Below are 72,089 nucleotides of genomic sequence, written 5' to 3' on the forward strand. Positions count from 1 at the left end.
GAGTGGAGCTCGATATCTCAACACTCCCCCTCGAGCTCAATCCCAATTCCTGCACACCAAGCAGGTCTCTGAACTTGCGCAGCTTCTCTGTGCCCAATGCCTTCGTGAATATGTCAGCTACCTGATCCTCTGTGCTGACATAAACTAGATCAATAAGACCTAGTAAAACCCTCTCTCGCACATAGTGATAATGCACCTCAATGTGCTTTGTTCTAGCATGATAGACTGGGTTATTTGCCAAGTGTATACTACTCATGTTGTCACAATAAATGACAACTGGCCCATCTGTAGACTGATGCATATCATAAAGTAGCTTATGCAACCAAGCTACCTCACATGCAGCCATTGCTGCACCCCTGTACTCAGCCTCTGTGCTCGACAAGGCAACTGTAGGCTGTTTCTTGCTGCTCCAAGTGACTGTAGCACTCCCAAAAGAGAACACATATCCACTGGTAGATCGTCTATCATAGATACTACCAGCCCAATCAGCATCAGTGTATCCATGCAACTGTATCTGAACCCCAGTCTCATAAAATAGTCCATACTGCAATGTGGACTTCACATACCTGAGTATGCGTCTAGCCGCATCCAAATGTGGTTTCCTTGGAGCCTGCATAAACTGACTTACCAATCCAACAGCATAGCTCAAATCTGGCCTGGTAATAGTCATATAAATCAAACTTCCTACTATGCGTCTGTACATAGTAGGGTCTTCTAGAAGCTCACCTGCATCTGTGCTCAGCTTCACATTTTGCTCCGAAGGAACTGAAATAGGCTTACAGCATGTCATCCCATATTTGGACAGCATGTCCAATCCATATTGCCTCTGCAAGAGCTGTATCCCACTTGGTGATCTAATCACCTCAATGCCCAAGAAATAACGCAGCTCTTCCAAATCCTTCATCTCAAACTTCTGCTTCAATAGCATTTTCACATGAAGGATATCTTCATCACTGTCACCTGTCATAATCAAATCATCAACATAAATGACAAGTAGCATAATACATTTCTCTGTTTTTCTCACATAAAGTGAGAAATCTACCTTGGAAATATGAAAGCCAATAGTGACAAGATACTGTCCTATCTTGTCAGACCATACTCTAGGTGCTTGCTTCAAGCCATACAAGGCTTTCTTCAACCTGCAAACAAACTCAGGATGAACAGCATGCACATAACCTGGTGGCTGCTCCATATAGACCTCTTCTTGCAAATCACCATGCAAGAAGGCATTCTTTACATCCATCTGATGTAAAGACCATCCCTTTGATGCAGCCATAGCAATGACTACTCTTACGGTTGCCATCCTTGCAACCGGACTGAATGTTTCTTCATAGTCAATGCCATATGTTTGTGCATACCCCTTGACTACTAATCTTGCCTTGTATCTGTTCACAGAACCATCTGCATTGTGCTTCACCTTATAAACCCACTTACAGCCAATTGCATTCTTACCTTTAGGCAAAGGTACTAACTCCCATGTAGCATTTGCTTCCAAGGCATCCATTTCTTCATCCATGGCTTTCTCCCATTTTTCTTTTCCCATGGCTTGCTCAAAAGATGTGGGTTCTGGTTCCTGTATCACTTTGACCATATATGCATAGTGAATGGCTGTAAATCCATCATATTTCAGCCTATCCATAGGATACCTAGCTCTCGTAGACCTGCGCAAAGTAGGTTCACTCCCAGGTGCTCTCAAAACATCCCTGGTCTTCCTTACTCCAGGTGTAACAATAGAAGGAATACCCAACTCATCATCAATGCTCTGTTCTGAGCCACTGGATTCACCATCCACATAAGAGTGACCTGCATTCACATCAAACATGGACTGATCAACCTTCTCTTTTCCTTTTCGTGATACTTGCATACCACTATCTGCATTACTTTGAGAAGATTCTCCTGATCTCAATCTGCCTGTCCATGGTGAAGAATGTGAACCACTACTAGAGGACGCTCCAGGTCCACTAATATTTTGTGACTGCTGCTGTGAATTTTGTGCAGCATTACCATTTTGTGCATCTACATCATCAATCACATTTACTGGTTTATACCAGCTACTCATCTCATCAAAAACAACATCTCTGCTCACTGTAAACTTACGAGTAGAAGGGTTATAGCATCTATACCCTTTTTGCTGCAGAGAGTAACCAATAAAGATGCACTTCTCAGCTTTTGGATCCAACTTGGATCTCAACTCATCTGGCACATGTACATAGGCAATGCAACCAAAAATTTTCAAATGAGAAATATCTGGTTTCCTACCAGTATACCTCTCCTCTGGAGTCATTCCATGTATTGCTGCAGTGGGAGTCCTGTTCATTATGTAGACTGCTGTAGCAATTGCTTCAGCCCAATAAAAATCTGGCAAGTCTTTTTCATTGAGCATGGCACGAGATACCTCTCCAATATGCCTGTTTTTCCTTTCTGCAATTCCATTTTGTCGTGGGGTATGACTGCATGAATATTGCTGCTTTATGCCATGCTCCTGCAGGAACCTTGTAAACTCATTTGAGAGGTACTCTCCCCCTCCATCTGACCTTAGGCATTTTATCTGCAGGCCTGTTTCTTTTTCAACCATAGCTTTAAGAGTTTTGAAATGCCCAAAAACTTCACTTTTCTTTTTCATAAAATACACCCAAACTTTTCTGCTATAGTCATCAATAAAACTGACAAAATAATGGCAACCTCCAAGAGATGCAGCTTTAGTAGTCCACACATCAGAGTGGATTAATTCCAATGGCTTCTTACTCTCTTGAACATGTCTAGGAAATGGTTTCCTTGCCTGTTTTCCAAACTGACAGGCTTCACATACCTTATGCATTTCTGCAACCTTGAATTTAGGCAAACCTGCAACAATATTTTGGGCCTGCATTGATTTAAGTCGCTGTACATTAACATGACCAATGCGTTTATGCCAGATATCAATATCTGCAACTACACCGATCCCATGTGCAAACATTGCTGCACTCAATTCAGACATGTCTGCATCCAACGTAAACATTCTGCCCTTCTTCTTTCCTTTTGCTATCAAGCGACCTTTATTTTTCATATCCTCAACAAAGCATCCATGAGGATTAAATCTGACCTGCAAGCCCTGCTCAACCATTTGACCGACAAAAACCAGATTCTTGGTGATATTTGGGACATGAAATACATCGGACAGGTATTTCTTTTTTCCATCCTGCATAGACAAAGGAATTTTTCCAATCTGCACAATAGGATGTGCAGTATCATCACCAGTCTCCACAAATCCTGGTTTTTCCATTTTCCTTGCATCCTCCATCCATTCTGCATGACCTGTCATGTGGTTTGATGCACCTGAGTCAACATACCATACATCATTGCTTTCTTCTGCACTTGTCACAGAATTGTTCATGTGCTGCACCATAAACAGATGCTCATTTCTGTCATCACCCTGTCTACTAGAAGATGCATAATTTCCTTGTTGCAGTTTTCCATTCATGATGTCATTCTGCTTTTTATAGCAGTCTTTAGCCATATGACCCATTTGACCACAATAGTAGCATTCAACATTACTGTTTGCATTTTGGCCTCTTTGCCATCCACCACGACCTCTTTGGCTCCCCCTGCCTCTAGAGTTACCACGCCCTCCTCCATAGGACTGGTTTTCTTGAGTTTGCTGCATATTCTGATTTCTACCACGGCCTCCATATCGGCCTCCTCTACCTCTGCCTCTACCTCTTCCAGCATTTGAGTAGAAGACAACTTCTTTTGAAGTTCCTCCTGAAGAAGATGCACCACCATTTCTTTGCTCCTCAGAAATTAAAAGAGCAATCAGCTCCTCAAAATCAGGAAATCTTTCACGAACTGAAATGGATGTCCGAAACTGTGCATAATCCTTTCCTAGACCATTCAAGGTCACAGAAACTAAATCATCATCTTCCACTGGTGACCCAATGGAAGCAAGTGCATCTGCAATCTTCTTCACCTTCATGTGGTAGTCGTTGATGCTCATATTTTCTCTTTGCACATTGTGCAACTCTTGCTTGAGCTGCATTTTCCTGGCTTGCGTATTTGTGCTATACATTTTTGACAAAGTATCCCATGCCTCCTTTGGCATACTTGCATCCTAAATATGCACAATCATAGAGTCTGAAATGCTGATAGACAGCCAATACATAACTTTCCTGGCTCTCTCATGCCATGCTTTAAATGCCTGCATTTGCTGTTGATTGGGAACATCAGGCAGAACTGGTTCTTCTTCATTTCCTGCAACAAATTCCCAATATCCTTTTTCCATAAGGAAATTCGTCATTCTAAACTTCCATGCTTGGAAGTTGTTCTTGTCAAGCTTTTCAGTGACAATCTGTGAAAGAGAATCAGATGCCATTACAGAACACTGCAAAAAATTCTGTCACTGCAAAAAACACACTTCACCCTCACAAGGGCAAATCTGCAAAACTGGCGAAAGTGGTATTTGACCACACAGTCACTTCCTAGTGACGATTTTGCATCAACAGGCAACAGGGATGATTCTGTAACTCCCAATGTCTCTGCACACAAGCATACGATGCAATCTCTGTGGTAACTTTTCACCGACCTGTAGAACAGTGGTCGCACAGCATAAAACAGGGCCTTTTCCTGAGTGCGTGCAGAAAACTTCCGCCTTCAAAACATGCCCCGAAATGGCCTCAAATCAAAAAAACAGGGTCGTCGAGGGCTAAAGCCCTCGCCCGCAGCATATACTGCCCTCTTGCTTCACCGCGAAGGGCGTCTCAACCTGAGACAATGCACTCCTGCACTTTCTGACTGTGCTACCTGCAGAGATCTGCTCCCAAAACAGAAAATGAAAGCAACACTGCTCCTCTTACCAGAACACCGCGAGCTTGGCTTGCTTTCTTGAGCTCCTTACCACGAACAAGGCTCTGATACCATGTCAAGATTGTGGGAGAGAAGGAAGGAGTCTCGCTTGAAGCTTTCTTGCTTGCACAATGGGGGAAGACACACAAGGGTGGAGGCTGAAAATAGTTTTCCTCTTCTTAGTTGTGTAAGCCAAAAGAACTCAAGTACAAAGAAATAGAAGAACCCTATATATGGGTCTCAAACCAAACTCAACTAACAAGGTGGCATACTAACTGAGCCACGAACTAGAGTAGATAAGGATAGCTATCATGTAGCTATTATTCATGGGCGGTGTACCAACCGCGTCTGCAACTGACAAGTCGGTGACATAAATACACAACGGTCACCCTGGCGTATCACGAGTGGAGCTCGATATCTCAACACCGTCGGCCCCCGTCCCCGCAGAAGACACATGTCGAAGATACAAGGGATACTACGCCACCATCGGAGGGCCCTGCCCCGCCGCTTTAGTCTCTCCATGTTAGACCGACCCATGCGGGACATCCTAGGATGAACACTCCAGGAGCAGTTCCACACCACACTAGGAGTACCTCTAGATTGTATCTAGTCTAGATATCATTTTGTACCTACTCAATTTAGTTCAACATAGCATAAATGTTAGCTTCATTAGGACTTTTGAAATCTCCCAGACATTTTGTATGCAACATTTTGGTCTCATAGGCCAACTTAGCCTGTTGTAGACGTTAATATAACTTTCTTTCTTTCTTCTTTCTTTCTATAGTCATCTTTATGAGAATGCTAGAATGCAAAGTATTAAATAAGCCATAATTGCGGTTGAACAATGCAAAAGTATTAAAGAAGCCATGATTGCTGTCGAAGGATGTCAGGCCAAAACATCTATACTCTAAAGAGACTATGTGAGAGTATGCCAACAAACTTGTCCAGGTTATGGCTTGTATGCATGTGATGTATTGTTTCTAGTGGCTTTTGATTAATTTCTTTTTCCTATTTTTGCCTTGTCAGACAATTGGTATCAAAAGAAAAAGGCACATGAAGATTATGCTAAGGTGGATGAGAGAAAGGAAGCAAGTCAAACTTATTGGAACACCTGCTAACAAAGAAGAGTCATTTCGCTATGCAACAATGTATTATGAGCCTGACAAGAAAAGTAATAAAATCGAATCTGGCTCATCATCTATGTCTTGTCAAAAGAGCTAGATGTGTTCAAGATCCTCTAATTTATAATCACTACTTTGTTCTGTACTGCCACTTTGCCACTGTCAAGATATCGTTAATGTTATTTGGAGTTCAATGTGTTTCTGTCCGTTTTGAATATAGTGATTCCAATTATCAAGGCTCACTTGTGCATCCAGCAAGGTGAGGGAAATGAAACGTTTTGAAACTAATGACAGGTGGCTCACTATCATGTCTAATGCCATGTCAATCGATGGTCTCATCCCCCTTTTTATCCTTTGAATTGTCCATAATATGTTGTCTTTCCTCTTCAGTGGTGTAACTAAAGCTAAATGAAATATAAAGGAGAACCATAATTTTACTTTGCCTGAGTATAGTGACTCACTAGTATTGTAGGCTTGTAATTTCATTTTCCTTCAAGCTGTCTTGAAATCATAAATATGATTTTGCATACATACTATTCTTGTATGATAGTCACAAATTCAATACACATGGAGACACACACACACACACAATATACCTAATAGATTTGGCATATGCAAGGTTAATCTTCAAGCTTCTAACCCACGCTAGGTTTGGTAAGTTGATATCCTGATGGCAGATGCAATCACAGCCACATTACAAGATAACTAGTAGAGTAAGTAGTGTATCACGCACACAAGCAACATAAAAGTGTCAAACTCCCAGATATGGTAGTATCCATGTCGGGATCTTGGTATTGTGCTGGAAATTTAAAAAGAATGTTTATCTTGTGTGTCAACTGGTTCAAAGGCTTCTAAGTGCGCTATGCATACTGTTAACACATTACTTCTAACAGAGGAAAACTATTTGTTTTTCACTGGCTGCCAGTACGATGAGGGAGCCTGAGGATGGTGGGTGATTGCATTTTAGGAAACCACGCAGAGGCTGAAAACACCATTGAAGCAAGAGCTTGATTCTTGTGAAGTAAGGAGTGTCAATCAAGTGACATACTTACGGAACAACACAAAGGATGGCTAAATGGGTGCAAAATAGAGCATAGATACTTGCTAAACGTCACCGTTTGTAAAATAGAGCATAGGTATCGCTTGCAAAAATGGGCATAAGATACATTCATTTTGGTTATCACGTCTCTCTAGCTAAGACAAAAGAGAGCTACCTTGCCGTGCTGTCTCATTGGTTTGAGCTTGAATGATAGTGAGGAGTGGGAAAAAAGAAAGATGTGTTAATGCTCTCAAAGGTGCATAGGATAAAGCAATAGATCCTAAGATTTTAGTTACAATCCACTTTGGGTCATTGTAAGCGCACATTAAAGAAAGCACAATTGCGAAAGTTGTATGAGTTATTGACTATATCACAATCTTATAACAAGTCGGTAGGCATTTTGATCTCCATTTTGACGGCTTTACAATTCGAATAATCTATTTGTCCTCTTTTCTAGTTGACTTCATATTGGTGATTTCACTTGGTCATGTTTTGAGTTGAGCCAGTATAAATTTATATATGATCCATGTTTAGTTTCTTTAAAACAATTTGATTGCTTTAATGATTGAAATTTATATTGTATGTCTTCAACCTCCAAAGTGGCTTAATTATTTTTACAATATTGGCCTTAGTTTGGTCTCTAGCTTATATGACTTTGAAAATGCTTGCTAGTGTTCATCATTAGTGAAAGCAATAGGAAGGGATGTGCACATAAAGATTCTAGCAACCATAAGAAGATAGGTGCTTATAGAGCCCAACTAGGTTATAGATCTAAGATAATATATAAATGTATTGGCTTGATAGCCTTTCTTTTAATTGGGGAATTGGAGCATATCTTTGAATCCTTTAATGATGTGGATATCAAAAGTAAGGCATAATTTTTCAACAATTTCCTTGAAAGCAAGTTTAAGATATAAGGGAAAACTCAGAAGTGTTGAAGGATTCTTTAAGCCTAAGATTTTACTCGCCATGGACTTAGATCATGCACCATCAATAAGCTTTATGGTGCAAAATAAGAAGCAAAGAAGATTGTGTGTGACTAAATTTCCAATAGTGTGGTTAAATCATAAGCAAGTACAAGGTCAAATTTGTTTTAGGATAACAAGAATTAAGGTTCCTAAACATTTAATCTCCCAAAACTTTAGATCTTTAAGCAAGTGCTCCAAGGCTATACTTTTGAAGATTACATATAGAGGTTTGATGATGAATCTCTAAAGTATACAAATAACATTTCAAATCTTTTACATCTTTCGAAAACAATAAATACATTATTAGAGTGATCGATGGTTCAAGGCCAACAAATAACATGCTGACGTTGAATGATCAATCCATTCAAATATCCAAATCAATTTTGACTCTTCTATATCATTTCTGAATGAAAATGAGTTCTTTGACATATGTACTTGATGAAGAGATAAGAAGAGTAGTAGCAAAGTTAAGGGAGTAGATGAAGCCAAGTTAAAAGGTTGCCATGCCTCAAGTGTGAACAGTTGCTCTAGATTTAAAACTCTCATAACTTCAATGGACAAACCCAATACAATAACCTATGAAAGCAACAAAAGCAACAACAAACAAAAGGAAGTCACATATTAAGACTAAAGGTTGCACGAAAGGTCTCTTTGAGCTTATTTGTCAAAATGAGGAAGTGAATAAGCACACAGTGAGTGAGAGGTATCTACCCTTATCTTATTATTATTATTATTATTATTATTATTATCTGTATATATGGAGCTTGGAGCATTATGCATGAAGAGCTTGCTCAGTGATATTTGATCAAGAAACAATGTGAGGGAGTAGGAACCCATGTAACAAATAGTTGGAGTTGGAAAAGGCTTCATGGCACATGCACTTTAACTAGTGTGTATATAATAGTTGAGATGTTAGCTTTCTAGTAATAGCACACATGATTGGTTGGTTCATTTCCCATTCCACACACTAGGGAGGTCGAAATTTATGGGTTGACAAGATCCACAAGGTCTCATGTGCTATTAGATTGGCATAATGTGCTTATGACCACACAAGGAATTCATTTAATAGATGAAGGTGATACAAGAAGACTCTTCATTTTTGATCCATAACTGATGTATCAAAGGCCTTGAAGAAAGTTTTTGAAGGCCAATTGATTTGGATTTGGAAGAGAACAATAAGCAAGTTGAGGTTTAAGTAGAGCTGCTAGTTGAAACCTTAATGTGATCAAGCTCTCAAAGTTCAGTGAGCTATGAATATCATGTACATTTTCAATGTTTTAAGCATCCACTTGTAAAAACTGGGCCATTCCAAATAATTGAGAGAGTGACTAGGAAGTAATTCAAGAGCATGATATGAAGTAACCGGTGCAAACATTATATAATTAACTTATGGAAGAAAAAATTGCAATTTAGAATATATTGCAATGACTTTTTGATCATCATTGTCTTACCCAAATCCACATGTAGACCTTTGTATACCCCAAACAAGCCTCTCAAAGGTTGCCCTCAACAAGAAGGTAAAATGTCTGATAGGAAAGAAGAAGTGAATGCCTCAATAACATATACAAAGTTAAAAACATAAAATAGTAACTTACAATTTGAGGGGAAGAATTGTCAAGTAGTCTTGAGAGGTAGTTTTAGGTCCTTGATAGCATATACATGTTGAATTGATGCAATAAGAGCACTATCTTGAGCCTCCTAAAACCCAAACACTGAGCCCTTCCAATGATTTCGGAGTATACCATGATGATGAACTTGATGAAGTCTTATTACTAATGACTACATGTAAACCATGAATCCTTCTCAAATAAGGTTCCTCTCCATTTCCCATGCTCATCCTTTTATTATGTATAGCAAATATGGAATCATGAGGTCACTTTTGTTGACATCTAGATGCAGTTGGAAGACATCTAAGAAGAATGCTACTTAGAAGGAGAGGAATGTAAGTAAAGATACTTCAGAATGGTGGTAGATATGGTGATGGAAGAAAGAGAGAAGCTGGTGGGTGCTATGTGGCTATGGAGAAGTTTGGGGGGGGGGGGGGGGGGGTGGGGGGCGGTGCTGTATGCCTATGGCTATGTGAGCATTATATGGTATTGAGTGCCTTGTAACAAGTTGAAATTTGTGGCAAGACATAGGATGTATTAGAAATTAATGATCAATACATTGATGGATATTAAGAAATTGTTTATATGTACATTTTATTGTTAACATTGTATACTTTGGGTTGTTTAATAAGTTAATTTTTTTTCTTTTTTGAAAATCTATTAATTTTTTTAATTTGTTAACATTGTATACTTTGGGTTGTTTAATAAGTTAAATTTTTTTCTTTTTTGAAAATCTACTAATTTTTTAATTTGTTAACATTGTATACTTTGGGTTGTTTAATAAGTTATTTTTTTCTTTTTTGAAATCTATTAAAAAAAATTAATGGATGTTTTTAAAACTAAAATTTTAAGCCCATGGTTTATATAGGCCAATAACTTGGCCTCATTTCGATTTTCTAACTCTCCAACCACTTCTCCTCTCCCGAGCACCCTTGCATTTGTCTCCTACATCCATCCTCCCTTCATGGATTGCACTTTTGCTAGCTTCATGCAATATTTTCAAGGCACAGCGTTCACCCCGTGAGATCAAACCTCCACCATGTCTTTTGTTCTAATATGAAATTTCACGATATGGTATTTTGACATGGTCCGAGCATGTAGTACCCTATTGAGTACATGAATACATACATTTAAGATTTCACTATTGACTTCAAGGATTTGATTGAGGAATGGGTGCTCTACAATATTCTAAAGTACATCAATGGGACATAGTCATTTTGTAAAGGACTAAGTTGTTTTTTTTGCAAAACTCACACTTGCCTCATTCAAGTAGCTCACTCCTTAGTAGGCTAGAAAATATGGAATTGATCAACATGGCATCGACTACCTCCCCAGGACACCCATCTTTGTTTTGTTACCCAATGAAGGTGAGGATCCCCTTGTAGTCACAATGAGGGTTGGAGAGCAAGTGGGACGCTTGCTAAAAGATGTCTTTGACCCAAAGTCTTCACCACTAGATAATGTCAAAGAGGTTGTTGAGGCTACACAAGAGAGATAAATGTTGTAGATTGTTGCATAGATATCATGAGCAAAGTCTTCATCGACGACAAATAATTCATCGTGGAGAAATTTTCTAGAGTAAGAGAGGATGAGGCATGATCAAATGTTGGTAATTGTGGTTGATTTTCCCCTCGTGTCTAAGGAGTTTCTTGTGGAGTACAACAACCCACAAATTGAAGATGTACATGGTACAATCATGGTGCTTTGAGATGCCATCAACTTGACAAAGCACACTATAATTGGCACCCAAGAGTTTGAAGCAATGCAAGCTAGCTTTGTGGTAGAACTGGTTCCCTTGGAAGAGTAGCAAACCCCCCCAATCGATGCAAACCCTCAGAGGTTACTATTGATGATGAGCAAGAAGTAAGTGTAACAATAATCCATCTAGACATTTTGTTTTACTTTGCATAGTATTTTGAGTTAACTTCTTGTCAATGTAGCATGTGCTTGACATTGATGGCTTTGCAAGCTGTTAGAAGGGCCAGCATTCGAAAAGGATATCTCAAAAGGGCACTACATTTGCGGAATCCAGATTGGTGACATTGCCATTGTACATGCTACTTTTACCCCATATGGGGGGTTAACTCTCTACCTTGAAGGGCCCTATCAAAGGTGCTTTGTACTTCTAGCATCGCCACGAATAAACATAAATTTTGTGAAAAAAGAGCTATTGAAGCATGCATTTGGTATACACCTACACGAAAGGGTGCTATAAGCCATCGATATTGGAAGAGCCATAGGGGTGAGCCAAGCAGCCATGCAAGAGGGTATCAAGACTAGTTTTTTGTCCGAGTCCAAGAAGAGACGTAAGCAAGACTACAAGAAAATCAAGCATATGAAAACAACCTAGAGCTATATTGAGTCCAAAAACCACTAAGCCTTGTAAAGAAATACCCCTTATACTCTCCTCAATAATATAAATACATATTTTTTGCAATCTCTGTCTTTAAAGTATTGTGTATTTTTTAAATGTTCAAGTGTTGTAATATTAAAGTCTTTTACAAATAGATGTTGGGTGGCAGATGTGCTAGTATTTTTAGATAGCGAAATATGATAAAAATGTAATACAAATTTGAAGTGAGAGTTTGATAGGCATGAATTGCGCACATATATGCATCCTAAAAAAAGGAACAAGGTAGAAAAACACATCTATAGTGAATATACATGTGGTATGGTGCATGAGAAGGTGAAGGGAAGGGTAAAAATGGATACATATGTAAAACCACATGTGAATCCCCCACCAACCCCAAAAAAAATCCTAATACCAGATTTGATATAAATAGAGCTCTTTTAGTTCATTTCTTGTTTCATACTATATTGTTATTTTTTCTTCTTCTCTTCTAATCCACCTCATGGCCCACACCAAAAGCAAACTATGCAAATGACTTCCACTAGCAAGCCAAGGCCAATTCCAATAGGTATTCATTTGTCCACCATGGTAAGGCGAAGATATCCCCAAATTTAGCTAGTGGAATGACTCCAAAAATCGCACAAGTTTATCATCTAGTAGTTCTTTTCCCCCTCATTCATCGAAAGGCTCGAAGACCCTCCCTAGATCGACCTTGGAGATCTTAAAAGAGATCGTGAGCAAGAAGACCAGTCTAAAGATGAATAAGCAAGCCAAGATAAGGAGGGTGATAATACCTTCTTATCCATTCAAGGGCTCAATCTACAAACTACGATGGACATCTCTTACCTAGTCTCTCACACACTTCACCGATGCCAATATTTGCTTGTAGTGAGCTTACATGGCCTCCCTTCAAGCTTGAAGGATGCTTTTGCAAAGCTCCATGACCCATGAATGTGCTCCTTTTTTTCTCAACCCTCTACAACCTTTGCATGCAAGAACGAAGCATGGGCTTAGGCATGAGAGAGTACTCAAGAGAAGGAATAAGAAAGCTTCACTTGCGTGGTCTCTTACATGCACGCACACACTCTCTCACAACTCTCTTATTCTCACTCTCTCCCTCTCTTACAAAAATGAAATCAAGAAAGTAAGAGCTCAAAATTTGAATATATATAAATATTTTGTTCTATTCTTTCTCATTATTAAAATATTAAAATATTAGGGTTAGGTTTCCCCATTCTCCTTGGACATCCTATCCCTTTTGTGGTACCTTTTAAGCTAATCACAACCTTGTTTACATGAAAATAAGCTTTAATCTCGATGAAAGAATAAACTAGATATAGAATGCTAGCTATTAAGTATAATTTGCATGAGAGGAGCCTGACTATCATAAAATAGCGACACCACATGTTATGAAAATAAGTGTTTTCTTGGAGATTTGTACCAATATTTATAGTCCTGGTTTTCTTTGTCTTTCTTCTTGTTGTCATATTGTTAACATTTATCCCCCCTCCTAGATGAGTGCAAGTTCCATGGCACTTTTGCCAACTAGATGGTGCTACTAGTGGTGAAAGGTTTTCAAATGTGTATGCTTAGGGAAATGGCATGGGTGGATGGAGTGACATGGAAGAAGAGATACATGTGCCATGATAAAAGGAAGTGAGAGACTTGGAGTTAGCTTGAAGAGGAGGAAGAGGCGATGGCCAATGTTGGGGTCATGATAGATGTGAGCCACTAATGTTGATGATTTTTTAGGATCTCCATGGTTAGATGTTTGTCACTTGTGCTCTTCTTAAGGGATGTGTCTAATTACTCATATAGTGACTATCTACCTACTTGTGTAGTGACCCTATGCTTGTACATGTGCAACTGGAAGCTAGGTTGAATTCCAAGTAAACTTGGAATGTTGTCCCACACTTGAGGACCTACTTGGTGGAAGAGTGTGATGTGATGCTATCCTCAATATGATAGGTCATTCAAACAAGCCCGGGATGTCTCACCCTTGATGTGCCGTGAGGTTGTGACGTGTGGGGAAGGGACTAGGGAATTGTCCTAGGTTCAATGAATGTGCATGTGCTTTTTATTTTCTTTTTCTTTGCTCTTTTTAAACTTATTCTTTCACAACAAATGACTAGGTACAAGAGAGGGATATATCACTTAAGTAATGGCCTAAGTGTGCATTGGAGATAACCCTTGGTAAGAACATACTCAGCGTACTCTTGTAGCTGTAGTGATGTTTGTGGGCAAAATGGATGTATACACATGGCAAACTTGTTGTTTGCCATGTCTTCCAATAACTAGGTACAATAGGTTGGCAATAATAGGTGTGGAGGTGAGGGTGGACTAGTGCCGCTCTATAAATTTCAACATTGATATCGAAAAAGAGTGGGGGTAGCCCGTCTTCATAAAATGTTATTGGTTGTTGGAAGATCTTGTTGAGAAGGCGGAGATAGTTTTAGGTGGGGATGGAGCTGTCTAAGAAATTACAAACTTATCTTACAAAATGGACAAATAAAGGAATTAGGTCAATAGGCTAAAAGACGTAAGTTCTGTTGACATGGGTTTTTTTAATATGAGGGATCCTTAGAAAATTGTACATACCATGGTCATTTTCTTGATAGCCTCGACTATGCCTTCTTAGGTAGGGACAACAAAGTGGATCTTCCTACTCTTCCTTTGAAGAATAGATGAAGGCTTCCAAGGCCATCTTATTGCCTTCCAGAAGGGGGTAACACCATTCTCGTAGTCCTAGCCATACTTCTCTAAGCTTTAGTTTCAGGTATGTCCCCTTGTGTTCTTGAAGCCTGCATGACTTTTGATAAGCTTCCACATTTAATGGGTCTAGCCACTTTGCAATAATATTTTTAGTTGTTCATGTAAGTAGTTGTACTGTGCATAATTGAAGTGACTTTCTAAATATGGTCTCCTCATTTACCTTGAAGTCAAACTTCCAATAGGGTTGGTCTCCTACTTCTCTTAGTATTTTTGCACAGCCTCCTTGGGGTTTTCTTTCTCTTTGTATGCTACAAGCTCGGGGGGGGGGGGGGGGGGGGAGATGGGGTGCTCCATTACTCTTTATGGCCGATCTCACAAGGTATGGATCATGGGTGTGTAGACCTCCTTCTACTTTGGGTGTTCCCCTTCATCTATTGGTGGGTCCTTGAATTCCTGTGTGTCAAAATCTCATAAGTTTGCTATGTGCATAGGGGGTGTCATGACCATGAGAGGGTTTAAGGCAATGGGAGAGGTTGGTTGGGGCTATTCAAGTTGCACTAGACCTAGTGCCTTGAGTTTATACTCTTCATAACCCCTTTTGCCTTAATTGTTAGATTGGAAGAATCCCCTCCATGCTTTCCAAGGTGTTGGCCAAGTTAGGCTTTCAGTTCTTCTAGATTTTTAAATTTAAGCATTTGAGTTGTCATTACAGCTTCCCTTAATAGCTCTTGTTGCTTCACCATAAACAATTTGCAAGCCTCCAAGTGGACTCAATGTTGGCATTCATTATAGAGGGCTGTTTCCAGGACATTGGAGAGCTTCATCAAGGTGGTCTCATGAAGCCTTTGCATGTTGTTTTCTACCATGCTCATGGTCCCTGATAAGTTGTTGGAGATAGTCTCCTACAAGCTTGCATATGAGGAACTTGTTGGGGTAAAGGCGCCTCCGCCTAGCCACCCGTGTATTACTACACTGATAGTCACCGCCACTGCACACTACAAGTGGCGGGCACCCGTCATCGTCACTTTATTCTTTATTCTTTTAGTGACAGTTTGAATAAAGGAACACCCGGTCACACATTGTGATTGTTGGAGTTCCCATTTCTTGTCTCTCTCTTTCTTGCTCTTGCTCTCCCGCCATAGCTCTCAAGTGCAAGCTTCGATCCTTCTCACCTTTCAACTGGTATTAGAGCACGGCTTCCCAACTCTTGAGCTTGGCTCGTGGCATTCTCAGCTTCACATCGACTCCCCACTCGCATTGGGTCTCCTTCCCATCAGCCATAGCTCATTCTCTTGAGCTCCCGTCACTCCCCGGCTTCCCGAGCTTCTTTCCAGCCTATTGAGGCACCATCAGGACATTGACATTGAGGTATTGCTTCATTATTTCAGAGATTTATCTCAGTCGACAGGTCTAGGTAAACATGGTTTTCACAGGTTGTGGGCAGCCATAGCTCACACCTCTTGGAGCTTCCTTCAGCTGGATCTTACTTCCAGCTTATCAAGGCTTATGATGTAGGCATTCTTTGGTCCACATTTCTGCCCCTTTGGGCCCCATTGTTGACACATGGGACAACATAACCCCCAAGCCAGCTCACATTTTTTTTTTGTGCCTGTTTCAAAATCTGGCCCAAAAGTCACTCTTTTTGTCATATCTCGGGCATTCGGAACCCGATTCAAGCAAGGTAAGAGTCTAAATTGGGGTTTTTGGCACACTGAGACGCGATGGTGATGTTAGATTTGCCAAATTTTGATGACAAAATATTCTGCAATAGATTTAAGGTCTGAGACAGCATGTATTTGTATGCCTATGGGTTATGTGATGCTTCTACTGATGTCTATTGATACCGGATCACTTGTGGATGTTATGCCTCTTATGTGAGATGCATTTGGAGCTGATTTAGCTCAGCCATTGACTATTTTGAACAATCCCAGATCTGTCCAAAACAAGGCAGCCACCTATTACTTCAATTTTATGCTTACAGGTCTTGGCATTTGTGATGCCCGATTATGCCCGGTTGGTGCCTATACATACGGGAATGTATGCCTATGGTTTGCCTATGGATTTGAGCTTGGATTGAGCATTGATATGCTCAGTTTACAGAGGTTATATGCTGCTGGAAACTTCAAGGCTGAAGCTATTTATGCTACAGTTGGGTTATGCCTATTGGTCACACGGGGTGCTCCCAGCTACTCGGTATGATGTCATGATGTATTTGGACTATGCCACATGTCTTGTTTATGCTTCGAAATGATTTTGAGCTGAGATTAGAGCTCGATTTGGGTTTGACTATCACTTCTTTGTAGCTGGTATTTCATTTATGACATGGTTTATGCCTAGGCTACCCAGTACGGGTTATGATGTCTTGGTAAATGCTTTATGCTTTGGTTGTGGATGGCAGTTGTTTAAGCTCGTCTTGACATTCATTTGAGTATTCCCTTGAGCAGTTGGACATTGACTTGGATTTTTCCGTTATGACTTGGCTTTTTCCATTACGACCTTGGCTACTTGAGGCATTGTCTTGGTTACCTGTCTTTGGTACTTTGACTTGGTTTGCTTGAGCTATTGAGCTTGTTTATCCGCCTTTTGAGCCAGTGGGAGCATCTTGTATGCTTGACCATCATTAAGCAGGAGGTTTATGCTATTTGAGCATTTTGCAGATACTTGAGACTTTGGGATCTCTTACACTTACATGTTGCATGGTTCATGCACTGATATCTTGGAATTGCTTTTGACCTAAGCTTGGGCTTTGCACTCTTGTGAGCATACACCTACTGGTGTCAGGTCTTGCCAGTGTTATGTATACTTTGCCCTATTATCCAGGGGGTATGCCTACTCACTAACGGATGCTTTGGTGACATGTTTGGGTGTTTACTCAGGGTCTTGATGACTGTTTGGTGCTGATTTATGCATGTTTATGGTTGATCATGCCTTGGCTGTCATTTCTTGACTTGGTGAAGTGAATTGGTCAGCAATTGCTTCTCACAGTACCTTGCTGTCATTTATTATAGCAAGTATATAACTCCGGATTGACATAGATTTTTCATGCTGAAATATTCTGAAATGATGTACTTTCACTAGTATTTGGTGGGCAGCAGCTTTGGTTACACTTTTCTCGCCATTTTCTCTAGATTTTGGTGATTTTTTTGTCATTTTTTATAGTGAACAGCAAGCAGTTTTGAACTATCTACAGTCTTCTAGCCTGCATTATGGTAAGTTCATCCACTGATCATGCTATTTTCAACATCACTAAGCTTGATGGTATAAATTACTCTTATAGGAAGAGACAAATTTGGCAGATGTTGGTGCAGAAATCGCAGATCAAACCATTGAGGTTGAGCGGGCATCCACCTGCAACTATGCCAGATGAGGAATGGCTTGAGCTTGATGAGTTATGCAAGTCCACTATTGTATTATCTCTCACAAAACAAGTTCATTACAATGTATTTGAGGAAGAACAGAGTGCATGGCAGTTGTGGAATAAAATCAAGAATCTCTATGACAAGAAAAGTCCAGCGAGTCAGATGTATTGGCTGAAGCAGCTTATGGATCTGCGCATGAAGGAGAATGTGACTATGTCTGCTCACTTGAGCCAGTTCCATGCTATACTCGAGAACTTGACTTTGCAGGACATCACTTTTGTAGAGGATGTCACTCCTCTTTTCTTGCTTGGTACTCTTAATGAGTCATGGGATGTATTCCACACTGCATTATGTGCCTCTACTGCTACCTTGAAATTATCTGATGTTGAGAGTGCTCTTCTGCAGGAAGAGGTTAATCGTAAGAATTTGGATGCCTCTCGTGTGTTGCATGCTATGACAATTGGAGGTAGGAATGATGGGTATGGAAAGCATGGCAGTGGCAGTGGCCGTGGACGGGATTCTCAGAAATCTCAGTCCAAGTCTCGTGGGAAGTCATGTAGCAAATCCCATGGCAGGAATGTAGATGTTACTTGTCACCATTGTGGGAAAAAGGGCCATATTAGGCCATAATGCCATGAACTCCGCAATGAAAGGCTTTGATAAGGGGAAAGACAAAGTGCAGGATAAGTCTTCTGATCGCAGCATAGTGCCTGTAAAGTCTAGTGTTAAAATTGAAGAGATCAATGTTATGCAGCCTGAGGATGTTGGTGATGATGATTATATCATTGGAGCTTCTTCTAGTGCTTCGCATGACAGAGATACACTCTATGTATGCACAGTGTTGGCTCTTGGACTTAGGTGCGTCCTTTCATGTGACACCTTGCCGAGAGTGGTTTCATTCATATCGTACTGTTTAGGATTCTGTGTGCTTGGGTGATGACAGCTCTCTTGATATTGTGGGCATTGGTGATGTTAGGCTGCAGTTTCCTTCTAGCAGCAGTTTTGTTATGGAGGATGTACGTCATGTACCTGCTTTGACACGCAGTCTCATGTCAGCTGGACAGCTTGATGACGTAGGTTATCATGTATCTTTTGGAGACTCTGCATGGAAGATCACTTGTGGCAGACTTGTGATTGCGAGAGGTGCCAAGGATGGCAACCTCTATCCCTTGATTATATTCGCTTCTTCCCTTGATTATGTTTTGTATGTAGGTTCTATCCCACATGTATCTCTTTGGCATGCCCGTTTGGGCCATGTGCCTTTGAAGGGAATAAAAATGCTTTCTAGTTTGCAGTACTTACGGCCCCTTGATTATGCATGTTTTGATTCACGTGAGCATTGTCTTTATGGCAGGCAGACTAGGTCTACGCATAAGAAGTCTGGTAGGCCACGCATGAGTGAGCCCTTAGCATTGGTACATTCGGATGTCTGTGGGCCCATGACTTGTCAGTCTATGGGTGGTGCAAAGTATTTTGTTACGTTCATAGATGATTTTTCACAAAAAGTTTGGGCTTATCCCATTAAGCTAAAATCCGATGTCTTGGCTGTGTTTCAGAGATGGCTTGCATTGGTTGAGAACTAGTCTGGGTATAGGCTAAAATGCCTAAGAACAGATAATGGGGGTGAGTATATCTCACGTGCTTTTGAGCAGTTATGTGATGAGAGGGGTATTAAGCGTTAGTTGACAGCCCCCTACACCCCCCCCAGAATGGTTTGGTTGAGTTGATGAATAGAACCATCCAGGAGCATGTACGGAGTATGCTTAGCCATGCAGGCCTACCACAGAGCTTTTGGGCTGAGGCAATTAGTACAACTGTGCATGTTATAAACAGATCACCTTCTAGTGGTTTGGATTTCCAAGTTGCAGAGGAGGTATGGACTAGAAAACCTCCCTCTTATGTGCATCTCCGTGTCTTTGGATGTGAGGCATTTTACCATGTGCCTAGGGACGAGAGAAGTAAGCTGGATCCTAAGAGTGTCAAATGCATTTTCCTTGGTTATGGGGATGCAGGCGAGATGGGTTACCATCTTTGGGATCCGCAGGCGTGCAAAGTCATCCGCAATCATGATGTAGTCTTCCATGAAGACAAGATGCATCGGCAGCCTGAGAGAGTTGTTGAGATCCGCAAGGTTATATTTCAGGAGGAGCCGAGAGCTCCCACACAGCTAGTTGGACAGCCTACAGCTCAACAGATGCTCATGGTCAGGGTGTTGGACAGGCAACTGGGCAGGCAACAAAACCTGCCATGAGACGATCTACTAGAGACAGATGTCCACTTGATAGATTTCAGCCCTCGATGCATTATGTCTTGGTTACAGATGCAGTAGAGCCTTTCGCTTATGATGAGGCTATGCGCAGGGGTGTCTGTCACTCCTGGGAGAGGGCTATGCAGTCTGAGATAGACTCCTTGCATAAGAATGACACTTGGGATTTGGTTTCCTTGCCTACCGGCAAGAAGGCTTTGCCATGCAAGTGGGTATACAAGATGAAAAGTACCCTTGGACACCCCAAGCTGGCATACAAGGCTAGATTGGTAGCAAAGGGTTTTAAGCAAAAGCATGGTGTGGACTTTGATGAGGTCTTTTCTCCTATGGTTAAGATGACCACCCTATACTTAGTCTTGGCTTTGGTTGCTCAGCTTGACTTGGATTGATACTAGATGGATGTCAAGATGGCTTTCTTACATGGAAACTTGCATGATGAGATTTATATGGAGAAGCCTAAGGGCTTTGCAGAACCTGACAGGGAGCACCTAGTGTGCAAATTGAAGAAAAGTCTTTATGACTTGAAGTAGGAACCTAGGGAGTGGTATCATAAGTTTGATGCCTTTATGTAGTCACAGGGCTACAGTAGGAGTGCTATGGATCCGTGTCTTTACAAAGAAAGCCCGTGATGGTTCTTTATTGATTTTGGTACTCTATGTGGATGATATGGTGATAGCAGGGAAAGCTCATGATGAGCTAGATGCTCTTAAGGCTCAGCTCAAGAAGAGCTCTGAGATGAAAGATCTGGGACATGCCGCTCACATACTTGGTATGCGCATTAGACGTGACAGGCATCAGGGACTCCTCTACGTGTCACAGAGGGAGTACATTCATAAAGTCCTTGAGCGCTTCCGCATGCAGGACATAAAGCCTATTGGCTGTCCATTTCCTTCTTATGTGAAGGATTGCCCGCCGCAGATAGATCAGCAGAGGGCCGAGATGGCCAAGATTCCCTATGCATCCGCAATGAGCAGTCTTATCTATTCCATGATCGCCACTCGTCCACATATTGCCTTTGCAGTTGGTGTTGTGGCACGCTATATGGCTACACATGGCAAGAAGCATTGGGATTCCATGAAGGGTATCATGAGGTACTTGAAGGGCACTGCAGATATGTGCATATGCTATGGCAGCCAGGATACAGGAGTCGTGGGGTATACTGACTCTGATTATGTAGAACATGCAGATAGTAGGAAGTCCACTTCCGGCTATGTATTCACCTATGCTGGAGATGCTGTTTTTTGGATGTCCAGGGTGCAGAAAAGCACGGCCCTTTCTACTACAGAGGCCGACTATATTGCAGCCACTGAGGCTTGCAAGGAGGCCATTTGGTTGGGTCGTTTGGTTTGCTGACCTTGGTATTGATGCTACCCCTACAATGTATTCGGATTCTATGAGTGCTATTTAGTTAGCCAAGAATCCGTAGCCAAGAATTCGGTCTTCCATGCGAAGACGAAACACATTGAGGTGAGGTATCACTTCATACGTGGAGTCGTTGAGGACAAGTCTGTTGATCTTGTCAAGATCTCGATTGACCAAAATCCTGCAGATCTGCTCACGAAAAGCCTCTCTACAGAGCGCTTTGCCTTCCTCAGGAGGTTGATGGACATGGGATGAGATGACGTCTTTCCTCATCCTGTTGTACATGTGTACATGTTGTACTGTCTTTTTTTTCTTTTTCTTTTCACTCCTCACTAGGGCAGATTCGCCTTTAAGTGGGAGGTTGTTGGGGGTAAAAGCGCCTCCGCCTAGCCGCCCTATATTACTACATTGACAGTCACCGCCACTGCACACTGCATTAGGGGAGGTTTGAGGTCTCGAAAATGCCTTTTAGGATGTGGAGAGAGAGTGCTCTAGACCAATAAGAGCAAAGCCTCCGCAACGCAACTTCTATTTTTAAAAAATTAAAAAATTATTTTATAAAAATATATAAATATGATAATATTACGAATTTGAATTGTTATTATGTATTTTTAGTCTCTTATATTCGTGATTATGACATCTTTTGCATTAATGGCATAGAGTCTCGGCTACTTTTATTTAATGATGTTTCTAGATTAATGATAATGACTGATGTAATCGAAATTCAAATTGGTGAAAAGCATGGCACTCAGTTTTTTCCCTCCTTTCTTTTATTCCTCTATTGTTTTTCCCTCCGTTATGATAGCCTAGTCATCTCTCTCTCTCTCTCTCTCTCTCTCTCTCTTTGTGCATGTATCTCTCTCTTCTACCATGGATACAGAAATTCGACCTTCAACAAGGCGTCCAAGCTCCCAAAATCACATCCATATCAGTGTTTAACTCATTCCAAACTGATGGAAGATGGATTCCTACTATCATGAGCAAAGGTAGTTGGATCACCATGCAACAAGCAAAACGTGGAAAAAGGCAAAGACATGAGAGCTCCTTTATCTCTGCTTGGAAGGGCAGAATCTGAGATTTTAAGCTTGGAGCAAATAAGAATAGTATCAAAGAGGTACTAGTGCAACATGTGTTCATGCATAGAGAGCTGTGTTTGAAACCTGGATCTTCAAAGCTTCCAATGCATATACCAAATTGTAAGAATTTGATTCTTAAAGTTTTTCCTTTCTTAAACATGGTTTAGGTTTTTCCATTATAATATTTGTTTGTCTTGTAGATGTCTATCCCTCTAATATCGAGGAATTGCAACTAGTGGAATCTATTATTGATGTTATTGATGTTATACATGGTTCAATTGGAGAAGAAATGTATAGAGGTAGAAAGAAGACAGAGCTTGCAGAGAATGGAATATTCTTTTATGACCATTCTTATGTTATTCCTATGCGGCGTTGCCAATGGGGATCAATAAAACTCCTTCCTTTGCCAGATTTTTCAAGCTTTGAGTGGCCTTTGCCAAGTCCAGCTACTAGTGAGGGCTATAGATGTAAGATATTTTCTGAGATCCAAAAAGCACTAAAATCTAATATCTCAAATAGGCTAAGCAAAGTTACTTTATTTATGTCTATTAATATATTTATTGATTTCTTCTCTAATATGGAGATAAGAATAACAAAAACCATGCTTTTAGTGAAGAGACTAACATATGATCATATCATACAATTTGTTAATGAAGGATGGGATACAAGGACAGAAGGAAAAATTATATGTAAGATAGATCAAGACTCTATATGATTGCTACTCAAAATTTTATCCTTAGCTTTTACTATAGTCGATGGCATTTTGTTGGTAGTAGTCTAGTTGCTTTAGACCAGAATCTTAATGATTTCAACAAGGATCCTATAGTGGATCTTGATATTTGGTTCAACGAGGATATTATTGCAATCTTAAAGATCAGAAAATCATGTACGCTACATCAAGTGAGGATGGATTTACAAAATGAAGACATTGAACTACCATGCTCCTTTGTATTCCAACTTGACAAGAAACGAGTAAGTTTTCACATCATATTATATCTACTTAGATGTATATCAAGATCTCACTTCCTAACTAACAAACATTTGTAATTTATTTTTTGCAGATATCAAAAAGGAGAGAAAATAAAATACACTGCAATGACATTCAAGAAAATATATCTTTACTATCAATATAAAATACATGTACAAATTTTGTAGCAGATGTCTATCTGCCATCTCTATGAGATATACAAGGGCTGAAGGGCAAATTTCTATATATGAAGGCTTACAAGGCGATATGGCAAAGCTATTTCTTTTTTGGAGAACTATCCTTTCTAGGAGTCATTTTGCCTTTCTTTGATATCTTGGGTATAGAAGGTGTTGAAGCTGTGGATTTGCCTTCCGTGGTTATAGGCACCGCATCTCCTTCATGGTGCAAATCCCCACCAATCTCTGTTGTTGGTTGTATACAATTGACCATTATATACTTCAAGAGCTTTGCTCTGATGTACCAAACATGCTCAGATGTATAGCAATCCTTCGAAAACTGTCACACATTTATAGAAAAAAGAGTTTTAGTTCATTATTGTTCTTACAATAGACTATATTTTTATCATCAATGGACTATTTGCAATTAATATCTATCTTAAAGTTTAGCATATTTCATATTACCTTTACATGTTTATCATCATTAAGATAAACAAAGTTAACAATTCTTCTAGCATTTGCAATCACCCTCCAGCCACAAGAATGGCTATCATCCTGATGGGGACACTGCAACCACCAACACAAAGTAAAACTATAAAGAGGACGAATGGTAGTTCATAGAATAAACTCATGTTTCAATTATTTTAATGAATAACTTACCGCAACTTGTCTATATTGCATTGTTGCAAGTAAATCAGATGGCATAGGGGGTCTTTTCTCTAGCTCTTCAATTAATCTTTTGGCACCTTTGTATATAAAATATGTTGAAATTTAGAGTACTTACAAAAAAAAGAATTAAAATATCAAGGAACCCTTGGATAATATAACTTACAATTTAGCATTTCCATGGCTTCCTTTCATAGAGTTGATTAAAAAGCATTGCTTATCCACAAGGTCTATTACAATCAAGCTCCAATGAGAACTAAAAGTAATCATATCTCAACAAATTAGTAGGATAAAATCTCAAAAACTCTAATAGAATATTGAATCATTTACTTTTCATTATATGGAATTATAAGCAGCTCCAAAGTATCGAAGTCAATCAAATTGAGCCAGTGCTCAATAAAACTTGTATCAAGCTCATTCCTCATAAAGAATGAGATAGATGGATCAAAAACCTCAATTTTTTGTTGTATATCCAAAGGAAACTCATGCATTATACACCTAGAAAAGACATAGAAATAGTGAGTATAAACAAGAAAAATCTTATTGCTAAAAAAATATCAAAAAGTATAAGTAATTATGGATGGACATACCTTAGGCCAGCAAGAATAAGACTGTCATTTACTTCTCTTCTTTTATCCTTAAGAATCTGAACGCATGCAGCATCAAAGGAGATAACCTCAGTTCTTTTGCCTAAGTCACCAGGTAAGAAACAAAACACACTGAATCCTTTTGGATTAGCTGCTTCAAGAAGGGTGGCTAGCTCATTTTCAAAGGACTCTAGTTGCTCTATTTCCCTTTCTTCAACCCTTTGCCTCCTATACTCTCTCCATTTATCTACTTGTTCCTCTTTAGCCTTCTCCTCTTTTTCATGTTGCCTTGTATCCTTCTCATGGGTGACATCCTCAACCCTGAGACCAGAATCATCTTTCTTTCTTCTAGCTGGGGGCACATTAAGGATATTAAATGTCTTCATATATCAGTGAGGGGAATTGGCTCAAGGATCTTTGAAAATCTATATCTTAGCCTCCTAAGAATCACCATGTCCTTGTCCATGAGTGTGAGCCTATGAGCATGAGCAGCACAAATGTAGACATCTTGAAAAAACTCAACTAGAAAATCCTCTCTGGCTTCTTGTATACAATTAAGAGCTATTCTTGTCCATCTGAAACTATCCAAACTATATCTGTCACAAATTTCCCTGACAAGCCTCTGAAAAGACAACTTTGGAATTGCATTGTCAGGAGCATTTACTGCCTTCCTAATCTCCCTTAGACACCTGACATTTTGAGAAAACTTTCTCCTTGGCTTTGACTTTCTAGAGAGCTTCTGAGGCTTTGAAGACTGATGAATCTTTGATGCTTAATCCCTAGGATCAATCTTCTCTTTTCTTGCTGTTGCCTTAGTCCTAGCCATCTGCCAAAAAAAGATATGTTACTTCTTCTCCAGCATGTCCAGCGAAATGCGAGTCCCAGACAAGATTTATCTATGCTGCATGGCATTTTTGCGTATCAGCTGAATTTTTCTCGAGCTGTCTAGTGAAATGCGAGTGTCAAGCAAGGCGCCTCCTTGCAGCTGCTTCTTTTCGCGTTTCACTGGACTTGTTGTCCATTGTGTCCAGTGAAACACGAATTTAAGCCAGGAGACCTACTTGAAGTACCTTATTTTCGCGTTTCACCGGACAGCTCATGAATAGCATAAAATTTGACAAAACCAAGAAAAAAGAGCTTTGATCCAAGGGAAGCTTTTAAGATTACATAAAATATCCACAAAATTAGGGAAGAAATTTGAAGATTTCCTTAAATATCCACAATATTAAGGAATGCTTTCACTGTGGAAAAAATTCTTTTGTAGTGGTCATAAGCTAATAATAACATAAAGGATTAAGGAAAAGTATCAAAACAATGCATTGAATGGAGCCTATTATTGAAAAGCAAGATGCAGAAACCATACCTTCTTTTTAGCTTGTTCTTCACAATCTCAACCTAAAGACGACAATATGCTCGAAGGTTTGCTTTGTTGGGGAAGCAGTGAAATGCTTGGAGATTGGAAGGAAATGCTTGGAGACTGGAAGAAACACCAAAAACAAAGATGGAGTAGCGATGAAATGCGATGAAAGGTGAAGGCGGTGAATTTGCATGGACTCAACGTTCTTCGCAAAGTGTTAATAACACACGTGTGACGTACTCTCGCTTACCGAAAAAAAAATTTAACTTGGAAAAGGGTTATGTAACACATGTGTGACGTATTTTTGGAAAAAGAGAGTGCGCACGTCTTCTGAGGAGTTTAATACGTTGTGCTAAGTGAGACGCGTGTACACGTATTTTTCCATTATTACACAAACTTTTTCGTTGGAACTATCACCACATGCTTAACGGTCAATATAAAAGCATTTCAAAGCCAATTCTCCAACATTGTCTTCTTTTCTGCCAAAATTTCGTCTCGACTTCCCTTCAAGGTCCTTGCTTCCTGTGTGGAGAGCAGTTCAACAATCTTTGATAGGTAACACATTTTTTTTATTACAAGCATTTTAACAAAATAAATTTGATTAATATAGAAAGAATGTTTTATAACACTTGAACAATTAGAGATGTTATGTGCTTTCTATCTTTTAAAAGCAACATAGCTTTTCCAAAAATGATTTTATCATCAATTTGTGTGTTTCCATAGAATTTATTTATAGTTCATGTTTCTTTTCTTCATTTGCAATTTTTGACCAGTGAAATGCGAAACAATATATCTGTTAGTGATATTTTGCTAAGTATCGCGTTTCACCGGCCACATATTAGAATAATTTTTGTCTTCAAGGAAGTGTCCGATGAAACGCGATTCCTTCACAGGCATTTGCCTTACACACTTGAATTTTCACGTTTCACCGGTCAACTAAAAAAATTCTCATTTTTTGATTTTTTTGTCTTGGAAAATCAATTTTGGGGCCTCTTTCCATGGTTCCATCTTGTTTTATTGGATATTGGTTCTATTCTGCTTTTTTTTTTCAAGGATAAATATTTTTCTGGTCAAGATGACAAAGAGGAAGCTATCTCTGGAAGGAATGGATGAGGAGGAGATAATTGAGACATCTGATGATAGGATCTTTGATTTTTTACACACCACTGGAAATTCTTCCAAGTTTTGCTATATCAGGAAAATTTTCAATGTTCCTTTTGATTTGAAGGAGTTATTGGAGCATCTTGATGATAAACTTAAGGAGTACAGATGTTTTTATGATAGACGTGTGCAAGGTTTGGAAGTCAATGGATTTGTTCATTAAAGTGATGTCATGGGAGCCACCAATACATCCAAGTCAACTTTGCTAGGCATGTTCAACCTCATTGATGAGGAATTCAGAAAGAAAGAAACATGTTTCCCTTTCCACAGGTACCAACACCAATGCCTTCTGATCCACAAGGACGTTGTATTTATTGTGTATCTTCAGTACATGGAAAATTCTTCTCCAGATATAGACCAACACAGAAAGCTAGAGGATATTGCAAGTATGGATAAGGAGGTCGAAGAGAAGGAGGAGATGTTCCAAGAATATGTTGAGAATCAACTTGTCCAAGGTTTTGATGTAGGTTTATTCAAGAGTGACAATATCACAATGGTGGAAGAAAAGGAGATTGAGCCAAGTGCACAGGTTGATGAAGAAGGTCCTCTTGCCTGTGTTCCAACATTTTCCACTTATCTTATCAACAAGAAGAGATATGTGTTGCTAAATGATATTCAACATCTTTTTGATCTTAGAGATGATTATTGCTTAGCAATCCTTGCAGGTTGGGGCAAAAATGACATGAATTTTATAGGTTATGAACAAGAACCACTAGCAAGTCTTGATGTTGAGGGAGAGAATTTCCAAGATAGCTCTATAGCCTTACATACATGTATTAATCAGATCATAGAATAGGAAAAGGGGGGGCTACCTACTACAGAAGAAGAGTTCTTGCAGGTCCATAAGAAACTTCATATTGATGATGTAGGGTATGAAGAGAGATTGAAGTCTCCATCAGATGAGAAGCCCAAGAGTTCAATAAATCTTTATGATGATAGTCTTCTTGAAGAAGACGAACACCCTAAGGTATGAAATATAATTCGAAGTTACCCATTGAGTTTATGTTAGACTTTATTATGCATTATAGATAAATATCTTATATATTGTACTGTTGTGGTTTGTTCTATAGATTGAGATTGAAGATCTGGACAACTTTCTTGGTTAAGGGCCAAGGGCTCTAGGCCAATGAAGCTTGGAAAAAATCAAAGCCTTGGCCATTATATTGGAAACTTAAACAATCAAACAATTGTAATATATCATAGTAGATTGTCAAGCTCTCCAAGTCTACCAATGATGGCTTTGAGAGCTATCTCAAAGGTAATTGGATCTCAAGTTTTCAGCAGAGGTTTGGACAAGATCATTTTGGTGGAGAAGGAAGAAGCCATAAGAGTTTTTGGCTTCATGCCTGGATACAGTGGATCTAGAGCTGGATATTTTGGAGTTCTTGGCTCCTATTTGCTCTCTTATGTAGGAGATAGTAAGAATTTGAAGCTTCTTCCAGGCTATCAGAAACAAGAGTTTTTGAAATACAGAGGTCTTATTGAGTGGGATGAAACAAAAAATTCCTCTAGAGGCCCTATCGAGCTACCTGAAACCAAGGACTCCTCTGAAGGCCCTGTTGAGGCACCTGAAACTAAGGACTTTTCTGCAACACAATCAGACTAGAAGATGCCAAAGATTAAGGGTTTCTTGAAACCCATCTTTTCCCAACTCTTTGTTTGGTTTGTAACCATTCTGTAAATCTTTGCTTTGCGCAAGAATTTAAATATCTATCTTTTCTTCTTTGGGTAACAATTTGTATAGTCCTTGCTAAAGATGATGCATTGCTTGATGTGGTTGTATCTTTAAGCTTGAATTTATGTCAAATTTGTCGATGGAACCATTGAAAGACCTCCATGTCGATAAACTATTGGCTTTGTGTCTTCCACCTCCATGTCTTGTATGTCTGAAATATTTTGTTCTTGCTTGATAATGTGATTTTTCCATACCTTGGATTGACCAGATAGATAGAGATCCATATTGTTTAATAAAGTATGGAGCATGGTTGTATAGAATATGCTGCATAGTCAACAAATAAAGAAAGTTATTAAAAAACATTATATGAGTTCGACAATGAAGAAACAAACATATACAAACTTCTTACCATGTAGTGAGTAAAGTGTTGATCACCCCAAGCTTCTGTCATCACCTTTTTGAAAAGGTTCAATTGGTTTTTAAAGTCTTTGAGATCATCATCATTCCATTCAATCTTATCACAATAAAAAAACACTTTGTCTAGTGTTTCCCAAACTTTAGCTTTTCTATTTCGAGCTTGTCCATTATCAGTGTGATCCTTAACTGCATTATGTAGGGATTTCCACTGATTAAATTTAATAGTTGAGCCACCATTTCTTGAGTTTATCTTGCCAAGTCTCCCATGAAAGCCTAGAAACCTTCTAGCCTTCACTCCACCAATAGATGGTTTTTTTGGGACACAATTACCATCCTTAGACTTTTGAAGATCTGGTTCAATAACAACATTGCCACCATGCAAACCAATTGCAGAGAGAACTTTTTCAACCTTTGTTATAACATCTGCTCTAGTTGATAATGGCTTCAACTTCCATGCAAATCCTATATAGAGATGAACAAGCTTTTCGATTATCCTGCAAAGTGCATGAAGTGTACAAATATGGGCATTCGCTAAAGGAATGTCCAAGACTGGTTTAAACTGTGGATCCTTATTGTGCCTAGAGGGAGCTCTATTCCAATTGCTTGAGTTTAACTCTACAGCTGGTGACATGCAGTATAAGCAAGGAGATCTCGAGTTAGCTCCCTTTGATACATTATACATACATTTGAGCGTCTTTAGGTCAGCAGCTATGTGCCACTCAATCCTGTAGTTCCCTAATCCTTCAACAAATAGCTCTTCTCCTGCTTGTTGCCTTTGAATAACATTAGGTATTGATATTTGATGAAAAACCCAATATAATATATCAAAATTCTCAGTATCTACCTCAAATGCTCCTAGCCACCAGATGTTATATTCAGATTGAACACTACATGATGTTGAGTGATTGCAATGACCTGACGAAAGTGCTCTATTCATCAAGGTGATAGAGATTCTCTCCAATTCTTTACATTTCAGAATCTCACTTTCATCAAGTTTCAAATCTAGCCACTCCCTGTGCCTCTGCTACTGACAAGTCATAAAATTTGATCATTAAGCATTGTAGGGTGGGCAAGTCAAGGAAAATATTGTTAAATTCATTGAATGTAACCTCCTTTTTCTTGCCCTTGAAGCTAGCCTTGATATGAAAAGGCTCACCTAGAATCTCCATCACTTTGTTATTAATTCTCTGTCTGATAGTCCTAACCACAAATGGTTTCGAAAGTATGCAATTGTGTACCTGTCCTTGCTTCATATTTGATTGTAAAAGCTGTAAAAGTTGCATATAAGCATCTCGACTGATACCAATACTATCCAGTGTCTTCTGTACTAACTCAGAATCCAAAGAATGATCCTTCACAAATGACTCTATTCATTGTTTCTTTGCCTTTTTAAATTTCTTCTTCTCTAAAATATCCTTTGAAACTACTGAAGGAAGAAGATGATAATAAAACTGAGCTGCTTTTAAAGAATCTCTTTCACTTGCATTTGGTTGTAGAAGAGATCTAAGCAAAATTAACATCACAAATCAATGCAAGTAGTTTAAATAAAGCCATATTTAAGATTTTTCAAGTGAAAAAAAATATACCTTGCTGCTTGGATTCTTTTACCACAGCCTCCTCCTCCTCGTTTGAGATTCTCAATATTTTTAAGAGCTCTTTGTCGATTTCGAAGGCCTAATAAAGTTTGCTTTTGTTGATAAGCTTTGATACGCTTTTCCAATGAATGAATTTTTTGCTGACAATCCTCTAGCTTCTGCAACAACTCTATATTGTGTTTCATCAAAAGATGATTCTCTAGTCCAAGGATATCCTTTTCTGCAACAAGATTAAGTGTATAACCTAAAAATCCATTGTAGCCATGACCAATAAACCTCATTAATGACGAGCTATTATAGAAAGGAGTGCTATTTCTGCTAGGATCTTTGGGATATAGCTTTCCATCTAACCAAAGATCAATATTCTTCTTTCCTTCAAACCTTAGTATATGTTTCATAGACTCTGTACCGTGATAGATTTTGTTCTCTTTCTTATCGGTTCATACTCACTGTCCAACTCAATATGAAGATGATAGAGAGGTCTTTTATGAGAGCTACAGAGATCATTAGATGATTGATCCATAGCTGAGTTACAGAGATCATTGGGTGATTGATCCATAGCTAAGGATATGATTAGAAGCAAGAATGAAAACAAAGAAGAGCCTAATAAGGAGGAGAAAAAAAGAAGAGAGAAACGATGGAGAAACGATGGAGGGAGGCAATCGAGTATCCACCAAAATTCAAATTGAATATTACTTTTCACTTTAATGAGGAGAGGTAAGATCTTCATTATGACAACCTTGCCAACTTTATGGCGACCTAGATTTCTAGGTTTGATGTGACCACGAGAATATCACGACAATGACTTATTAACGAATTTTGATATTTTAACTTACCAAAATATAAACCTTTTAAAAATTCTATAAAATGATTTTATTTCATAAATTGTTTTCTCTCTCTAGGATCTCTTACAGGGCATTTTCGAGACCTCAAAACTCCCCTAATGTAGGTGGCGGGCGCCCATCACCGTCACTTTATTCTTTATTCTTTTAGTGACAGTTTAAATAAAGGAAGGCCCGGTCACACATTGTGACTGTTGGAGTTTCCATTTCTTGTCTCTCTCTTTCTTGCTCTTGCTCTCTTGCCATAGCTCTCAAGTGCAAGCTTCGATCCTTCTCACCTTTCAAAACTCCATTGACCTTGTATTTGCTAATGCTTCAGATGTAGTCTTCCATATAGATCTACCTTTAAGATACTTTGATCTTAGCATTGGTGAGTTGTTGATTGATTTCCCTTATCTATGTGCTTAGCTCAACCATTTTGGTTATGTAGTTGGTGAGTGATTATGTTGGGGATTAAAGAGGCCACCTATGCCTAGCTACCTACATTTACTTGTATAATGTATCCATACACCTGTACACTACAAGTGTTAGGATCCATAGCTCTTGCTCTCTTCTTGCTTCCGTTCATGCTTCCACTTCCACTCCACCTTTCAAAACTAGTATCAGAGTAGGCATTCAAGGAGCTTTATCATCTCTTGCCTTAGCCCCTAGAAAAAGAGGTTCACCTCAAGCTTTCACCCTTCATCCTTTCGAGTTATGTATTGAGTCTCACTTGTTCTACTTATCAAAGCTTGTTCCGAGGATTCACAAGGCTCCACCAAGCATTCTTTAATGGTAATTGAGCTGCTAAAAGGCATTAATAGCAAGACCTGGAGTAGCCAATGAAATTTGCAATTATTTTTAGCCCTTGTTTCCTACTTGGACATCACACAATTCAATCATTCATTGCTCTTGGGTTCTATATCTATGCTTCAGCAATCTTCCAGGCATTAAAAGGCTTCATATTGAGCTTTTTTTAAACAATTCTTGCTCAACCATTCACTCACATTTTAGTATATGTTTATTACATATATTGTGGACATAATATAATGAGTTCCATAATGCTCATGTAACGCTTTTGGGATAATATCTTGATGTTTGGATGCTATGGGGTTGCTTTGAGGTGCTATTTAGATTGGCTAGAGCTCATTTAGCTTAGTTTTAGCAGTACTTATTGCTATAATATAGTTTTGACAGTAAGCATACAACAATTGAACTTTATACTTTGAATTCCTACAAACACTTCAAGGATTCTACATCTTTATATGGATGTTTGGCATTAATGTATGTGCCCGAATATGCTTATGATGAGCTTTGAGCTTCGTTGGCTATACTTGGGCATTTGACTTTTGTTTTAGTGATTCTTCATTTATGGTTTGAATACATATTGGATGTATATACTTCTAAATGTGTTTGTGATATACTTGGGCTTCTTGAATACCATGACACTTATGTCTTGAGATTTTCTTGCTCACTTTATACTCTAGATTCTCTTCCAATGGGAGACACTTGTACTTTCTTTGCAAAGCTTGGTTCTTTTGAGACAATGAAGGTCTCTTGCTTACATACATGCTCAGTTGATCTATGTATACACTATTCTTATAGACATTGACTCTTATGGATTGATTTTCTTTTGAGCACTTGGATACCCTATACATATAATTGTCAATGGGTTGTTAGTGGTGGTGGATGTTTGACATGCATTGATTATATGCATCTATATATTTGACACCTTGTGTGTTTTGAATCATTCTTAGTAGTGGGAGATTACTCCATTAGTCATTTTCCTATAGATCTATGGTTGTTTACTACACTTTTATGGATAGCAACGTTGAATATGATTATTGAGTAGTGTAGTGGGAGCTCACGCTCAACCGCCAAGACCACGGATCGCTTATTGTTTCAAGCGAATTCTCATGACTATCTCTCACCTAACCGATGCGCCGTTGATCCTCTCAGGGTGTTGTGAGCTTACATTGATGCCGAAATGAGTTGCCTCCTCTCTCACACACACCGGTAGCTCCACGATGCTAGATGCTAGCTCAAGCATCCTCAAGCTTCCTCCATCTCCAAGCTCCATCCACCATAGCCGCACACGTGAGAAAAGAGAAGAGAAGAGAAGAGAGAAGAAGAGAGAAGAGGAGATGGTGAAGAGCTTCACCCTCTTGATCCCTCACTCCCACACACTTACTCACTCCCTCACTCCCTCACACTCCCTCTCTCAAGAGCACACACACAAGCAAGGTGAAGAGAAGAAGAGAGGACTCTTGTTAGCCACACACCAAAGAATGAGCTTCCATTTACTTTTTGATCTTTATATACAAGCCCTAAAATCCCATGGGCACCTATCCCTTTTTACATGACCGGCCATTGTGGCAAGGTCCATTTTTCTAATTCCCTCTTCTTGCTTCATGCCCTAAGCCTATACCCGTCTATTCTTTTACAAATAGCATAGGAGGGAGTCTGACACTCTTTTATAAGAGTTTTTTGAGTTTTTTGATCCCGCATCGCCTTTCATTTAAAATTACACTTTTTGCCTCAGCTTAGCTTTAGGGTCCGCCTCTACGCCTTTGCTCTTTTTCCATTCTTTTTCTACTTTTTTCTTCATTTTTCCATCATCTTGAATTGAGATTAACATTACCCCCCTCCGAGACGGGTGCCAGTCCCATGGCACTTCTAGCTGTTTGTTGGGAAAGGGTAGGTGATTGGAAAGTTGTTGGTCAAGTGATGGTAGGGCTGCATGTGGACTCATATGATTTGGAAGCTTTGGTAATGATGGTTGGACAGGAAAGCCAATCAGATGTCAAGTGGATGATGGGACCTCCGAAGTTAGTGGTTTGCTGCATTTTGTAGTACCTGAAAGGAGAAGGTGCAGTGCTCTACCTAAGGGGAGTGTCTACCTTACTGTGTGGTGCATTATGCTCGTGCTGGTGGAACAGGGAGTTGGGTCTAACCACAGGAAGGCATGGGTGATGTCCCACACTTGAGGACCTCGTTTGTGCTGTAGGGAGGTGCGGTGTATGTAGCGTAGGGTGGCAGGTCTAACCATAGATGAGTGTTACCTCCCTAGGTATGTTATGCCCTTGATGTGCCCTAAGCATGAAGTGGGGGGTCAAAAAGGGGCTAGGGAGTTAGGAGTGGAGCCAACTGAATGAAGCCACTGGACACACCTAACTTGAGGACCCTTGGGTGAAGTGATCATGTCCTGTGTGGTCCTGGTTGTGCCTTCATATGAGTCTTTTTTTCCATGTCTTTTTCTTTTTGTGATGTGTTTTCTTGCATTCATTTCTTTCTTTTATTTTTATTTTATTTTATTTTATTTTTCTCTTTTTAATTTTTTTTTGAATTAAGCCAAGATGACAGCCAGATTCTAACTTTCATCATCAGAGTGAGGTGGAGAAGGGGGGCGGATAGAATTGCTCAAAAACTGCAAGTTCTGCATGTATCCCTTGAGATTCATGCATATATGGAGTGACGTGGTGGAGAGGAAGGGGTGGTTACATCAGGTGAACTGGCTATCGTTCATATCTTCAAGAAAAGCTAGGCAAAAAGAAGGTAGAAGGCTAGCTCTCATTATCAAGCACGTCATGGCATAGTTATCGATGGCGTTAGGATAAAAAAAGAGGAGTGGGAGGCCACGTTCTTATGGGGTAGTGTCCTGCTTATGTAAGAGTTTAAGAAGCCTAAGGTAGTTACAGGTGGTTATGAAGGCTGGATTGAGGCAAGAGGAAAAGTCGGCAAGGAAGCGGGTCATGGTTGGAAACACGCAGCAGCACGCCAACGTCTAGGCTTTCAAAGGTGAAGGTGAGAGCTTGTTCAAAAGAGGCACAATTAGGATTATAGATAATGGGGAAGTCATAGCGTCCATGGAGAGTAGCGTCAAAATCTAGTCCTACCCTACGAGGGTATGCCATAAATGTAGGGTTATTCCTTTCGTATGGTAAGGTGTTGCAAAAGGCCATCCAGGCGAGCATGCTAATGTCTCACACCCGTCTCCTCCATATGGGCTAGTAGTTATAGCCTTGTACAGAATGTGGCACTTTTCAAAGACCTTATTCTACCAAAAGTCTGCCTCTTCGATCCCTCAGAGAGTGGGATTCTTTTCTCTCTCTTCCAACCATTGCTGGTCTAGTCGGCTTCCAATCGCAATCACTTCATCCACTACTTTAAGTGGCATGACTCTCCTCAAGTTTTTGGATAGAATGAAGCTAAAGGAGAAGGGTTTTTTGTCCCTTTTCTGTCGCTCCCAAACTATTAATTCAGCATGGAAACTTGCTGGGAGGTCATCTAGACATGATGGTAGGGGTGCAGATGGTTGCATGATCGGCTTGGCTCTCATTTGTTTCCCGGTTTCTTCCACCAGTTTCTTTCTCCTTTCCCTGAGGGTGGCTTGTCTTTTCGCAGATGTGTCAATTGTTTGATGGTTGCTCTTGGGAATGTGGCGAGGGGGGTTGTGGGATCACCTCTTCTTTAAATCCGCCCTTATCAAATTGGAGTTCAGCTTCATCCCTCTGTCGGTCTGCTTGCTGTGTTTCCTCTTCAAAGCCTAGTGCATCGACCTCCTGGGGGGTTAGACTGGCCATCAATAAGTACTTTCGTTGATCATCAAGGCTCATCCCCATGACATCAGGTTGGGGTGGCATGTGCAGTCCTGCTTGCAGGGCCCTATGGGCTATGCTTAGTTTCTTCTTTGCCACCTCGAGGGACTCCCCTTCCTCTGAGTGGGTGGTATCCATTAGTGTATTCAAGAAGGCTTTCTGTTGAGTGTTGAAGGCTACTTGGGCAGCCTCTGCTCTGCTCTTTGTGAGGATTTTCTCTTTTTCCACAAGAGCCAGGCAACGCGCCAAGGTCTTCATCCTCCATTCATTCTGTCCCGCCTATTCTTCGGCTCTCTTCTTCATTTTCTCCATGCCTTCCTCTTGCCTTTGCACCAGAGCTATGAGTCTTTGCTCCTGGTCTTTCAATTCTTTGCTCATTCTCTCCTGCTCTTTTCTTTCTAAGTTTAGCTTCTCAGTCATGGTCTCCATCTCGTTGTGATGTTGTTCTTCCTCTTGCTTCCTCTCCTCTTCTTTGGCGACAAACTCCTCCATGCCTCGTTCGATCTAATCAGTCTTTGCAGTTAGCTCTTCATGTTGCATGATCATGAGTTTATAATCCCTCTACATTTTTACCAACTCCTGATTCTCATCTTCTAGGCGTTGCCTCCAACTTTCCTCCTTGTCGTCCTTAGCCTTCAACTCCTTTTTGAGATCAAAGATCTCCTTTTGTTACATGGCTATCTGTCGGGTCTTTTCAAGCTAAAAAGCAGCTACCGACTCTTTTTTCGCAGTTAACTTGGCCACAGCTATATTCCTCTCCTCTTTATCTTTCTCTAATTGAGAGAGCAATTTAGCAATGTATTCATCATAGTTAGCTGGTGGTGTCATCATCATGTGGATCAGAGTGGTTGAGGCCTCTACTTTCTGGCATTTTGGATCTTGTCTAGATTTTGCATCTATGACTAGCCTCTTCTGCCCCATGGCTGCGGTTTCCATGCTCTTTCCTTGGGCTAATTCTTTATTGATGAAATATTGCATCCATGCCACAAAGTTTGGACGTCGGCACTAGTGGGGATACTTGGGGTGAGGATGGTTGCTTCGGTGGTAGACACCAGGAGGGTCGGGATAGGATGGATGGGTGCTTTACCCTTGCCTTCAGTGATGGCTGGAGGTATGATCTCTGGTACCTGAGTGCTTGAGCCTAGCCCCTCCTCCCTGGGCGGGCTCAGAGCTCCTAGGTTGTCTGCCCTGCTTTGTTGCTCTATAGACCGACATGTGGCTTCGGCCATGTTTTCCTCCTCCTTCCTTCTCAGCTCCTCCTCTTCCTCAGCAACCCTTCTCTCCCTCTCTTCTTCTGATTTCCTAGATTCTTCCTCCAATTTATCTACTTCTTCTTTTTCTTTCTTTTTCCTCTCTTCGATCTCCTGTTTTTACACCTTCTTGGCTTTCTTGGCTTCTTCCTTCAACTTTTCTACTTCCTGTTTCTTCTTCTTCTCCCTCTCTTCCGCCTCTTTGAGGAATTCCCTTTTTTCTCTCTCTAAGTCCTCCTCCTTTTTGCAGCCTTCGTCTTGCTTCTTCTTTTGTGTCGTCCTCTTCTTGGTTTTTTTGCTTTCTTTTTGCTTGACTGTTCCTTCTGTTCTCCCCCTTCTTCGTCACTTTCGGTCGTGTCGCTAGACAACTCTTGGTCCTGGTGAGGGGGCGATCTGTCGGGTGTTTCTCCTTCTCCTTCCTCTACATCTTGTGCCTCTTTTACTGCCTCTCGGATGAGGGCAATCAAAACACTTCCATAGCCGATGAGCGGGAGGAGGGAACACTTGTGTTACAATGCAGGGGGGGGCACAACGTCGTTGGAAGAGGGAGGGGGGGAGCTTTATAAGGTGGGAGGGGGAGGTGGCAAGGCGGTGCCACCCGCCACCTGGGGGGCTGCATGCCCCCCCTTATTATTAACTTCACTCCTTCTCTCTCTCTCTCTCCCCTCCATGCACATGGAAGGGGGAGAGAGAGGGAGAGATTTAAAAATTTTCAAAAAAATTTAATAATCTAAGGGGGGTTTTCATGGGGGAGGACACGGGGGTCACGGGGGGAACATTACAAATCCTCAATTTATCTCTACTCACTGTGTGTGTGTTCTTTCCCATGCACTTGTGCTCAATCAGACTTTCAGCTGTCCTTAAGTGTACTTCAAGTGCGGAAATTCAGGGTGAGTGAGGAAAACAAGTATCTAAGCAGCTTACACACTCTCGCTTCGTTTTAGGCATGTTAGGCTTGTTGACCCACTTCTGACCGTCTTATCAAGTTTTAGGGTTTCTCGCTGCGTTGTCTTACCCATTTTAGGTTTGTTCAGGGTCTTTGGCTCAATTAGCTGTTGCTAGGGTTTTGGGTCTTGCAATAGCCTACTCAAGCTGCTAAGTGGCTGCGTCCTACGAATTTGCCTATTCCCTATGCCAGAATCAAGTTCTGCGCATCGGGAGGACTCACGAAGGTTTATGTGATCGGGTCTGGTCTAATTTCCTAAAAATTTGGAAAAATCCTGACTTGACCCAACTCATTTGAATTGCAAGGGCCAAATGATGGATTCGGATGGGCGGGTCAAGGGCCGAATGGAAATTGTGGGCCGAGTGTGTTGCTCGGACAAGGCGAGTTTTCGTGGCCGAGGGCTAAATGGAAAGCTTGGATAGGATGACTCAAACGGGGTGACTCGGATGGACTGAGGAGATTCACTCAGATGGGCCGAGGGGGTCTATTCAGAAGGGCCAAGGCACGTGGACCGAGAATCGAGTTTCAATATGGCTGAGTGAACTTTTGGCCGAGTTGGTTCATTCGGATGGGCGAAGGGCCGAATGGGGTAGATTGGCCGAGGACTGAGTTGCGAGTGGACCGAGTGATATGCTTGGATGGGTCGAATTGACTAGTGGGCCACGTCGACCGAGAGTAAGTGGGCCGAGGGCCGATTCAGGGACTTGGCCTAGGAACCAGCCACTCGGACAAGACAAATGGTGCGCGACGATGGCAGCAAAGGCACTAATTTGCTCAAATCTTGCAATACATGCAATCATATCACACAAGAGCTTCCAGATCAGTACCAAGACATAAGGGGAAGGGCTTGATATACCTGGAATGTGCAGTAGACTCCCTGGCAGCAAGATCGAATCGAATCTCCAAGAGCTATCTCTCTCTCTTTCACACTCTCTCTCAATGTCAGGGTATGAAATGAGCTCTTCCTTACCTCTTGGCTCTTAAACCCCTTCTCGGGTAAGGTTTTGATGTCCCCAATCACTCACTTGCTGACATTAAACATCCCAAGCACTCTTTTTTCCCATTTTTGCATGATTTGTGCCTTGTTTTGCCTTGTTTTATAGTAGCAAACCCTACACTTTTCCGATTCGATTTCCTAATCATAACCTACGCTAAATGCAACAAAGATCAAAGGCAAAAAACTGAAATGATTTCTCCATATTTTTCAATCATCAAACCAACAAAATAACCCAAAATACTTACTTGTTTCGAAGATTAAAAAACCCAAACTTCCTACCTATCTCAAGCTTCGTTTCGGGGATGAATCCCTTACTTCGATGCTCTATATGAGGTGCGTAAGTGCTCAAGCTTGAATACGTTGGTCCTGGAAACAGAACCAAAATGTAGTGGGAGCTCACGCTCAACCGCCAAGACCCATGGACCGCTTATTGTTTCAAGGGTTTCAAGCGAGCTCTCATGGCTATCTCTCAACTAGCCGATGTGCCATTGATCCTCTCGGGGTGTAGTGAGCTTACCTTGATGCCGAAATGAGTTGCCTCCTCTCTCGCACACGCCGGTAGCTCCATGATCATAGATGCTAGCTCAAGCATTCTCAAGCTTCCTCCATCTCCAAGCTCCATCCACCATAGCCGCACGCACGAGAAAAGAGAAGAGAGAAGAGGAGATGGCGAAGAGCTTCACCCTCTTGATCCCTCACTCCCACACACTCGCTCACTCCCTCACACTCTCACACTCCCTCTCTCAAGAGCACACACACAAGCAAGGTGAAGAGATGACTCTTGTTAGCCACACACCAAAGAATGAGCTTCCATTTACTTTTTGATCTTTATATACAAGTCCTAAAATCCCATGGGCACCCATCCCTTTTTACATGACCGGCCATTGTGGCAAGGTCCCTTTTTCTAAATCCCTTTTCTTGCTTCATGCCCTAAGCCTATACCGGTCTATTCATTTATAAATGGCACAGAAGGGAGTCTGGCGCTCTTTTACAAGAGTTTTTAGAGTTTTTAGAGGTGCCTTTCATTTAAAATTGTGCATTTTGCCTCAGCTTAGCTTTAGGGGCAACCTCTACGCCTTTGCTCTTTTTCCATTCTTTTTCCACTTGTTCCTTCATTTTTCCACCATCTTGAATTGAGGTTAAAAGTAGTTTTGTTTGAGAATAGAGCCTTGTTTGAGAACGCGAGTGCCTAATGTTTGTGGACAACTATATGTTGTTTTGTTTCCCACCTCTTGCCTAAGCTTCTGGCTCAAATTTAAGGATGCTTTGCTATAATTATAACAACCCATACTTTTTTAATTTGTAGTCATTTGTAGACATAATGGTAGGTGTTTCCAATGCATCAAATGATAGTGCTATTTTCAACATTGAAATTTTGGATAGTAACAACTTTTAATTAGAAGATGCAAATATGGTAGGTATTGTGCGTAGAGCCAAAAAATCGGGGTAGAGTTCCACAAAACCCTTAGGTAAAAAATCCATCTTAACATCCATTTGATAAAGATCTAGATCCAACTAAGCAATGAAGGCTAATACCAAGCATAGGGTAGTCATCTTGACCACCACAGGACAAAAGATTTCATCAAAATCAACTTCCTTTTCCTACTTAAAACCCTTAGAAAAACCAATCGAGCTTTATATGTTGGCTTAGGGTGACTAGAGGTATCCTTCAACTTGTACACCCACTTGCAAAGCAATGCATGCTTCCCATTAGGCAAGAAACCTAAGATCCATATATGGTTCTTCTGTAGTGAATCAAACTTAGGTTGCATAGCCCTGTCCCAAGAATGAGAATCATCTCTACGCATAGCGTCTCATAGGTAAGTGGCTTAGCAGAGCTTGTCACCATGACATAATCCATAGAGAGCTCATAGTAATCATAATGGCATAAAGCTCTAGTGGAGCATCTCAAAATTGGTATGGGGCTTATATGCCTTGTCCTCTCTATCCAATATCATGTTCTTACATAATAAGTGGATCCTAGGCCACCATCTCATCAACAATAGCTGCAATAAGCTCTCTCATGGGGGCTGGCTATATTGTAATAAGAGGCTCCTCTTAAAAGATCACCCTACATACCTCAATCACCTACTGTGGTCTCATATGTACCTTTCCCTAATGGAAAATAACATTATGGCTATGCATAACCTTCCAAGCATGTGAATCCCAATGATGATAGCCCATCTCACTAACATCACCATATTCAAGAAAGTTACATTTGATAGACTTTGAAATCAAATTATTACACTTGTATTTGAAAATATAAAAAAACGAATCACATCTAAATACTCACAACTGTGTGTATGAGGAAGGTTTACTAGACCATACCTCCCCTATAACTCTACCACCAGAGTAGTCCATGGAGATCCCTATTAATGAGATACATGGTAGTGATAATTGTCTCGACCCAAAAGTGTTGCAGTAAGCCTATCTGACTAAGCATACTATGGACTCTTTTTTAAATAATGTTCATGTGCTCTACAATACCATTCTCGGATGGCATGTATAGGGCAGCCAACAAACATTCAATACCCTTCTCATCACATAGCTAGTCAAAAGCCTTAGAGACATTTCCACCTCCATTGTCAAACTGTGAGTATTTCAACCTGTACCCAGACTAGTTCTCTCTAGTTCTCAACCATGGCAAGAAAGTATTGAAATGTAGGTAAAACATCCAATTTTTGCTTAATAGGATAGGCCCAAACCTTATGCAAATAATCATCTATGAATGTAACAAAGTACTTCACACCACCCAAGGACCACACATGTAGAATCAAACTTCTTATGTGAGTTATGAGTTTGCCTAGCATATAAACAATGATCATAAGAATCTAAACAAGAATAATCAAGAGACAAAAGATAAAACAAATAGATCAATACTTTCATTCCTTTCAAGGACATATGCCCAAGGTGACAATGCCATAAATATACATGTGGAAGATCGAAACATGGCCAACAAACCCAAAGACAAGCAAAGGGTAGAGAAAGCTAACTTTGGCACCTCTAGCAAAAACAAGATTGCCATATCAAGAATCACCAAAAGATACATGATAGGTGTCCTCATCCAAATGTCAAATGGAAATAAGGATTTTAGTTTAAGTTGAGACATGATATACATAAAACAAAAGGAGCACCAATACCAAAATTGTAGTCTAACATCACCTAGGCCAATGATGTTAAATGAAGTGTCATCACCCAGTCTAATAGAAACCATAAGAATATAGTAGCTATGAAACCAATGACAATGTGAGATAACATGGAATGAAGCCCTTGAATCAAGAAGCCAACACTGAGAAAAAGAAGACGAGAAAGTCAACACTGAGCATCAATCAACTGAGTACCATCAAGTTATAAAACTACATCAAATATAATCATCGTCGAGAATGTACTCCAACACATTTATATCCTCTATCTTCATTTCGGACTTAGGCACAATCTCAATACACTTTACATTTTCATGCACATTTCCCTTGCCTTTCTCATTGTGCTTATCATTGTGCATGTGATGGCACAACAGCCTAATGTGACCATGCTACCCACAATGATGATATGTCAAAGAGGATTTATGACCATGAGACTTATTATAGGATTGCCCAAAGGTTGACTTGCCCCTATTAGGTTGTGAGTCTCTACCATGGTTATTATTCCCATTTCTACTATTTCTACCTCTAACAGTAAGTGCATGGGAAGTACCGGATGCATCAATATTCTTCTTGTTTACTTTTTCAATAAGTAAATCACTCTCTATATCACTACATTTAAAATCTTCTTTAGGAGGATTAGCACTCATAGCAATACAAAATGTATCCCATGACTCTAGTAGTGTGACAAGCAATAACAAAAGAATTTATGTTGTCCTCAAACTTGATGTCCTATGAGATAAATGACTGAAAATAGAGTGAAACTTATTAAAATGAGCATAGAGGTGATCTCCTTCATGCGAAGGCTTGCAAGCTTCCTCAACCAATACAACTAAGATGCATGACTTTAATTGTCATGAAGATCACATATCTTCTTCCATAAATCATATGCACAACCAACAATTGAACTCGTATCAGAATACACATGCTTAAACAAAGAGAATATGATATTAGACTTGCATAACTCATCAAGTTCTATACAAAAGAAGATTTATGATGGTAGCCTTATTATCTTAGTGCTTTATGTTGATGACATGCTTATTGTTGGGAGTGCTTATGATGAGCTAGATGCTTTAAAGACTCAGCTCAAGAAGAGCGGAGATGGAGGACATGGGACATGCCTTACATATACTTGTAAATGCATTACACAAAATTGCAAGGACTTCTCTACTTGTCCCAAAAGGAGAACATTTATAGAGTACTTAACCGACTCCATATGTAGGATGGTAAGCCTATTGGCTATCTGCTACCTTCTCATGTGAAGGCTAGTGAGGCAAATTGTCCCCCTAGTTAGATGATGAGAGGGCCAAGATGGCCAAGGTGCCATATATACCTATAATGGGAAATTTGATGTATGCTATGATAACTACTTACGACATAGCGTTTGCAGTGGGAGTTGTGGCACACTATATGGCTATACTTTGCATGCGATATTAGAATGTTGTAAAGGGTATCATAAAATATCTTAGAGTCATTGTAGATATATGTATTTGCTATGGTAGTTAGAATATAAGAATCATAGATTATACAAACTTAGATCATGCGGGACATGCAAACAATAAGAAGTCCACCTTTGGGTATGGCTTTATCTTTTCTAGAGATGCTATCTCTTAGATATCCATGGTGCATAAATGCACAGTCTTACCTACTATCGAGACTAAGTATATTATGGCTCTACTGAGGCTTGCAAGGAGGCCCTATGGTTAGGCTGTCTAGGGTTATATATCTTACTATGGCTATGACTCCTACATTGCATTTGAATTCAATGACTGCCATTTAGTTGGCATGTAATCTGATCTTCCATATGAAGTCAAAGCACATTGAGGTGCACTATTACTTTATTAAAGAGTGTTGGGGATAAAGGCGCTATTAACCACTCATATATTCATCACACTAATGATACCTACAAAAATGTACACTACTGCAGATGGTGGGCACCCATCATTGTCACTTCGCTATTTATTTTTTCAATGAAATTTGAATAAGGGAAGGCCGATCACGCATTGTGACTATTAGAGTTCCCACATATGATGTCTTTCTCTTGCTCTCTTGCTTTCTTGCTCCATCCGCCATAGCTCTTGCTTTGCTCTTGCATTTGCTTGTGTGATTTCACTCAGATCTACCTTTGAGCTGGCATCAAATCCAACCATTTGAGGAGCTTCTTTATCCTTTGTGTTAGCCCAAATTCAAAGCTTTAACTCAAGGTTTCATAGTAGCCATTGTTTCTTCCTCTTGAGGTATGCATTGAATCTTCCTTCTTTTGCCTTGTTCCATCTTGCTCTACACTCGTTGAGAGCTTCCTAAGGCTTAGCTGAGCCTCAATGAGTGATCATTGGGCTGAGTAATAGCCAATTTATCCATTTTGTATAGATATAGAGCATGCTATAGAAGTCATAGACAGCTACGGTAGCTTGACAACTCTGTCATATTTTGGCCATAACTTTTACATATGGTATCAGATTTAGGCATTCTAAAGCGAGAAACAAAGAGCACGACAAGAGCTATATATTTGGGCATTCTAGAGTTGATTTTGTGTAGCTTTTTGTTCATTATTTCTCATAGCAGAGAACATTTTTGGTTTGAATAGCAAACAATAAATTTCATAATGCATGTTCGATGCTTCAAGGATGCTATTTTGGTGCCTAGATGGTATGACTATGATTTTGGGATTAATTCGAGATTGAATAGCTTACATTTAATTGCCATTTTAGTGCTATAATAATAGGGCAGCAAGTATTTATCAGTGAAAATCTTATGCCTAATTCTCATTTATGCTTTATGGGATATTCAATGGATTTATTACTACTTTGGTTGTTATGCATACTTCTTGATATGTTATGGCATGCTTCTGAGCTGAGAATTGAGCTTTGTTACATTGATCTTCACTGTGATTACATGCCTTGGTTACTTCAATGTCTTACATAGTTACGGGCTTGAAGAATCTATTAGGTTTTATGTTCTTAGCTTATGCTTTATGTATCTTGGATACTCGGATGTCATGTACTTGATGTTTTGAGCTTGTATCGCTCATTTGATATTTGATTTTGTTCTAGTAGGAGTTACTTGTGCTACTTTGGATGTTCCATAGAGCTTTGGATTTATACACTTGAGTTTGAGCTTACTTTCACTGAGACCTTGGGACACTTACTTCATGTACATCCTCTCTTGATATGTATTGGATCCAGTCACCCTTTAGTGAGCCAATTTGATCACTTACTTTGAACATAGCACTTATATCTATCAATGTGTTGTCAATTATATTTATATGCTTCTAGTTTATGTATTGAGGTTTGCTAGACAATTCTCTTCTCTTTACCTTGAGATCTCTTATGTGCATGATGTTTATGACTACCACATGTCTAGTTATTGACACACTACAATTGTGATAGATTTTAGTGTCGATTGTCCTCGTCTTGAAAGGAGAGAAGGATTGAAGCTTGCTTGGAAGAGCTATGGCGAGAGAGCAAGAGCAAGAAAGAGAGAGAGAGACCAAACGGGAACTCCAACAATCACAATGTGTGATCGGGCCTTCCTTTATTCAAACTCTCAGTAAAAGAATAAAGAATAAAGTGATGGTGACGGGTGCTTGCCACCTGTAGTGTGCAATGGCGGGTACTATCAGTGTAGTAATACATAGGAAGCTAGGCAGAGGTGCCTTTACCCCCAAAAATATCCCACTTAAAGGCAAATCTGCCCCAATGAGGAGTGAAAAGAAAAAAAAAAGATAGTACAATGTACACATGTACAACAGGATGAGGAAAAATGTCATCTCATCCAATGCCCATCAATCTCCTGAGGAAGGCAAAGTGCTCAGTTGAGGCTTTTTGTGAGTAGATTGGTAGGATTTTTGTCAGTGGAGATCTTGACAAGGTCAACAAACTTGTCCTCCATGACCCCACGTATGAAGTGATACCTCGCCTCAATGTGTTTCGTCTTCGCATGGAAGATCGGGATTCTTGGCTAGCTAAATAGCACTCATAGAATCTGAATGCAACATAGGTATAGAATCAATCTCAAGGTCATGAACCAAATGACCCAACCATATGGCCTCCTTGCAAGCCTCAGTGGGCTGCAACATACTCAGCCTCAGTGGTAGAGAGAGCCGTACACTTTTGAACCTTGGACATCCAAGAGACATCACCTCCAACATAGGTGAATACATAGCTAGAAATGGACTTCCTACTATCTGCATGTCCTGCATAATCGGAGTTTGTGTATCCCACAACACCTATATCTTGGTTGCCATAGTAAATACACATATCTGATATGCCTTTTAGGTATCTCATGATACCCTTCATGGCATCCCAATGTTTCTTGCTAGGTGTAGCCATATAGCGTGCCACAACACCAACTACAAAGGCAATATTTGGTTGAGTGGCTATCATGGCATACATCAAACTGCCCACAACTGATGCATAAGGGATATTGGCCATCTTGACTCTCTGCTCATCCTTCTACAGACAATTAGTTAGTGAAACCTTCACATAAGAAGGTAATGGATAGCCAATAGGTTTCACGTCCTTTACATGCAGAAATGCTCAAGAACTTTATAAATGTACTCCCTCTGTGAGAGGTAGAGTAGTCCCTAATGCCTATTATGCTTAATGCACATACCAAGAATGTGAGAGGCCTGCCCCAAATCCTTCATCTCAAAGCTCTTCTTCAACTAGGATTTAAGAGCATCCAACTCATCGTGAGCTTTCCCTGCTATCAACATATCATCCACATAAAGTACCAAAATAAGCAATGAGCCATCCTGAGCTGTCTTAGTGTAAAGACACGGATCCATAATGCTCATGTTGTAGCCCTATGACTGCATAAAGGCATCAAACTTATGATACCACTCCCTAGGTGCTTGCTTCAAGCCATAAAGACTTTTCTTCAACTTGCACACTAGGTGCTCTCCCTGCCAAGTTCTGCAAAGCCCCTAGGCTGCTCCATGTAAATCTCATCATGCAAATCCCCATGCAAGAATGTAGTTTTGATATCCATCTAATACATGTCCAAGTCAAGCTATGCGACTAAGGCCAAAACCAAGCATAGGGTGGTCATCTTGACCACAAGATAAAAGACGTCATCAAAGTCAACTCCATGCTCTTGTTTAAAACCCTTAGCAACAAGTCTTGCCTTATAAGCTAGCTTGGGGTATCCAGGGGTACTTTTTAGCTTTTACGCCCATTTGCATGGAAGAGTCTTCTTGCCAGCAGGCAAGGAAACCAAATCCCAAGTCATATTATTTTGCAAGGAGTCTATCTTAGACTACATAGCCCTTTCCCAGGAGTGACTGTCACCCCTACGCATAGCCTTATCATAGGTGAGAAGCTCTTCTATGACTGTAACCAAGACATAATGCATCGAGGGCTCAAATCGATCAGGTGGACATCTAGCTCTAGTAGATCATCTTAGTGCAGGCTCTACTGCATGTCTAGCATTCCGTCCAACACCTTGGCCATGTTTACCAACTACTACATGATGTCCAATTGGTTGTGCAAGAGAACGTGGCTCCTCGTGGAATATAACCCTGCGTATCTCTGCCACCTTCTTAGGTTACCTATGCATCTTGTCTTCATGGATGACTACATCATGGTTGTGAATGACTTTTCATGCCTATAGATCTTAGAGGTGGTAAACCATCTCACTTGCATCTCCATAGCCAAGGAAAATGCATTTGACACTATTAGGATCCAACTTACTAGGCTTGTCCTTGGGCACATGGCAGAATGCCTCACATCCAAAGACACATAGATGTGCATAAGATGCTAGTCCATATCTCCTCTGCAACAACCTGGAAATTCAAACCACTGGAAGGTGATCTATTTATGATATGCACAGCTGTAAAAGCTCTATGGCAGGCATGCATAGCTAAGCATACTGCGTACACACTCTTGGATGGTTCTATTCATCTGCTTAGCCAAACCATTCTGGGGTGGGGTATAGGGGGTAGTCAACCCACACTTAATACCCTTATCGTCACATAGCTTCTCAAAGGAACGTGACACATATTCTCCCCCATTGTCAGTCCTAAGGCATTTCATCCTATACCCAGTCTGGTTCTCAACCAATGCAAGGCACCTTTGAAAATATAGCCAAGACATCTGACTTAAGCTTAATGGGATAAGTCCAAACTGTATGCGAAAAATCATCAATAAACATCACAAAATACTTTGCATCACCCATAGACAGACAGGGCATGAGCCCACAAACATCCAAATGTACTAATGCCAAGGCCTCACCCATGCGTGTCCGACTAGACTTCTTATGGGTATTCCTAGTCTATCTACAATAAAGACAATGCTCACATGAATCAAAACATGAATAGTCAAGGGGCCGTAAGTACTGAAAACCAAAAAGCACTTACATTCCCTTCAAAGACATATGGCCCAAATGGGCAGCAATGTACTAATGCCAAGGCCTCACCCATGCATGTCTGACTAGACTTCTTATGGTGGGTATTCCTAGTCTATCTACCATAAAGACAATGCTCACATGAATCAAAACATGAATAGTCAAGGGGCCGTAAGTACTGAAAACCAGAAAGCACTTTCATTCCCTTCAAAGACATATGGCACAAATGTGCAACAATAGCAAGTGACCTATCATCACCCAAGCGAACTGAACCAGAGATAGTGCGATAGGAATGGAACCACTCATGGCATGGTGTAACATGAAATGAAGCACCAGAATCCAAAAGCCAGCACTGCACATACATAGAGTGAACCTTGATCAATGGCGTAGCATCACAAGAACTAGCTACAAGTATGTACTCTCCATCGAAGTCATCAGTCTGCATGACATTTATCTCCTCGATTAGCATTTCTCCCACGAGACTTACTACGCAACTTAGACCTAGACTTCTGCGAGTCTCTGCCACGGCCATTTCCATGGTCATTCTTTCCATTGCCATCTCTGCCTCTAACAATCAAAGCATGCGACACACGAGAGGCATCCAAGTTTTTATGGTTGATCTCTTCCTATAGAAGAGCACTCTCTACATCATGCAAGTTCAAAATCGTAGCACGACCACATAAGGCAGTGCAGAATACATCCCATGACTCACTCAAAGTCCCAAGCAAAAACAATGGAGTAACCTCATCATTAAAGGTAATGCCGTGCAAAGTCAAGTTCTTGAGAATAGCATGGAGCTGGCTCAAATGAGCAGACATTGTCATATTCTCCTTCATGCACAGGTCCATAAGCTGCTTCAACCAATACATATGACTTGTTGGAATTTTCTTGTCATAAAGGTTCTTAATTTTATCCCAAAAAGCTGCAAAGCACTCTGTGCTTCCTCAACCACATTGTAATGCACCTGTTTAGTGAGAGACAAGATGAGGGTGGACTTGCATAACTCATCAAACTCATCCCATTTGTCATCAATCATAGATTTAGGCTACTCGCCATGCATCCTTAGTGGCTTGATCTAAGATTTCTACACCAATATCTGCCAAACTTCACTCTTCCAATAGGCAAAATTCGTACCATCAAGCTTAGTGATGTTGAAGATAGCACTATTAAGTGGAAGAAGATGCCATACTGCAGTTCAAAATGGTGTAGATAGTTCAAAACTGCTTGTTATTTTCTGTTATAAACAACCAAAATACCACCAAAAGCAAGGCAAAATGACCACGAACTGATAGCTAATGATGTTACCCACCAAGTACCATCAAAAGTACATAAAATCAAGATGATTCAGCATAAAAATTCCACATCAGTCTATGCATAACTGCTTGCTGTAATAAATTACAGCTAGGTACAATGAGAGCAAACTGTAGGCAAAATGAATACACCAAGTCAACCACTGACTATCAAAGCATATCCAAAATCAAGCGGGAATAAATCAACATGTGACAGTCATACAGACATTGAGCAAACAACCAAGCATGCCAAATGAATCTGTCAGTAAGCCGGCACATCCCCTGTGTAATAGGAAAACATGTACACAACACTGGCAAGACCTGACACAAAGAGGTATATGCTCAGGGAGTGCAAAGCCCAAATCAGCCCACGTACATCTATGAGGACCATTGCATATCAATCATGCAACATCCAAGTGAAGATCCTAGTCTCAAGTATCTGAATACTCAAGTAGCATAAACCGCATGCTCAATGTCTATCAAGTGTATCAAGAGGCTCCCACTGGCATAAAAGCCTTGAATATCAAGCAAAGAAGCTCAACAAGGGTATATGATAGCACCAGTGCTAGTAGATCCAAGATCAAGCATCAATAAGACCTCATGAGCATATAGGCTGTGTAACATCCATACATAGCATCCATAGACATCATGTATATCCAAACTGTAACTCTAGAAAGCCAAGAAATAGCCAAAGTAAGCTCCGGGAAATCAAATGTCAAGCCAAAGCAAGGCTCAATAGCATCCAACTCCAAACAAGGTAACTGACATGTAGTAGTGGCATAGGCCAAGCATGTCAAGACCGGTCAGACATAAGCAAAGTACAAGCCATAAGTACATCAGAGATGAAGATCCAAATGCTATGTGAAGTGAGCTCAAGCTCAACCAATGATTCGAGAGCAAATCCAAGCTCTATATCGATCCCCAAGAGTCACTATATCAATGTATACATCCAAGACATAGCCTGAATGATGCAATAGGCATATCCAAATATAAGTAAAAGAGCTTCAGACTTGAATATTCCAGTAGTAAATAAACGTCCAAAACTGAGCAAACAATGGCTCAATCCAAGCTCAAAACCATAGACAAACCATAGGCATACTTTTCCATATATATAGGTACCAACCGGGCATAATTAGGCATCAAATGACTATGTATCATGAGCATAAAGTGTAATGAAAGAGGGATACCCTATTTTGGACTGTGTGTGGAGTATGTAAAATAGACAATGACTGAGTAAATTTAGTCCCAAAAGCATCTCACATCATAGGTATACATTCCCCTAGTATTCGAGGCCCCAACTGAGCAACCAATGTCAATGCCAACCAAGCATAAACATAAAGTGTTGATGTAACATTGTTTGTGGCTACTTTGTGGATGGTGAAAAATAGTCCTAGACTGAGGTAAATCAGTCCACAAATCAATGCCAATGATAAATACCAATGTCGAGCATCAAGGGAGTATTCCCAAGTGCCAAATGAAGTGTTTTCAAGTTGCCAATGAGTGCCAAGGGAGGGCTGAAGTAATAAATGATTTTTTTGTAGGTCTTCAAGCTAGCCCAAACTAATTTGGGGCCTATGGAAGGGTTGAGCAAGGCCAAAGAAAGGTTAGGGGAGTAGTCAAGGACTCCTAAGAGCTCCCTCTTGAAGGACAAAGACACCAGTAGAGAGTAGGCATCACAAGAAGCAAGAGGACATGGCTGCCCTACTTCACAAAACTTGTGGAATGAAGTAAAATAACAAAAGAGAGCTCCAATACCTCTAAAGGAATTCCATGAGGGTGCCCAAATGGGTTGGGTAGGTGCTTGGGAAGCCGGGGAGTGACAGGAGGTTGGGAGAGTCAACTATGGCTGCTAGGAAGGAGACCCAATGAGTGTAGGTAATTGATAGGAAGCTGAAGGAGTCACGAACCAAGTTGGAATGTTTGAGCAACCATGCTCTGATACTAGTTGAAAGGAGAGAAGGATCGAAGCTTGCTTGGAAGAGCTATGGTAGGAGAGCAAGAGCAAGAAAGAGAGAGAGACCAAATGGGAACTCCAATAGTCACAATGTGTGACCAGGCCTTCCTTTATTCAAACTGTCACTAAAAGAATAAAGAATAAAGTGATGGTGATGGGTGCCCACCACCTGTCGTGTGCAGTGGCAGGTACTGTCAGTGTAGTAATACACGGGCGGCTAGGCAGAGGCGCCTTTACCCCCAACAACGTCTTTCTTTCTTTCTTTGGTTGTTGGCATACTATTGCAATTTATTATAGCAACCTATCATTTCAATTTCATGTATTCTATCTAAGGGTAGTCACTTGGATTTGACATTTACTTTATTACAATTTGTGAATAGCTCACTATTTTGGTAGTTTCTCTTGCTTAGCCCTTGAGGCTATGATTTTAGGGTTGTTTTGCTATCATTATAGCAATTTGTTTGTCTTGGATTGTGCTTTCATCTCTTGCATTATGGCTAGTGGATCAAATGATAGTGCTATCTCTAACATTGAAAAGTTGAATGGCACAAATTATAGCTATTGGAAGGCACAAATCTAGCAGGTTCTAGTGCAAAAATTGTAGATTAAGCCATTGAGACATGAAGATGTGAAGCTTGAATGCTTCAATATAGATGATTGGGCTGAGCTAGATGAGTTATGTAAATCTATAATCATTTTATCACTCTCTAAGTATGTTTATTATAATTTTGTCTCTCTAATAAGAAGACCGATTGGTAATTATGGAATAAGATTCGTAATGCCTATGATAAGCAAGGCCGAACCCACTAGGAGCGACCTAAAATCTAGGTTTCTAGGGCTCTTGACAGCATTCTAGCATTGGTTTTAGGACATTCTACTTTACGCAAAAATACCCAGTCTGAAGCAGATTCGTGCCTCACTTGGTTCAAGGAGAATGAGAAATGAGAGGGATGTGCCGCTCAACCTCTCTGCCCATAGGGCATAGTCCCATTTTGGTCCCCTAAAACGGCATGAATCGGGTTTTAACCTAGCAATGCCTAAAGTCAAATGATAGTAAAACCTTGTGAGAAGCCTTCCAGTTCTCTGGGACCACCCTACTGTAGGACAGATCCATCGAGGGTTTTGCCAACTCGCTTCCCTTGATATCTTTAGTTTTCTAATTAGGTCCTATCACATTTATGTATAACATTCAAAAATAATTTCCTTAATTGGGCCTTTAGGGAATGGGATTTGTTTGCGTAATTTATGGCATATATATGAAAACAGAGCAAGCAAACCTTTGATAAGATAAATTTCTTAACTTATCTTCAAGTTATTCTTTGTCTCCTGCCCATCCAGGAGAAATTATGTATCCCTTCTGTCCAATAGAAGTACCTGGTCCAAATCGCATGGCACCATGATTTCCATCCATTATCTAGAATCAAATCTTCCAATGCCTCTAGACGTTGGGCTCACAGGAGTCTTCACCTCCATTCTGGACTAGGCAAGGGGTGTCCAGAGCTCCACTTGACACCAAGCGGCCTAGGAGTGAAACACCATTTCCGTGGTTGGCCTTTTCATCACCACAAGACCTTTGGCCCGTGAGTTGAGCAGTACCCTCTTGGGGTAATCCATAGTGCGATCTTGGAGATGATCCACCCATGCAAAATATCATTCCTTAATTAATCCATTTAGGAATCAATCACGATCAAGGCAATTAGCCTAATGTCATCTTCCAGTGAAACATTCCTTTATTTCCCATGGCTACTTGTCATTATTGACCCTTGCCATGCTTTTACCCTCAAACACAAGCACTTGGAATATTTATCCAAATCACATCTAACAATCAGTTTAATGCAAAAGCATTTAGGACGTTATTTGATCATTCAACAAAAACAATGTTATCCTTTTTCCAACATTGCAGGAATAGTCGTGATAACCTTTCCATCGCATATTTACTCTCCCCCTTGGGATCAGGAGCGGTTTTCCATAAAATTTACTTAACACACCCTTCATTCAGCTAAGGCATATGTTAGGGTTTCAAATACTGTACTAGGCATAAGTTTTATTGAACACTTACATCGATTGATAACCCAACCTTCTTTCCTACAAGTACAAAAGCGTTGATCTTTCCTTCGACTTAGGATTTCCTAATCCTTGAGCTCTTTGCTTGCCCTAGAGTTGTTGTTGCATCTAGCCCAACCCCCCCGAATAGGTTTGATGAACATAGTCACTATCTCAAGGCATTGTAGTTTTTATCCTAATGAATCTTGTTTGTACTAGCTACACATAACTTCAAGATTTCAATGGACTAATAGTTCGTGATATTAGCAAGACTTTTAATGCAAGTTCAACTTGTGTACCATCAATGTGTGTGTCATATAATCTTTCCCATACATGTACCGTCTATGTGCATACCCCTTAAGTAACCTTTATGTTCTTTATTGTCGCGTATGACTTCATCGCGTAGCACTACATGGGTTTTTGTGAACCTCAATGCACCATATGCATAAATCCATGTGAGGCCATTTATGGTTGCGGAAAGAATTAACCTTTGATTCCCTATGAGTTTGTTAATTACCAAAAAAATAAATTCAAGCTACTTGTTGGAATGAATTCATGTGCATGCCTATGCCTCAATGAATAGTGGAGATGGCAATTTGTACCTAGATATTCAGATATGAATTATCCATACCCGATGTTGTATTTGTATTTGTAGAAATGCCTTGGCCGGTGGCTCCGTTATTGTTGGATGTGGGATTACTATTGATGCATGTCTCCCTCCGTTTTGAGGCCATACTTTCGGCCTATAAACCATTCTTTTTCTCTTGATGGAGAGATTGTGTGCCGGGGTGATTCCTCTCAAAAGGATTAGACTCACGGGAGACGAGGATTAAACTCGTGGGGAGATGAGGATTTAGACTCACGAGAAGATGAGGATTAGATTCGCGGGGAAACAAGGATTAGACTCACGAGGAGATGAAGATGAAACTAGTTGGGAAAGTGAATAAATCACAGGGAAGAGACGAAGTGTGTGGTCACCCTCTAAAGAGGGAAAGGGCTCCCTCTTCTTCTTCTTCTCCTTCTCTTCTTCTCTCTCTCCCTCTCTCTTCCTCTCCCTAATCGCGGGGAAGAGACGAAGTGTGTGGTCACCCTCTAAAGAGGGGAAGGGCTCCCTCTTCTTTTTATTCTCCTTCTCTTCTTCTCTCTCTCCCTCTCTCTTCCTCTCCCTATCTCTCCCTCTTCTTCCTCTTCTTCTTCCTCTCTTCTTCTCCTTTCTCTCTCTCTCTCTCTTCTTCTTCTTCTCCTCTCTCTTATTATTATTATTCTTCTTCTCCTTCTCCTTCTTCTTCTTCTCCTCTCACTCTCTTCTTTTTTTTCTCTTCTCACTTCTCCCTATCTATCTCTCTCTTCTTCCTTTCTAGGGGGGGGGGGGGGGGGGGGGTTTATGCCGTGCGCATGCGACAGGGGATATTACACTCATGGGCCTTCATATGGAGGGAACTTCCATAGCTACCTAGTTAAATGAATTTCATTCAATTTTCAGCCACTTATCTTTGCAAGGGATTGAATTAAAGGAAATATTTTTCCCTTGTTCTTGTTGGTTACACTGTTTGAGTCATGGGATACATTTTGTAATACTATGTGTGCAAATATAACTATTGATGGGATGGAATTGGAGGATGTATAGGGTGCACTCTTGAATGAAGAGGTTAACAAAAAGAATGTGGAATGATGAAGCCTTATTTTGGTGCAAATTTTGTTGTTGTATGATGCTAGGCATTGTCTAATGTATTGCAATTGCAAACCATTTTCGACATGGATTATCAATGTGCACTTGGCCTATGGCTATGAACCCTAGTCTAAAGAACAAGAACAAAAACATTGTATTTGAAATTCTTATATGAAATAAAAGATTGAGGGTTTGAGGAGTTGCATGAGGAGGTGGTTTTAGGAGTGTGCCTATAACTACTACTTCTTGCATGTCTCTTTTCCTCTCTCGTTCTATGTAACTCTCTTCCATTCTCTAGTGCTTCATGTTAATCTTATGAGAGAGGGAGTGAGGATGTAATTTCTTGTGAAATTTGTTGTGCGCAAAGGTTCATGGTTATTGTGTGAAGGAGAGAGCTTTGGTCTTTCTTTGTGTGTTTTCAGGATCCGTGACAGTACTCACAACCTCCCTTTCTTGGGATTATTTTGTGCTTTGGAAGGCAGTTGTTCATTGGTGCGTTCGCCGAGAGGGAGGTGATTTGAGATATCAAACAAAGAAGCAAGTAGTAGTACTTCAATGGAGAGATACAAGATCTAGAAATGATGCATTGATGCAAGCAATAATGAACAAGTAGAATAGAAAGAACAGAAGCTTTATGAGAAGATCAAAGGGATCTAAAGCTACAACATAATCCTTCCTTGCAGTACTTCGTCAGAGAGAAGGGAAGATGCAAAATAAAGAATTTCTTGTTCAAATAGTTTCAAGGTTGAGCGCCATAGTGTGAATGCATCACCATCAAAGAAGCAAAACGATGAAGGCACCATCATATATAGTATCATGCCATCAAAGCTAAATAAAAGAAGAAGAACATGCCTTGCAACAACCATCGCCGTCATCAACGAATGCTAGAGAAGAGTCATCTAGGTTGAGACAGATTTATCTTTCTATCATGCATAAAAATCCTAATTTCATAATCAAATAAACCACCCTATTTTAGGTTTTGCTCACACGAAACCATTTAGATCTTCATTCCTATACACAAATTTTATAGTGATAGTACTCAAATCATACCATAAGTAAACTCATGTCCAAGATAAAGAGGCCACGGGAGGAGATCTTCATGGACAAAATCATAAGTGAGGGTATGTCTAATGCAAAGTCATTTTATGGGGCCCTTCTTTCACGGAGCTTTATGATGGCAAATTCATTCTTACTATGTTGTGGGAAATGTTCTTTTGTGGACCAAAGGTGGATGGGAGATCCTTTTAGTGTTCAAGTGGAAGTCTAAATAATTAGTGTGGGAGAATTCAATGTCAAAGAAGCCTTTTGATGAAGCAAAGTAATGAAGAGTCACATGTCTTCACCAAGCTTGGTTCGCACGAGCTAACCTCTCTAGTGTGGGAGAATGATGAACCCTTATTTCAGTGTAAAATTTGTTCAAAAATCAATTCTACGTATTGTTAAATGTAGTGTAGATTATAGGGTCTTTTGGACAAGTAAATGTCATTTTTACTTGGCCTAACAAACTATAAAGGCTATGAACCTTAGAATAATTTTTATTTTGTTCTTCCAAAAAAATATTTTTTAAAACAAGGAGGTTTGAAAGGTTGTGGGAGAGGAGGTTGGAAAAGGTGGTTTTAACTACCTCTCTCCTTTATCTTCTAATCTCACGATTCTCTTTCTCTCTCTCTCTCTCTCTCTCTCTCTCTCTCTCTCTCTCTCTCTCTCTCTCTCTCTCTCTCTCTCTCTCTCTCTCTCTCTCTCTCTCTCTCTCTCTCTCTCACGCACACACACACACACACACACACACACATTTTGCACAACTCTCATTCCCTTCTCTTGTGCTTCATGTTCAATCTCTTGAGAGAGGGAGTGAGGAAGGAATTTATGATAAAATTTGTTGTAGGGAGTGGATCATGGTTTCTGTGTGTAAGAAGAGAGGTTTGAAATGCTTCTTTGATGGTTTCTAGGTCAGTGAGAGTACTCATAGCCTCCTTTTCTTGGGATTCTCTATGCTTGGAGGGCAGTTGTTGATTGCTCAAAAAGCTTCGTGTGCTTTCTATTTTTCTTGTTTGTTGTTGCTTGCGTCAATGCATCATTTCTAGATCTTGTATCTCTCCATTGAAGTACTACTACTACCTTCTTTGTTTGATATCTCAAATCACCTCCCTCTTGACAAACACACCCGTGTACAACTACCTTCCAAAGCATAGAAAAATCCCAAGAAAGGGAGGCTGTGAGTATTGTCATGGACCCTGAAAACACAAAGAAAGGACCAAAGCTCTCTCCTTCACACAATAACCATGAACCTCTGCGCACAATAGATTTCACAAGAAATTCCATCCTCACTCTCTCTCTCATAAGATTAACATGAAGCACTAGAGAAGGGAAGAGAGTTATGCAGAATGAGAGAGGAAAAGAGACATGCAAGAAGTAGTAGGTATAGGCATACTCCTACAACCACCTCCTCATGCGACTCCTCAAACCCTCAAATTTTTATTTCATATAAGAATTTCAAATACAATGTTTTTGTTCTTGTTCTTTAGACTAGGGCTTATAGCCATAGGCCAAGTGCACATTGATAATGCATGTGAAAAATGGTTTGCAATTGCAATACATTAGAGAATGCCTAGTGTCATACAACAACAAAATTTGCACCAAAATAAGGCTTCATCATTCTCCCACACTGGAAAGGTGAGCTCCTAGGAACCAAGATTGGGGAAGACCTACAACTCTTCATCAAAAGGCTTCTTTGACCTTGAATTCTCCCACACTGATTCTTTAGACTTCCACTTGAACACTGCAAGGATCTCCTATCCGCGTTTGGTCCACAAAACAACATCTCCCATAGCATAGTAAGAATGACTTTGCCATCATAAAGCTCCGTGCAAGTAGGGCCCCATAAAATGATTTTTCATTAGACATACCCTCACTTATGATTTTGTCCATGAAGATCTCCTCCCGTGGCCTCTTTATCTTGGACATGAGTTTACTTATGGTATGATTTGAGCACTATCACTATAAATTTTGTGTATAGGAATGAAGAGCTAAATGGTCTCATGTAAATAAAACATAAAGTAGGGTTTATTCGATTATGCAATTAGGATTTTTATGAATGATAGAAAGATAGATCTATCTCATTGAACCCAGTTGACTCTTCTCTAGCATTCGTTGATGACGATGACAACTGCTGCAAGGCGTGTTCTTCTTCTCTTATTTAGCATTGATGGCATGATACTGTAGATGATGGTGCCTTCATCATTTTGCTTCTCTGATGGTGATGCATTCAGAATATGGCGCTCAACCTTGAAATATTTTGAACAATAAATTATTTATTTTGCATCTTCCCTTCTCTCTGACGAAGTATTGGCAAGGATGGATTATGTTGCAGCTTTAGATCCCTTTGATCTTCTCATAAAGCTTAGTGTGTTTTCTGTTTTTCTTGTTCGTTGTCACTTGCATCAATGCATCATTTCTAAATCTTGTATCTCTCCATTGAAGTACTACTACTGGCTTTTTTGTCTGATATCTCAAATCACCTCCCTCTTGACAAACACACCAATCAACAATTGCCCCCTCCAAGCATAGAGAATCCTTAGAAAAGGAGGATGTGAGTACTCTCACAGATCCAGAAACCATCAAAGAAGCATTTGAAACCTCTCTTCTTACACACAAAAACCATGATCCATTGCACACAATAGATTTTATCATATTTCCTTCCTCACTCCCTCTCTCAAGAGATTGGACATGAAGCACAAGTGAAGGGAATGAGAGTTGTGCAGAGAATGAGAGAGAGAGAAAAAGAATCGTGAGATTAGAAGATAAAGGAGAGAGGTAGTTAAAACCACCTTTTCCAACCTCCTCCCACGACCTTTCTTTTTGGACATGATATGGTACAAGATTATAGCATGACCTAGAACTAATTGTTGAGGGGATTCAAGGAGATTATACTACTTGTATTGTTCAAAGACTAGGCAGATCATATCAAGATGTTCTTGCCAATTAGAGTGAACACATAAATCATCGATAAACACCTTTAGCCACTTCTATAGCATGCTCTTAAAGATTGTGCACATAAGTCTTTGAAAAGTTTTTAATGTATTAGTAAGCCCAAAAGGCATGACAATATAGGAAAATACCTCCCATTCGGTGCTAGTCACACATTGTGAGTGTTGGAGTTTCCACACAAAAGGCATGACAATATAGGCAAACATCCCCCATCTGATGGTGGTAGTCACACATTGTGACTATTGGAGTTTCCACACACCAATCTCTCTCTTCTTGCTTGAGCCTACTATAGCTTCTTATCAATGTAGGTTGTGCTTAATATCAATGACTTTGTAAGTCACCATAACGGCCGGGGAGCATTAAGGAAGGATGTCTCGATAGGGCACTACATTGGCTAAATCTCAGTTGATGACATTTCCATTGCACATGCCACTTTCATCCTGGATAGGCGAGGGCTCAAGTTTGTAACTTGAAGGCCTTGTCAAAGGTGCTTTGTGCTTTCACTATCACCTCGAGTGGGTGTAGACAATATAATTCTAGTGAAAAAGAAGTCGGTGAAGCATGTATTTGGTATATGCTCATGCAAAAGGATACTGCAAGATATCATATTGAAAGATCCATAGGGACCAATTTGAGGCAGCTATGCAAGAGAGTATCAAGACTGGTCTATTATCGAAGGCCAAAGGACATGCAAGCAAGTGCATGAGAAAAACAAGCACGTGAAAACAACTTAAAAGTTATGCTGAACTCAAAAAATGCTAAGCCTTGTAAAAAAAATTTCATTGTACTCTATTGGATAATATAAATATATATTTTTTGGAATCAATCTCTTGAAGATATTTATACATTCTAATGTTCAAGTATCATAATATTAGAGTTTTTACAAACAATTTTGCATGGTAGATGTATTAATATTTTCAAATAGTAAACGATAATAAAAATATAGAAAAAATTGTAAGTGAAAAAGTTTACATGTTAGATATGCTAGTTTTCTCTCAAAATGGCAAAAAGTGATAAAGAAAAGGCCAAATGAGCTACCTTGAGGCCTTGGATATTTTAATGCATGAGATGATAGGATGACATGGCCTCTTGGGCACACCTTTTTTGTCATTTTTTGCCATTTTGTGAGAAAACTAGCATATCTTCCCTATCAAACAACAAATTTTTGTTGAAATTTTAGTCCTTCCACTCAATCATGAGCTGAAAGACATGGCTATGGAGGATGGGATCATAGAGTGCTCATGATTGTATGTGTGAGAAAATGTATGTGTGGAGAGAAAAGAGAAAGCAAGATACAAGCTAGCTACAAAGTAGAATTGTATCCATGAAGGTTGATCCAAGTATTGTATATTACAATGGGAATAAGCCTCGTATATAGGCAAAGGCATGTGGCTTGCTTACATCATTGATGATGTCATGAGTCCAACTACTTTCCTCAAAAGGGTCTAGATACATCTCCCTCTTTTTCCACCAATTAGGGGAGGATTCACATGAGCCGATTAGAGAGGCCTATTTCCAACACCCTCCTTGGCTCGAACAATAGACAAGAGATAGATAAGAATAGATAAATGGGATAGCTAGGCTAGTTGGTACTCATGCTAATAAGACAATATAATATCTGGAACTTCAAAACAAGAAGTCCAATATTACAAATGTCAAATGTCAAATTTCTTCTAGTACCCATGAAGACTAAGATTACTAAGAAAGATTTCTGGAACTTAAAGCAACAAGTTCAGAAATACTAGGAAAACTACTTTTGGAACTTCAAAATAGGAAGTCCAAGATTAAGAGACAAAATACTTCTGGATCTTAAATAGTGAGTCAAGTGTTATAGGAGGAGATATCAAAACAAAACCTAACCTCTACAATGGTTGAATTAGTCAATGGTTTGTTATTGAACTCTATTATTGGACACTTTTGTTGTTGACCCTAACGATGCACAAGCTTCTTGTTTATTGTTGCTCCTGATAAGCCAAAGTTCATTTTAGTAGCCCTTATGTGTAGTATGTGAACATTTTTTCTCATAGTCATGTTGATCCTGATTTGTACTCTTTTAGATGTGCTTCATGATCCTAATATCATCTTTAAAGATTTTTAATATATTTTTTGTGCATAAGCTGTTGATGATGAAAAATATAAAGAGAGGTGGAGGTGTACTTAGAATAGCACGTGAATATGGACTTCAGTGCTTCAATGTGCTCTAATACCATGTTGGAATTTTAGTACTTCAATGTGCTCTGATACCATGTTGGAATTTTAGTAGTTCCATGCAATCACAAGCTCAAAGACATGGCTATGAAGGATGGTATTGTAGAATGCCCATGATTGTTTGTGAGAGAAAATACATGTGTGGAGAGAAAAGAGAAAACAAGACACAAGTTAGCTACAAAGTAGAATTGTATTCATGGTGATTATTATAAGTGTTATGTATTATAATGAGAATGAGCCTCTTGTATAGGTTGAGGAAAATGGCTTGCTTATATCATAGGTGATGTTGTGGGTCCAACTACTTTTCTCAAAAGGGTCTAGATACACCTCCCCCCTTTTTCCACTAACTAGAGGAGGATTCACTTGAGCCTCTTAGAGAAGCCTATTTCCAATATTTTTTCACTTCAAATTTTTATAAGATTTTCTCATTCTTCATCACTTGAATGCAAACATGCTTAGTTATTGTTTGGAAAAAGAGAAAAAGCTAAGTGACCCACTGTATTGATTAATTGAGTGCTCATTCTACTTAACTATCCCACTTTTAATTGATATTCTACATTAAAAATTATCCCATATATAAATACAATATGAGACATTTGAGGTTGAATTAAAAGCAAAGGTTATTCATTACATATCAAAGTTTACAAAGTGGATTGTGCTACAGTGTGCACTACAGTATTTGGCATTGTTAATCTCTCTCCCCTCTTATCCTTCTAGCTACTCGCATATCTCTTTGTATGATCATCACCAACTTGGCATGAATTGCACATAAATATGCATCCTCAAAAAGGGCAACAAGGTATGCTTGTGTAGCTTCCTGGATGGCCTCCAATGCAAGTCCTTGCATGTGAATTGATCTCAATAAGAGTGAAGGATTTCCTTCACTGTGTATGCAAAGGGCACTTTCTTGATCAAAAAGTTTGTGCTCTTTTGGTATTTGCTAAGTGATAGTTCTTTCTCCTCTTTAGCCTTTGCCCTTGGACTTGTTTGGTTGGACCTCAGTGTGATTGTCAACTTTGCACTTAATGGGGTGGAGGTTGGGGATTAGGTGTGTGTTGCTCGGCCAAGGAGTGAGGATGGGTACTCGAGAATGAGAAGGAAGTGCTCTGGGTTACTTGGTTGGTAGCTTGGAGCATTGCACGAGGCCCTTGCCACCTGTTGAGTGCCCCTCGGCTGCATTTACACTAGCCTCATGCCTATCAACCTGCTTTGGGATCTATTGATGTCATGGTCAATGTTGCCCTCACCATCATTGGTGTCACCTTCTTCATTCGTAGAAGTGTTACCCTTGTTGTCCTCTAGTTGGTTGCTGTCACTCTCCTCATCTTGGCTTGTTTTTTAATCTTCATAACGGTTTTCTTGCTCATGAGCTCCTTTCAAGGCCTCCAAGGGGCTAATCAAGGGAAGGCCTTGGATAAGGGGGGGAATGAATCCTAGATGAAAAATTTGCACTATTTTTAGAGTCAACTTGTCAGCTCTAAAGTTAGGAATCTCTTTGCCTTGCCATGGTGGTGGACAAGTGAATACTTGTCCTTGGCCTTGGACATGTAGTGGATGTCATTGTGCAGTTTGCTTTGGTGTGAGCCATGAGGTGGATTAGAATTAGAAGAGGAAAAAAAAAGGCAAAAATAAAAGTATGAAATAATAAATAAACTAAAATAGCTCTATTTACATGAAACCTAGTATTAGGGTTTAAGGGGATTTCACACGTGCATATGTTTCTAATTTGACCCTTTTCTTTGCGCTGTTATGCACCATGCTATATGCATATCCACTACATATGTGTTTTACCACCTTTCTTTGTTATGTGCTTGAATTTCTTCCTTGAGAGATTTGGCCAAAGGAAGTAACCTTAGCATTCTCCAATGTGATGGAGCGACCAATGGTAGTACATCTATAAAACCAATTGACCATTGCCATGGCGAGTGTTATTAAAATGTGGACCATGAGCCGGTAATGAGACTTCTCCATACCTTGGTTGCTCCATATTTTCGAACATCCATTCTTCTCCAAAAAATATGATCCATAAGCATATAATATGTGTTGCAAAAGTATGGAGCATTGACATTAGATTTGGAATATCTTATACAAATACGGAATAACATAGAAGTAGTAAATTTGAAGATGTATCTTGCAACATAATTGACATGAAACTTCAATGACTTGTCAAATATGTGCATTAGGTAATACAAAGTGTAAAGGTGGACATTCTCAATGTTAATTGGAAATATGGCTTTCCAATTCTTCTCAAGACATGACCTATTCGGTGGCACCTTTCTATTGTAGGCAAGTGTTTCTCTATTCCATGCAATATCATTCTCAACCTCAGAAGAATTGTTTCTCTATTCCATGCAACATCATATTTTTATCCATCCAATTTTCAAAGACCTATCCTCTCCAACTTACATCTCTTTATGATTTGGCTTTTGTCTTGGATTTTGTCAAGCTTAATAACAAACTCCAAGTGCCAACCAAAACCCAACAATTGTAGTTGACATGGACTTAGTAGAAACAAGTGTAGCATATTGAATCCCCAATGTTATATTATGAAAAGTCAATATCTTCTCAGCATTGCACCTTGGAAAAATGAACCATGGCACATTACAACTTAACTAGGCCAACAAAAATATTAGTGAAGTTATCATAGCCATAAAGAAGTTATCTTTCTAGCTTTAATTCCCTCCACTTCCATTTTGTTAGTCTGATAATAAAATATTCTCCTATTGAATTAGCAATGGATATATTTCATGCTTGCCTTATAGCTTTAAGACAAAATGAACATGGCAAAATCATATGCTTTATTTTTCGATTAGCCGATGCATTTGCTATCATACTATATATGGCATCGTAGCCTTATTGACTAACCCCAGTTGTGTCACATACTATTTGAACTTCCACAAATAAACTATTAAGAACATCCATAAAAACCTCATTTAAAGCTAGGGGAAATTTTTTCAAGATAGCTCCATAGCTTTACATTCATGTGTTGATCAAATGGTGGACTATGAAAAGAAGGGTTTGCCCATGGAAGAAGATTTCTTAGAGATCCAAGAAAGACTTAGGATTGAACACGTGATACGAATACAAACTAAAGTTTCCATCGGAGGAGAAGCTAAATAATTCAATAAATTTATATGATGAGAGCTTTCTTGAAGATGATGAAAAACCCAAGGTATGTAGACATTTTTAAGATTTTTGCTAGAGATAATCCTAAAGTTTTAGTAGACTTGATGGATAAGTGACTTTAAGATTTTAACTTGTTGACAAAGGAAATTTTTTTGGCTGTTATGGAGATTGAAATTGAAGACAATGACAACTTTCTTAGAAGAGCCAAGGACTTTATGCCACTAAAGCTTGGAAAAAGTCATGGCATTGGCCACTACATTGGAAGTTTGAACAATTAAACTATTACAATTTATCACAATAGATTGTGAGCTCTAAGTTTACCAATAATTCCTTTAAAATCTATTTTCAAAGTGATTGAATCTCAATCTTCCAAAAAAGGAGTAAAAATGATAATTTTGGTGGAGAAGCAAGAAACCATAAGAGTTTTTGGCTACATATCTAGCTACAATAGATCTAGAATTTTGGAGTTCTAGGGTCTTACTTATGGATAAGGAAAATGAAAAAGATTTGAAGCTCCTCTAAAGCTATAGAAAGTAGGAGTTCTTGAAACTTAGAAGTCTTATTGAGTGGGCTGAAATCAAATACTCCTCTACAATAGAATCAAACTAAAAGATATCAAGGAGTGAAAGGTTCCTTGAAACCCATATTTTTCCTAGTTCGTAGCCATTGTGAAAATCTATGCTTTGCATAGAGTTAAGATATCCCTATTTTCTTTTTTGGCTAACCATTTGTATAAGATGATATGCTACATGATGTGGCTATATATTTAAGCTTGAGTTTGTGCCAAATTTGTTTATAGAACCATTGAAAGACCTCTAACAAGCTATTTGCTTTGACTCTTCCACTTCCATGTCTTGTGTGTGTTTGAAGTATTTTATTCTTGCTTGATAATGTGATTTTTCCATTCCTTGAGTTGACAAGCTAAAGAGAGTTCCATATTTCATGATGAAATATGGGGTATAGTTGTATAAATTATAACGCATAGTTAACAAACAAAATTTTTAATTTAAAACATTATATGAGGTAGATAATAAAGATGAATAACAATGCAAGCTATATGATAACATTACCTCCATGCAAATCCATTGAAGATAAAACTTTATCGATCTTGATTATAGCATCTTTTCTAGTTGGCAAGGGTTGAGCTTCTAAGAAAACCCTTTATAAAGATGAATAAGCTTTTTAATCATTTTTCAAAGTGTATGAAGTGTACAAATGTGAGAATTCGTCAAAGGAATATCTAAAATCACCTTGAAGTACGAGTCTTTGATGTGCCTAGAGTAAGCTCTATTCTAATCACTTGACTTCAACTCTACAACTAGAGGCATGTAGTAGAGGCAATGATATCTAGAGTTGGATCCCTTTGACACATTATACATTCACTTGAGTGTCTTGAAATCCCCAACTATGTGCCATTCCACACCAAAGTTTCCAAAACCCTCTGCAAATAGCTCTTCTTCTGCTTGTTAACTCTTAATCATATTAAGTATTGAAGTTTGATGGAAAACCCAAAATAGTATATAAAAATCCTCCCTATCTACTTCAAAAGCTCTTAACTACTAGATATTATATTTAAATTGAATACTAAAAAATTAAATTACTATATTGTATTCAATATTCCTTAAGTAAAAATGTGTATCTTGTTGCTTGAATTCTTTTTGTATAGCCATCTCCTCCTCGTTTGGTATTTTCAATGTTCTTAAGAGTTCTTTGTTAGTTTCAAAGTCCAAAAATGGCTTGGCTTTTATGGCATTGATATCTTTCTCCCATGAATTGATCTTTTGTTAACAATATTCTTGTAGTTTCTACAATAACTTATCTCTATGTTTTGTTAATAATTGATTCTCCAATCTAAAAATAAATTGATCTAACCTCATCGATGAAGAGCCATTTTAGAAAGGACACATGCTATTTTTATAGGATCGTTGGGGTATACCTTTCTAACCAACCAAAGATCGATGCCTTTCTTCCCTTCAAATCTGAACATATGTCTTATGGACTTTGAAATACTGCTGGGTTTTGTTCTTTTCTTGATTGGTTCATATACAATTCCTAGCTCAATGTGAGCATAATAAAAAACTCTATTATTAGCACTACAAAACATTATTGAACATTTGATTCATAGTTAAGAATGTGATTTGAAGATTCACATGGAAAATTTGTGTGAATTTGAAAAGAAGAAGAATGAGGAAGAAACTAGCAAGAAGAAGGAGAAACGATGAAGACAATGAGAATGGAGAGAGGTAAGCGAAAGTTGAAAATATTCAAATTGAATATTCACATGCAGCTTTATGAAGAGAATGTAGGATCCTTATTAGACAAATCATTGTCACATTTATGGATACCTAGATTTTTAGCTTTAATGTAAGCCACAAGAATGTCACATGACTTTTTAATGGCTTTGGATATGCTTATTTATGAAAAAAAATTTGAAAAACCACAAAATAAAAATTTCAAAAATAAAATTTCCCTCAAATTTTTTTTCTCTCTAGGATCTCTTACATGGATTTTTATTTTGTTATGGTTTGCACTTTATGTTGGTGTTTTATCTCACACTCACTTAGATATTCTTTTAATTTTTTGGATATATATTCTGCACCCTACCCACTTCGGATTAGAACAAAGAGTAGTCACTTTAAATCTTGATAAAATTTCAACCATGCTTATAGATAGCTTGAAGCACAGAAACGTTTCAAACTTAGCTTTCAAACCATATATCCATTCATACCTAGAGTAGTGAACTAGATGCAATAATTGTGCCACCATACGAGCGTTTATGAACTATATAGTTGTTATCAGCAAACTTCACGATCAAGACAATTAGGGAAAATATAAATACCAAAATCAAATTCTTCTTGATCTTTGATATAGGTAGGGCCTCTATATGTGTGAAAGTATTGCCATTACCAATAGTCAATATAATTCTACCAACTCCTTTATCAAGATAAGAGGAGTTATTGGCACATGTGATAGTATGACCATTATAGATAGACTTGAGAGAAGTAATTAGACTGAGAATTAATATGCTTAGTGGCACCATTGTCACAGTACCATACATTTGAATCCACAACAAACTTGCAAGAATCATGTAAAGAAGGGTCAAAACTACATTGCACACTAACTGCTCTCTATGTATCCTCTTGCATGACATTTTCATATTCTAATTGAGAAGGAGAGACATCCACAACAACCATACTAGCGTCTTTTTTTCGAGTCTCTTTCATAGCTACTTTAAGTCAGCCCTTAATGATATAATCTTTGCCTTATAATACCAACAATAGATTTTACTCTCATTTTTCCTTTCATCCTTATATAAAAATTGAAAAACATTTTTAGATTTTTTCTAACTAGTAGAAAATGTAACTTTTTCTTGACTTTTGTACATAGGTCTAAAAGCTTGGTCTGTAATATGCATAATGAAGGTGTTTTACTGAGACTGTTTTTCTTGCAATAAACTAAAAGCCAACTCATTAAGTGACAGAGCACTTGGATTACCTTTCAGTATCTACAATAGAGTAGACGTAAAACTTTGATAAGAATAGGGAAGACCATTGAGAAAGTCTGTAAATGTGAACTGTCTCCTTATCTACAACAATCATCTACTCAATATCTTTTATCTTTATCGAAAAATGATTCATGGAGTCATCTTTATCCATATGTTCACTCTCTAGTTTCTTATGCAAGTAAGTAACATGTGCCTCATTTCTTCCTTGATACAAACATACACCTATATCCCAAGCATCTTTAGCTACTGAATGAATATGTGGGATCATAGTACGTTTAGTATACAATGCAATAAATGTACGAGCCTTTGCATCTCTGCCATCCCAAATGAATCTGCTCAAGAGTATGTGGTAATGGTGCCCTAGCATAACTATAGCAAAAGTAGACCTACAAAATTCTCAATAGCACTTGCTTCGGCCATTTCTAATGCATTTTTAGCTTCCAAAACACCACACAAATGTTTTTTAAGTCAATGCATAATGTTCCAAAGCTCCTTTGTAATAAGTACATAATGTATTATATAAGCATATAGTGGATAGCTGAATCCATTTAACTTGTCCTCAATAAGCAATATACAGTTGCCAACCATGGCTATTGATTGTAGTTTATGTAAAAGTTACTTGTATAGAGGAAAATATATACAAAACCAACATATACAATATAGCATGATACAAGGGAGAATGCAGGAGCTCTTAACCAAATACTTGACTCTTGTCCAAACTCACTCTTTGACTAGGATTACATCCCTTGAATTGAAGGCATAGATTATTTGATTGAAGGTAAAGATTACTTTGGCTTGTGGAAATATCAAGTGATGCATTTGTCAACATGAGAGAGAGAGAGAGAGAGAGAGAGAGAGAGAGAGAGAGAGAGAGAGAGAGAGAGAGAATTGAAGACCCTCACTTGCAACCTGGTGATCACAAAACAATGAATTTTTTAACCATAATTGGATGACTTCTGACTAGCACCATTCAATTAGTAAGCTATTCTATTTTGACTAGATATAATTGACATTATTACACACCCAAAACTAAGATAGTTGTGCCGTCAATATGAGAGAGAGAGAGAGAGAGAGAGAGAATTGAAGACCCTCACTTGCAACTCGATGATCACAAAACAATGAATTTTTTAACCATAATTGGATGACTTCTGACTAGCACCATTCAATTAGTAAGCTATTCTATTTTGACTAGATATAATTGACATTATTATACACCCAAAACTAAGATAGTTGTGCATTTTCCATAGTCTAATTCAAGCGTTCATTTTGTAGACTTAAAATTTTGTAGGTGATCCACTTCTTAAGTTAGTACAAAGAAAAGTATGCTTAGATTTTCCCTTTATAAAAAGAATGTAAGGTTACCCTTTAGAAACAAGGGCTAATTCAAACCATTAGGAATATTTGTTTTAGTACTAATGGGCACATTTGGTAAATGTCTGTTGTGTAAGAAAATCATGAAAGAAGCATATCAATTACAAGTGAAAATACTTTTATCTTATCTATACATCTCTTCGATTTTAGCACGTTAGAAATTTTACAAGAGAATTGTAATACATACTTTTAATAATCATATTTAGGCAAGCATTAGGCTAGCTAGATATTATTTTGGGTGCTCAAATAGAATCCCATACATATTTTGTTAGTGGGCAATATCTTGTCCACTACACTTCATAGGTAGAGGGACAACTTTTTGATATTAAAATGGAGGGTGAGTTTGTGTCTTGTGGTCTCTATACACCGACCGTTTGCAAAAGCATATTCTAGTCCTTCTTCTTTATTGATTGGTGGAATTTATATAAGGCTCTACCAAAAAGTGCATAGGCAGCAACTTATGGATGGGCCTACTGCCAATCCCAACAATGGCATTCCAATGCATGGGATTTAGTTACGATAGAGAAAGCAAAGGGTGGTTCAAGTATTGAGCCAGTGGGGAAGAAGGCTCCCATTTAAGCAGTTTAAAAGCCTAGATAGCAGAAAGCCATGGGAAAATATTTTTTTAGACTTTGGATTTGTAGATGCAGAATCCTTCTTGGGGGTGTATTAGGAATGCCTTGAAATTAAAGGTATTTGGGCCTCTCTAACGAAGTGCATTGGCTAGGAGGCTAACTTCTATGCCAAAAATCAACATGGAAATGGATATTTTCGGCAACAATGGAGTGTGAATGAGTCGATTGCTGAGATTTGGGAGGTAATGAGAGCGATGGTTATTAGGATCTTGGCTTGATCATCCTTTGGCTCTTTTTTAAAAAAATAATGCGGTGTTATATTGAATTAATCCAAAAAAAAAGGTTTACATCTTCCACCAAAAGGGGAGACCGTATCTAACTGAGAAGTCTCACAAGGAGGCGTAAGCTACAAGAAATAAAGGAAGCAATCAGCTTAGTAGCCCTTGGATACTCAACTATTGCAAAAGGCTGCACCAGAGGTAGAGGAGGGTCCATGATGTTGGTGAAAGATTATTTGGCCCCTAATTTTGCATGGGCAGAAGAAGAAGGTTCCTTTTTAGCTGTAGAGATTAATGTATGTAGGGGGAAGGTTTTTGTTATTTTTGTATATGCCTCTAACAACTTAGCAATAAGAAGCAAGCAATGGACTATGCTAGCTGGTAAACTGACTAGTGATCCCACGCTCATGATGGGGGGCTGGAATGTAACAATGGGAGAAGGATATCATTTCCATGGGAGTGGCTCTGCATTGACACCAGAGAAAGAGAGCTGGAATGAACTCCAGGCAGGACACGACCTTATGGATGTGGCGCCCAAATTTCAAAAGACAGAAGTTGTTTACACTTGGCACAACCAACAGAAGGGGAATTGTTGGAGGGCTGAATGCCTAGACAGAGCATACTTCAATGACTCTGCTTGGTGGATCGCTCCAGATTGCAGGTTTGCAGTGCTTCTTGAGGTTTTTGCATCGGGTGATTCAGGTGACT

This window comes from Lygodium microphyllum, chromosome 24, assembly GCF_053477565.2.
Source record: "Lygodium microphyllum isolate KBCC chromosome 24, Lygodium_microphyllum_v1.1.10, whole genome shotgun sequence".
Lineage (NCBI taxonomy): Eukaryota > Viridiplantae > Streptophyta > Polypodiopsida > Schizaeales > Lygodiaceae > Lygodium > Lygodium microphyllum.